This window comes from Labrus bergylta, chromosome 6 (genome assembly GCF_963930695.1).
Source record: "Labrus bergylta chromosome 6, fLabBer1.1, whole genome shotgun sequence".
In the NCBI taxonomy this organism is placed as follows: domain Eukaryota; kingdom Metazoa; phylum Chordata; class Actinopteri; order Labriformes; family Labridae; genus Labrus; species Labrus bergylta.
In genome coordinates, this window is record NC_089200.1 from 2,972,938 (window position 1) to 3,045,026 (window position 72,089).

The 72,089-nt window shown below is 42.5% G+C and overlaps 5 protein-coding genes across 5 annotated transcripts; all 5 read right to left on the reverse strand.

Annotated features, from left to right (window-relative positions):
- Positions 1-7,864: 7,864 nt before the first annotated feature.
- LOC110004196 (interferon-induced protein with tetratricopeptide repeats 1-like) lies at positions 7,865-15,684 on the reverse strand. Its single transcript, XM_065956278.1, has 2 exons — positions 15,680-15,684; positions 7,865-9,164 (listed from the first exon to the last, which is right to left on the reverse strand). The coding sequence occupies exons 1-2, from the start codon at positions 15,682-15,684 to the stop codon at positions 7,865-7,867; spliced, it is 1,305 nt and encodes a 434-aa protein (XP_065812350.1).
- A 1,964-nt stretch (positions 15,685-17,648) lies between these two features.
- Positions 17,649-19,366, reverse strand: LOC136179452 (interferon-induced protein with tetratricopeptide repeats 1B-like). The gene is made up of 2 exons (XM_065956279.1): positions 19,361-19,366; positions 17,649-18,911 (listed from the first exon to the last, which is right to left on the reverse strand). The coding sequence occupies exons 1-2, from the start codon at positions 19,364-19,366 to the stop codon at positions 17,649-17,651; spliced, it is 1,269 nt and encodes a 422-aa protein (XP_065812351.1).
- Positions 19,367-26,589: 7,223 nt separating this feature from the next.
- On the reverse strand, positions 26,590-32,721 carry LOC136179377 (interferon-induced protein with tetratricopeptide repeats 1-like). The gene is made up of 2 exons (XM_065955565.1): positions 31,083-32,721; positions 26,590-29,381 (listed from the first exon to the last, which is right to left on the reverse strand). Exons 1-2 carry the CDS (start codon positions 31,085-31,087, stop codon positions 28,307-28,309), a joined length of 1,080 nt encoding a protein of 359 aa, XP_065811637.1. The 5' UTR covers positions 31,088-32,721; the 3' UTR covers positions 26,590-28,306.
- Positions 32,722-59,592: 26,871 nt separating this feature from the next.
- Positions 59,593-64,845, reverse strand: LOC136179378 (interferon-induced protein with tetratricopeptide repeats 1-like). Its single transcript, XM_065955566.1, has 2 exons — positions 64,330-64,845; positions 59,593-62,628 (listed from the first exon to the last, which is right to left on the reverse strand). The coding sequence occupies exons 1-2, from the start codon at positions 64,332-64,334 to the stop codon at positions 61,323-61,325; spliced, it is 1,311 nt and encodes a 436-aa protein (XP_065811638.1). The 5' UTR covers positions 64,335-64,845; the 3' UTR covers positions 59,593-61,322.
- A 58-nt stretch (positions 64,846-64,903) lies between these two features.
- On the reverse strand, positions 64,904-67,933 carry LOC136179453 (interferon-induced protein with tetratricopeptide repeats 1-like). Its single transcript, XM_065956280.1, has 2 exons — positions 67,929-67,933; positions 64,904-66,188 (listed from the first exon to the last, which is right to left on the reverse strand). The coding sequence occupies exons 1-2, from the start codon at positions 67,931-67,933 to the stop codon at positions 64,904-64,906; spliced, it is 1,290 nt and encodes a 429-aa protein (XP_065812352.1).
- Between the last annotated feature and the right edge of the window lie 4,156 nt (positions 67,934-72,089).

Here is a 72,089-nt window from a genome sequence, read left to right on the forward strand (position 1 = left end):
CTCTTTCCCGCAGGCCCGTTTCCCCTGGCTCTGTTGGGGCGACAACAGACCACGTTGTGGGCTCAGTGGACTGCTCTCCGGTCTCACCAGGAACATGATCTGACCTACAGACTGCTTATTCTCTCTGCTGCACTAACTCCGAACTGCAGGTTCATGTCAAGACATCCCATGGGGGGATCTCTGGTTGACCGCCCTCTGCAACGGGTGGCAGCAGATATTCTGGAACTGCCTGTGACATCTCGGGGGAATAGGTACGTGCTGGTTGTGGAGGATTATTTTACTAAGTTTGTTAATGTGTACGCCCTTCCAAACCAGACTGCTCACACGGTTGCTCACTGTCTTTTTGAGGATTATGTTTTGCTGCATGGAGTCCCTGAGGTCCTGCACACCAACCAAGGCCGCCAGTTTGAGGCGGACGTGATTCAGGGTCTCTGTCAGATGTTGGGGATCAAGAAAACATGCACCATGGCATACAATCCGAAGTCGGACGGAATGGTGGAACGCCATAATCGTACTCTGATTGACCAGCTTGATAAGATGTTGCTCTCTCGTGGGGGCAAATGGGACAGTTATGTAAAACAGGTCGCTTTTGCATACGTGGTATGCATGGTTGGGACCTGCGACCTCCTGATCTAGGACTAAAAAACAGGTGTCAGAATAGCTGCTGAAATTAGCAAGAATTCAACTGGCTGTCTAGTTCACACACTCTGGTCAAACTGTTAGCTAATATTACTGATTACCAGCTGACTGGACACAATATTCCCCAACATACAGAAATCAAATGATGAGATGACTTACTGTATTAATACCATATGGTCCTCTTCTCCATAGACTGTAAATATAACGGTCCTCTCCCACGTCGATCAGTCTGTACTTCAGCGAGCGTCTGAATCAAAGTGCGAGCGTCTTCTTTGTAACCAGAATTTAGCGTTGTTGTAGCGGGAATATCTAAATCTTACCCGGATACAGCAATGCTATTTATTGATTGGTTGTTGGGGTAGCTATATATATATATATTTTTTTATTAACTGGTGCGTGGCAAGCTCCTTCTGATCTCTATGGGAAACCCACTTGATTCATATCTGTTTCACTGTTAAAAAAATAGCGGCGCAACTTGGTGGGCGTTATCCTGGTAATTTATGCGTGAGAAATACAAGGTGTGGCGTGTGAGCGTGTGAACAGGTTGAAATGTGTGTCTCTCACTCCCAATGCGTGAGATTTAGAGCATTGAATGTTGTCAGTTTTGATGCGCTTTGGCGCCATCAGGAGGTCTCTGAGTGCAACTGCAGTGTCATAAAAACGGTCACGCCTCCCCCTCTGACACCACGTGCATTTGTTGACAAACAAAGGGTGAGGAAGCCGGCAGAGACGCTGTGAGAAGATGAGGAACCGCGCAGACTCAAAAGGTACAGTAATATTACCAGATTTTGATGGAGCCTGAGTGTCTGCAGCCCGTTGTCTAGTTTGTTTATTCAACTGTTACCATGACAACTATAGGTCGTGGATAAATGGCTACATAGATCGGTTTGTAAAGTTACAAACAATTTGGAGACAAAAGTGAAGCTTCTAAACGTGAGACAATGATGACGTCACCGGTAATGATGCAGCTCGGAGTGACTATGGGCTTTCCTATTGCGCGAGACGCTAGCTTAACATTCAGTACATTAGCCGTTAACATTCACGACTAATGAATAACTTTATGAATATTATTCAAAACTCCGCAGAACTGATACGGGATGAATCGAATATGATCAGTAACTGAAAACCACAGTTTGATTACATCTAAACAACTAAATCCAATATCGACGGAGTGTGAATCATCATTAACTTACCTCCGACCAATCTGTCAACGGCTCTGACCACATTCCTGACGTCATCACTCACACTGTGGTAATTCTAGAGTCTCTTGGGGATTATTCCTCTTCATTTTACTTTGTTGACTTTCAGAAACAAATTTTGGTTTTCAAAGCAATAGTGGATGTGACACTTAGCAGGGCAACAACAGTGAGTGCTGTCAGATGGGGCCCCCTTAGGGAGGTTTCCTACTGTCATTTTGGGGCACTGCTTTGGTTTACATTTGTGAGCCCTGAGGGGCCCCTACTGGTCTTGGGGCACACACACACAGACTCCAAAATAAACAGGCAGGAGAATAATGTATAACTCAAAAGAAGATATACAATGAAAAACAAGTGTTTTGGGGAAAGTTATGCTGTCAATATCAACCTGTTACACTGACAGAGTATGAGGTTTTTGTTTTTCAACATCGGTTTTCCTTTTATTCCAGGATTCAGCCCAAAACTTCAATTCACCATCAATGATGAGCCGGAGCCCGGAGTGGGATGGAGTCAGTACAGGAATGCAGCATATAGACAATGTGTGTTATGGAAAATCAACAGGAGAGATACAACAAATCACAATATACATGGGTAACACTTTACAATAAGGTACACACATTTTGCATACTTACTGGGAGACGAATGGGAAACTAACCACTAGATATAATCCAGAGTGTATATGTGAAAAGGGCTCTAGGTAACCATTAGTTAACAGGTAGATCTGTGTGGTTTATCCAGCTTTCATTATCCGTTAAATAATAATTCACTACTCTACAACATGTGATGAAGAAGTACTCAATATCTACCCAGTACTGAGTGGTTTTCTAATGGTTACTTGAAACTTTAATCACTTTATTTTTGCATTTCAGCATGAGCATACAAAATAAAAGTTTGGGTTTGGTGCTACATTACACAAATTTCCTACCAACATAACTTGAACTGCTCTTCTGCTGTTGCTCGTTTGGAGCGACAAGTGGTTCATCCATGCCATGATTGATGGTTAGTCTTTCACTGTGCCAAGACACACATGATCAGAACATGTGCTGCTGTGAAATGTTCTTATTCTTCCTGACACAATAAGTGTATAAAAGGCTCAGACAGTAGGTGGCCTTCCTGTTAATTGCTCACGCTCCTCCTGCGTGTTGATGACGTAAGCATCTCTAGCTTTTTGCTTCTGCCTTTTCCTTTTCAGTCGCTACATAACACATGACTGTTGACTCTGTTTGAACTGTCTGTATTGTTTAAAAATGATTGTATGTGTATAATGGCTGAATAAAATACTCATACATACATGATCAGTTTGCCAGCATGCGTGTGTTCGGAGAGGAGAGCGGCAGATTATAAATTCACCGTACTCTGCAACATGATGATGAATCAGTTTATGGACGCCATCTTGTAATACTCTTAGTTTACCCGCAGATGGCGCCTGTGCTACTTGTAAAGCCAGGCAGTAAAGTGTATGTGAAGTTGTTAATCTGTCTAAAGAGCTAATTTCTTCCAGTTATGTTTGTTGAACTCAAATATTTCTGCCAAATTATTTACTCTAATAATTAAAAGGAATATATTATATTATGTTGCACTGACCCCTATCGTCATGAAGTGCTTTGAAAGGTTAGTCATGGCCAGTTTGCATACCAAGGTAACAGATCCACCGAGGATGCCATCTGTTCTGCTCTTCACCCAGCCCTCACCCACCTGGACACCAAAAACTTATACGTCAGAATGCTGTTCATAGACTTCAGTTCAGCATTCAACACCATCATCCCTCAGCAGCTGATCAGCAAACTGGACCAGCTGGGGCTCAGCACTTCCCTGTGCGACTGGCTGCTGGACTTCCTCAGCGAGAGGCCTCAGACAGTGCGGGTCGGCGGCAACACATCAAAAACCACCGTGATGAGCACTGGGGCCCCCCAGGGTTGTGTGCTCAGCCCCGTGCTCTTCACACTGCTGACCCACGACTGCGCTCCATCCTTCAGCAGAAACCACATTGTGAAGTTCGCCGTTGACACAACAGTGGTTGGTCTCATCTCCAACAACAATGAGACACACTACTGGATGGAGGTCAGCCAACTGGCCACGTAGTGCAGAGTCAACAACCTCTTCCTGAACGTCGACAAGACCAAGGAGGTTGTTGTCGACTTCCGGAGAGTCCCCACTCCTAAACCCCCACTGACCATCGACGGTGCTGCTGTGGAGAGAGTGAGCAGCACCAAGTTCCTGGGGGTTCACGTCAGTGAGGATCTCTCCTGGACAACCAACACCACATCACTGGCCAAGAAGTCCCAGCAGCGCCTCTACTTCCTCCGCAAGCTGAAGAGAGCACGAGCCCCCCCATCCATCATGTGCTCCTTCTACAGAGGCACCATCGAGAGCATCCTGACCAGCTGCATCACTGTGTGGCTTGGGAGCTGCACTGCTGCCAACCGCAAGACCCTGCAGCGCACAGTGAAGGCTGCTGAACGGATTATCGGTGTCCCACTCCCCTCTCTTCTGGACCTCTACGGTACCCGCCTCACCCACAAAGCAACCAGCATTGTGCGTGACCCCACCCACCCCTCACACAGCCTCTTCAGCCTCCTGCCATCGGGGAGACGGTACCGCAGCCTGCGGGCCGGCTCCACCAGACTGAGAAACAGCTTCTTCCACCAAGCTGTCAGGAAGCTTAACTCTCTCCCTTCTCTTCCTTCTCTCCCCTCTGTCCCCACGAACACTGGACGTTGAAACCCCCTCCCGTTTGCCACCAAGAACTCTGGACTAATAACTCTGAAGCTAACTATTCAAAAGTACACTCAGTTTACTGCACATTGCACATATTGCACAAGTTTACTTTTTCTTTCAATTTTATTTTATTTTATTTACCATTTTGTACCTTTTGCACAATTTAGAATTTATTACTGTAAATATTATTTATCTTAAGATTACCTCATTTTATTTGATCTATTTTACCTTATTTTGGTTGTATTGCACCGCGGGACGGAGACAAACGAAGTTTCGATTCCACTGTATGTCTGGCATATTTTGAAATTGACAATAAAGTTGACTTTGACTTTGAATTTGATGTTAGAAATTAGTGTTTGTTTTCTATGTAATCTTTGTGCTGGATGTGAACATTGTTATTCATGTCATGTTTGTGATCCTGTATAAAAAAGCTCTCTCAGAATGCTCCGTTTTGGTGTGTGTGTCTCTTTAAATGTAATGATAAAATCGTTTAGTGTGATAGGCTTTAGCAGAATTAGGATGCTTATGATCTGACGAGGCTTACATTTCTAGCTCCGTCCTCCCGATAGTTTAGAACTGAAGAAGGTGAAACCACTGAAACAAACAACTTCAAGACGATTTCTTGGTGTGCACACTGTTCATTTATTGGTATAAAGCTGAAACACAGCTTGAGCAAACAGGAGCATCTTAATATATAATTTTCAGGTCACACAGCAAATACATTTTCATATGAACAATGAGGACTTTAAATATCCAAAGCGAAGCACATTCTTATAAAATCCATTAATTCTAAAAACTGAAAATACAGCATTGAAAAAACACAACAGAAGCAAAATACATGATAATCACAATTCACACATTTCTTCATTAAGTATTCACCATGACAACTGTGTATTTACAAAGGACGTCACACCTACCAGGAGCTAGGGTGTAAGAATTAAAGGTCACATATCCTCCTCCTCTTCAACCAGTTTAAATAAGTCTCAGAGCTCCTCAAAACATGTGTGAAGTTTCTTGTTCTAAATCCACTCTGATCCTGTATTTGATCATGCCTATAAACCCCTCTATTTCAGCCCTGCTCAGAACAGGCTGTTTCTGTGTCTGTACCTTTAAATATGTAAATGAGCTGTGTCTGACCACGCCCCCTCTCTGGAAGGGCTTGGGTGTACTCCTAGAATAAAGATTATAGGCTCTTTATTGTTTGACTCTTTGGGGAAGCGGTCTTTCTCGCTCCATGTCCTATTGTTTACAGTGAGAAGGCAGACTCAGAGGGCAGAACAAACACCTAGCTGTGGGAGTGTCACCCACCTGGGGGAGGAGTTACTGCCCTTTGTGATGTCATGAAGGGAACTCCGTCCTGAATTAGCAGTGTTTACCCTACCATTATATTACGGCCCCTCCCGCCCCCCCTGAAGGTCAAGTAAAAAAAAATATATATATATATATATATATATATATTTTTTTTTTTAAGATTTATTTTTGGGCTTTTTGGGCCTTTATTGTAGGCATAGGATAGTGGATAGAGTTGGAAATCAGGGAAAGAAGTCATTTAAGGATACCTTTCCGACAGAAAAGGACAGCTGTCATTAAAAGTAACACATGAACACCAAGATTCCTTCAAGTGTTTGTGTCGTTGTGTCGCCGTGTCGGCATTTCTGCTTGTCCTCACCCCCCCAACGCTGTAAACCTAGGGGAAACACTGATTAGTAAGTCGTTCCCAATTCTCTCTCTTTCTATCCCCTGTTTCTAACTCTATCCACTGTCCTATCTCTAAATAAATGCATAAAAGCCCCAAAATACTAATAATTAAGAAAATGATTGTAACTGGTGGCACCTGAGACGCTGCTATTCTCCATGAGGGTATAAAGGGGGGGTAGGAACAGAGAGGCGGTGTTTTTGTTCCCACCCGGAAGGAGAGGGACGGTGTACACCCTCATCCATGCCGGCTGTTTTGTTTGTTTGCGTCTGGGAAAACTGGTAAGGAAACATGCTTTGTTTTGTTTTGTGTTTCAAGTTTTATAAAGAGAAGGTATTAATACCAGAACTATAATGTTTCCAGTTGTCATTTGGTCAGAACGTTCGGACACATCAGGTGTGACTTCAGGGGCTGATCGCCAAGTGAGTGTCTCTGGTGTGTAGCGGAGCTGGCGATCGGTGAGACAAGTTTTGAATGTGGTTTTAATTTAGTTTTACTTAAATGGTTATAAAGTCGTGTACTTATGCCCTGTCCTCCATTTTTAGCAAAGTCGCCGGGCGTTGTACTTGGCAGGGGGTTGCTGGGAAGGTTTGGGCCCAGCACACCAGGTACGCACAGCGATATGTATTATTTTGTCTAATAAAGCTATGGCCACTGTGTAATTGATGTTGAGGATATGTTTTTGTATTATGTTTATTTTGGGATTAGGGAAATGTATTAATGTGACCAACTAATGCTTCTATTTTCTTTGTTTTAGGGAGCCTGGCAGATTTCCTCTGCTGCTCTTACTGTGTGGGTTTTGTTTGTTTTCTTCGGTGTTGATTTTTGTTTCGGTATTTTGTTTCTAGTCCGCCTGGCATTATGAGCCAGTATTTGAGGCAACAGATCTATGGGGTTGCCTCAGTAGGCTGACTAGTTTATTTTTTGTTTTTCGTCTTGTTTGTTTTAATTATCACCATTTCCCCAGCACAGCGTCAGGGCGGACCATCAGGGAGGGTCAAGGTAATTTTGGTTGCGAGGGCAGTTGCAGTGATATTGCATGCTTATACATAATGTGATTATAGTTGAAGTTGCAGTGATATTGCATGCTCATACATAGTGTGATTAAGTTGCAGTGATATTGTGTGACAAGGAGTCTTTTTACTCCCTTGCTGTAGAAGTGTGACACTGAATTCCTCCTCAGTAAAGCATCAAAATACTCAAAGCCATACTTCCGCCTGTAAGACATTGAAATATGCGCCAATTATCTTATGGTGACTCATGAATTTTATGTTAGTTAATTTAATAAACCTTGGCACCTTTTCTCTTTAAATGTGTTTCTGTGTTTCATTTTTAACTGGTCATTTATTTGACCCCTGTGAGGGGACCTTCCAAAGTCTGAGTACCCCCGCAGGTCGGCTGTTACAATAATAAAAATAAACCTTCCTTTAATTTATTTCAAATAGTTTTGAATGACAAGAAATTAGTTTTTAGTTAGTTTTAATCCTTATTTTTTGGACGCCCTGGCAGAATTGGCCCCCTCCTGTTTTTCATTCTTCTCCAGGATTCTTTTAAATTAGTTGTTGTTTTCTTTTGCTTGGACAAAATTGTTCCCCCTAAATTTGCCTCCCTATCTTTACTGCCTTGGCTCTTGCAGGTTTCCGAAAAACTCCTCAATTTCTCTGCACATTATGCCTCTGTCTTTATCCCTCTCCAGGATTCTGATGCTGTTCTCACGGAAGGAAGATTTTTCTGGTATTGCTTCTGCCTTCATGAGATACTGTATCGACCTGTGGGAGTCATTTTGATGAAAGAATAAATGATGTGCATATCTGTTGTAAAGCATCTGTTTGTCTTCAGGTTCTGCAGGTTCATTTTCGAGCAGTTTCTGAAATATCTGCTCAGCTTTGGCCTTGCTGTGACGTGACATTGCATAGATAATTGCGAGGTCAATTTCCTTTTTGAGTGGAGTGTGAGGGTAAAGAGAGAGCAGCTCCTCGTGGAGAGCGATTGCTCTGTCCATCATGCTTTGTTCTGGATCAGGGTAATCTCTCCTTTTATAAACGATCCTCCATCTGTAGCAGAACGCAACACATCTCTTCAGATAACGCACATCTGGATGTTCTTTCAGAACTTCCTCTGCCAAATCAACGGCCTCATCAGCAGATATGTATTTTATGTAAAGGTTTAGTAAGGCCCACATGCCACTGTCACTGCAGCACAGAGTGCTCACATTTCCAGCCAACTCACGGACTTCATCTTGAATGTTTTCTCCTTCATCAGCACGTTGTTCAAGGTAGAGCACAGCAAGGTACAAGTTCTCTGGATCCCGTTCCTTGGCTTTTCTCATTTTCTCCAAGAGGTCAGGGTCCAGCATTGGGTCACTGAAGTTTTGGGCGTTCTTTAACCATATGACATAGCTGGTGTTCCAATCCACCATGTCCGGCTGCATCCTGGCAGCTTTCTCAAAGTAATCAACAACCAGCTTCTTATCCTCTCCAAAGAACATCAGGGTCCAGGCCTTTTCAGCGTAGATCTCTGGATGGAGGTCGTCCTGGGTTGGAAATGGGTATTTTTCCATCAGGGCATCAACCTTTGACAGGTAAGCCTGACTCTCCTCTAGATCTCCCAGGTGGTGGTGCAGCCAGGCCAGGTTCCTGTAGTTCACCACTAACCAAGGACCCTCATCTGCATCTCTCAGCTTGTTGAGGGTCTCTGCAGCCTTCTGGAACAAGCTCCTCGCCTCTTCATTTAACCCCAGCTTATACTGAATGAACCCCCACAGGTTGTAACTGTGGCCCAGCCATCTATTTCCCTTCTCTGTGCTGAAGTCCTCCATTTTGTCTTTCAGAAGTAAAAGTTTCGGCCTGCTGCGGTCCAGGTCCCAGGTGAAGTGGCACTGCAGGGACTCCAGTGTGGTTTGACTCTGAGCAGCACTGATGGAGAATACAAAAACAAACATTTAAACACATCAGCAGCTAGTTTTGACTCTTGTGTTCTTATTTGTTATGTCTCGTCTCGCAGTGTCTCCTCTACTCTTCTAAACTGTCAATCGCTTTTATTACCCTATTATATAGTCAGACAATCAAGTAAACTTCTCAGATAAATAAAAAACAGACTAAATTATTTGGTGGACATCACTGCATGGGCTCAGGAACACTTCCAGGAGACATAGTCTGTGAACACAGCTCATCTCTGGATTCACAACGTTAGCTGAAACTCTACCATACAGAGAGCAAGCTGTATATAAACCAGATCCAGAAACATTGCTGGCTTTCCTTGGGCCTGAGGTCGTTTAAAATGGACTAAGTCGAAGTGGAACACTGTCCTGAGGTCTGACAATTCACAATTTGAAATCTTTTTAGAAAAAATGGACGCTGCATCCTCCGGGGCTAAAGAGGAGAGGGACCATCTGGCTTGTTATCAGCGCTCAGATAAAAAAAACAGCACCTGTGATGGTATGGGGGTGCATGGGTAAACTGCACATCTGTCAAGGCTCCATGAATGCTGAACCATACATAAAGGTTTTGGAGCAACATATGCTGCCAAATAGAAAACCTCTTTTCTGGGAAGGCCTTGTTTATTGCAGCAGCATAATGTCAAACCACATCCTGACACTGACAACAGAATGGCTCACAAGTCAAAAGCCTCATTTCCACCTAGCGGTCCGGTCAGTGGTCTGCACCTCCAAGGTCGCCCATGGGGGCCAAAAATCCAAAACAGCATTGAAATTACTCTCGAAATCTACGGGATATTTAAACATGGCACGTTTTCTGTTTGTCCTTTATTACTGCTGTCAGACGGAAAGTGGCGGTTCTTTTAACCAATCAACGGACTGCGATTTGTCTCGCTCCAACCTTTAGGGTTGGATTGGTACACTTGGCTCCTAATGTGGATCTAATGTGTTTGGATTAAATCTTTTATTGGATTTAAACCGTTGGGACTCAGTTTGATGAATTATTATGATCAGGAGAGTTCAGTAAACCTTTAAACGGTTAAAAGACGTTGTTTGTTTGTCGGTGGTCTGACAGGTGGGTAGATTGTGACTGCTGTGGTGGTCTGACCTGCACACACTGGGCCGTCTGAGTAACAGGGTCAAATATGCTGGTGGATGACCGTTTATGTTTTTATAATTACTCAAAAATAACTGGCAATTGTCTGTTTTGTCTTATTTTTTAGTCTGCAGCCCCTTCTTCCTGTGTTTTCTTCTTCTTTGGTTAGTATTATGTATCCGTTTTTCCGCCTCCCCTCTGCCCCTTTGTACGATTCCCTGTGGGAGAGGTGGGTGTCCATTGTTTTGCCTAAGTTAGAGAAACAATTAGATAAATCATCATAGAATAAATTGTTATTCCAACGATCAGAGGGAATTAGAAAAATCTATAGCTAACCTTGATGTTTTACTGTCGACTTCCCAAACACCTGACTTGTACAAAGAAAGGCTAGGACTCCATACAGAGCTTGACCTTCTTCTCTCCTCCGCTCTCGTGGGTCTATGTACGAACATGCTGACAAGGCGGGTCGCCTTCTGGCCCACCAACTAAAGGCCAGATTGGCTTCCAACCAGATCACCCAGACACGAGACGAGTCAGGCTGTCTAACCTCTGACCCAGATAAGATAAACGACTTATTTAGGTCATTTTATTCTAAACTGTATACCTCCAAGTCCCCTAACGATGAAAGTCTATTATGTAATTTCTTTGATAAATTAATGTTACCGAAAGTTTTCCCTAATGACAGTCAGACACACTTCCTGAAATCAAAGAGGCCATTTGCTCAATGCGCATTGGCAATTCAACGGGCCCAGACGGGTATCCTGTAGAGTTTTTCAAACGGTTTTCTGACCTGCTTGCTCCACTCCTACTTGAAATGTTTAACCAATCATGCCACCTTGCCACCCACACTCATGCAAGCTTCTATATCTCTCATTCACAAGAAAGACAAGGACACAGCAAGCTGTGCATCCTATCGCCCAATTTCACTCCTTTCTGTTGACGTTAAAATTCTAGCTAAGGTCCTAGCCCGTCGCCTGGAGTCTATTATGCCCACAGTAATCTCAGAAGATCAGACAGGATTCATAAAGGGGAGGCACTCTTTTTCTAATGTCAGAAGGCTTCTCGGTATCATTCACACCCCGTCCTCTTCTACGGAACCTGAAGCTGTAATATCTCTCGAAGCAGAGAAGGCCTTTAACAGGGTGGAGTGGGCTTATCTCTTTTTCACTTTGCAACAGTTCGGTTTTAGTGCCAGCTTCATCTCCTGGATTAAGCTACTCTGCTCCTCCCCCTATGCATCTGTGTGTACAAACACACAGCGTTCAGAACCATTTCCTCTTTTTCGCAGCACTAGGCAAGGCTGTCCGCTCTCCTCACTGTTGTTCGCATTGAGCCGTTATCAGTTGCTTTAAAGTTGGTCTGAGGGTTCAAAGGGATCAAAAGGGGGGGGGGGGGGATATAATTATAAGGAATATATCCTTTATTAAATCTATAAACAACATTATTTCTTCTTTTATTTGCGAGAACAGGTAAAACTTTACTCCAGAGGAGCAGGTCAGTGGGAGGGCTTGGGCTACCCAATTTTATCAGCTACTATTTGGCAGCCAATGTTCACAAAATTATACTTTGGTTTATCTCACCCCAGTGCAGCTGGTGCTGATTAGAGGCTGACTCCTGCTCTCCTTCCCTCCCTAAAGCAACGCCCATCTGTAATAATCATCTTTTTATACCAGCTAGGATTGGAATGGCCTGCGCTGTCTGGGTGACTTATACGTTAATGATGTTTTTGCCAGTTTCGAACAATTTGCATTCAATTTAAATAGCTCCGACCTTTTTCGGTATTTTCAGCTCCGTAATTTTGCTAGGACCCACTCACCGGCATTCCCTCAAGTCCCAAACCCCAGTGGCATTGATCTGGCACTCAAGGCAAGAGTCTTGCCCAAAAGTCAGGTTTCCTACCTTTATGACCTCCTGTTCACAACTAACGAGTCCGCGGTAAATAAGATCAAGGCTGATTGGGAAAACGAACTACAAATCAACCTTTCTAAGGATTTCTGGAAAAAGGCTCTTAATGTTAATTCATCTTCTAGCTGCGCTAGGCTGTCTCTCATCCAGTTTAAAGTGCTCCACAGACTTCATTACAGCAAATATAAACTCTCCAGAATATTTCCAGATACAATCGATGAAACTTGTGGTAGATGCTCCCAGGCTCCTTGCAACCTGACTCACATGTTTTGGTCCTGTTCTAAATTAGTTAATTATTGGCAATCCTTCCTTAAACCCATCTCCGACATTTTAGGTCTAAACATCAATCCATCCCTGCATATAGCTATTTTCGGGAGGTCTCCTGACGACCTTGTCACCTCGACCACTCAGGACAATGTTATTGCTTTTGCCTCTTTGATTGCCCGCAGGAAGATCCTTCTCTCATGGAAATCTTCACAATCCCCCTCCTTCAAAGCATGGCTGCAGGTTTACGCAGAGGCCTCAGAGGGTAAACAGGATATGGGCATGGTGCAATCTGAGCAGCGATATTTCAGCAACTGTCACAGTTTTATTTTAACACATCAGCAAAATCCATTTTCCATTACACAATCCACCTCTTCACTGCAGCCCCTGACACCATCAGCCACAGTATTCTACAATTCTAAAATTCTACAATTCACTTAACAGACGCTTTTATCCAAAGCGACGTACATCAGAGAGTAAGTACAACATAAGCAAGGATCTAGAAAAAAGGGAACAATGTCAGTAAGAGCAAACGATCAGCTTTGAGTCTGATTGGACACACAGGTGCTGACAGGAAGTGACCAGAGGCAAAGCACAACATTGACGGCAGTTCTTGGGAGCTCTAATCAGTATAGAAACCATCTTATAAGTCATCGTTATCAAACAAAAACAATCGTCACAACCGTCATCATCAATGATATCGAAACCATCATCATTAAGTTAGTAGGTATTCATGAAAGAGCTGGGTCTTTAGCTTTTTCTTAAAGGTGCAGAGGGACTCTGCAGATCAAATGGAGTTTGGAAGTTTATTCCACCACCGGGGGGCGACAGAGGAGAAGAGTCTAGTCAGAGACTTAGGACCCTGTTGTGAAGGTTGGATCAGACGCCTTTTATTGGCAGAGTGTAGTGGGGGGGAGGGAGTGTAGACCTGGATGAGAGAGTTAAAGTAAGGAGGAGCCGTTTTTGTCACTGTTTTGTAAGCGAGCAGCAGAGTTTTAAATTTGATGCGAGCAGTAACTGGGAGCCAGTGTAAGGAGATGAACAGCGGAGTGACATGTGCTCTTTTGGGAAGGTTGAAGACCAGTCGTGCTGCTGCATTTTGTATCATTTGCAGAGGTTTGATAGTGCATGTAGGAAGACCTGCCAGTAGAGAGTTGCAATAATCGATGCGTGATATCACAAGAACCTGTACCAGGAGCTGTGTAGCGTGTTCTGACAGGTAAGGTCTGATCTTCCTGATGTTGTACAGGGCAAATCGACATGACCGGGCAATCGAAGCTACATGAACCTTAAAAGTTAGCTGGTCATCGATCATGAAACCCAGGTTCCGGGCAGACTTTGTTGGCATGAGTTTGGTTGTTCCAAGCTGGATATTGATCTGTGGTTGCATAGAGGGACTGGCTGGGATGATAAGGAGCTCAGTCTCTGAAAGATTGAGTTGAAGGTGCTGTTCATTCATCCATTTAGAGATATCAGCAAGGCATGATGAGATTCTTGCAGAGACTGTAACATCGTCTGGTGGGAATGACAGGAAGAGCTGGGTATCGTCAGCATAGCAGTGGTATGAGAAGCCATGAGAGCGGATTATTGAACCAATTGAGCTTGTGTATATGGAGAAGAGAAGGGGACCAAGCACTGACCCTTGAGGTACCCCTGTGGATAAGCTGTGCGCTTTGGACACTTCTCCCTTCCACGACACTCTATAGCAGGGGTGTCCAAAGTGCGGCCCGAGGGCCATTCGACCCGTGACTTCAAATGAAGAATCAGAAGATTTTATTGATTAAGATTGGCACGTTATCTTATTTTTCATGTTAACAAGCGCTGAACAATATTCCTAAAACAGAAAATGTTCAGTAACATGTATGTTGTTGTTTTAAATCTACAGATTTGACTATTTTCCACATTTTTTTGTAAACTATGAAAAAAAAACATATGCAAAGTTTTTGCAAACAAGCGGACTGTTGTTTAACCATTTAATGACCTGAGCTAAATGAACCATGTTACAGGCTCTGAGAAAAAAATAAATAAAGTAGGAATCAAATATTTGATTCCCTTTTATGAAAGGGTTTCTTTTGATTCTGATCTACAAAGCCTTACTATTTTTTCAACTATATTTAAAAAAATAAACCTGTGGCCCGTGAGCGTTTCTAACACGACAATTTTGGCCTGCAAGAAAAAAAGTTTGGACACCCCTGCTCTATAGGATCGCCCAGAGAGGTAGGACACGAACCAGCAGAGGGCAGATCCTGAGATGCCAAGTTCAGAGAGCGTGGATAGGAGGATTTGATGGTTGACTGTGTCAAAGGCAGCAGACAGGTCTAGCAGTAATAGAACTGAGGACTGACGATTCTGTTACTGACAGTAGTGCAGTTTCAGTAGAGTGGCCCCGCTTAAAGCGTGACTGATTTGGGTCAAAAAGATCGTTTCTGGACAGGAACTCAGAGACTTGCTTAAAGACTGTGCGCTCAAGTATTTTTGACAGAAAGGGCAGAAGAGAAACCGGTCTGTAGTTTTCAACCTGGGCTGGGTTTAGTGTGGGTTTTTGAGCAGAGGGGTGAACTGAGCTTGCTTGAATGTGATGCTTCTATCCAGCATAGAACACTCACTCAACTTCACTGGCACTGCTCTTTCCTGTTTAAAATCCTACCTCACCGACAGACAACAGTTTATCAAAATCCATCTTTAACTTGTTTTTATTAATATTAGCTTAATGTGATACACTTGATACCCTTCTGTTTCTAAAAATGATCATCCAAAGTCCTTAATAAACTCCAATACATCCAGAACTGTGCTGCACCCCGTCTCACCCACACCCGATCCAGTGAACCCCTCACCCCTGTCAAATCACTAATCAAAACTCACCTCTCCAAATAAGCTTTTAATCTATGATTGTGATGTGTGATCTGTTAATCTGTCGCTGCACCTTCATGTTGTTTTATTTATGATTTGTGTGTAATGTTGCAGTGTCTGTTAGTCTGTCCTTACTGTTCTGATCCTTCTGTCTTTTTAACAAATGTACAGTGTCTTGAAATTGAAACTTATAAATAAAATGTATTATTATTATTTTACCCCAGACAAACAAAAAGTCACAAAAGCAACAAAGTGAGAAAAGTAAATTTATGAAACACTAAAATAATGAAGCTAAAGGGGAAGAAAAAGACTAAAAGGAAAGGGTTTGGAATTAATAAATTAAAAACATGTAAACATTCGTATGCAAGTCAGATACTCACCTCATCTTTCTACTGTTTCTTCCTCTGAGTCGTTTTCTGAAGATGACTTAGTCGAGCAGATGTTTCCTCTTGATGGTGCTCTCTGGTTACAGTCGCTCCAGGTTCAGCTCTCTAGTCTGGATGACGTGACGATGCAGTAGCAGCAGCTTTAAATGTCCGTGATAGAGGCGTGGCACTTTCCTTATCAGCAGGATGTTATGTGACTTTCCTTTCCTTTCTTAAAAATTAAAACTCAAAGCCTCAATATGTTGTCAGTTTTGGTGCGCTTTGGCGCCATCAGGAGGTCACTGAGTGCAACTGCAGTGTCATAAAAACGGTCACGCCTCCCCCTCTGACACCATGTGCATTTGTTGACAAACAAAGGGTGAGGAAGCCGGCAGAGACACTGTGAGAAGATGAGGAACCACGCAGACTCAAAAGGTACAGTAATATTACCAGATTTTGATGGAGCCTGAGTGTCTGCAGCCCGTTGTCTAGTTTGTTTATTCAACTGTTACCATGACAACTATAGGTCGTGGATAAATGGCTACATAGATCGGTTTGTAAGGTTACAAACTTTTTGGAGACAAAAGTAAAGCTGCTAAACGTGAGACAATGATGACATCACTGGAAATGACACAGCTCAATCTGTAATAAATGATGTCTGCAGGGATGTTCATTCTGCCGTATTACAGACTTGTTAGACAGTAGTATAACCAGTTTGCAACCCTATGTAGAAAGTTACGTTATATAACGGTCTGTTTGTGCATTGCTGATGTAACCCCGTGTGTTCTGGGTTGTGGAAAGGACTCAGGAGACAGCTAGTGTGTTCTGGCTCTGTATTTACAGACAAATTAACAGAAACCGATGAATTGTGTTGAGATCAAACATCTCCCCTGATAAATAAAAAAAACGTGTTATTTAGGAGAGCCAGAGTCAGAACATTAGCCGTTAACTTTCATGACTAATGAATAACTTTATGAATATTATTCAAAACTCCTCAGAACTGATACGGGATGAATCGAATATGATCAGTAAATGAAAACCACAGTTTGATTTCATCTAAACAACTAAAAAAATACTTTAAAATGTGTTTATCGACGGAGCATGAATCATCATTAACCTACCTCCGACCAAGCTGTCAACAGCTCTGACCACATTCCTGACGTCATCACACACAGTGGTAATTCTAGAGTCTGTTGACTCTGTTTGAACTGTCTGTATTGTTTAAAAATGATTGTAGATGTATAATGGCTGAATAAAATACTCATACATACATGATCAGTTTGCCAGCGTGCGTGTGTTCGGAGAGGAGAGCGGCAGATTATAAATTCATCGTACTCTGCAACATGATGAATCAGTTTATGGACGCCATCTTGTAATACTCTTAGTTCACCAGCAGATGGCGCATGTGCTAGTTGTAAACCCAGACAGTAAAGCGTATGTGAAGTTGTTAATCTGTCTAAAGAGCTCATTTCTTCCATTTATGTTCGTTGAACTCGAATATTTCTGCCAAATTACTTACTCTAATAATTAAAAGGAATATATTATGTTAGAAATGAGTGTTTGTTTTCTATTTAATCTTTGTGCTGGATGTGAACATTGTTATTCATGTCATGTTTGTGACCCTGTATGAACCAGCTCTCTCAGAACACTCCGTTTTAGTGTGTGTTTCTCTTTAAATGTAATGATGAAGTCGTTTAGTGTGATAGCACTAAACGATAGCAGCTTTAGCAGAATTAGGACGCTTATGATCCGACGAGGCTTAAATTTCTAGCGCCATCCTTCTTCAGTTTAGAACTGAAGTTAGTTAGTTTTTATCCTTATTTTTTGGACGCCCTGGCAGAATTGGCCACCTCCTGTTTTTCATTCTTCTCCAGGATTCTGTTGCTCTTTATTACCACGTGTGAAAGCAAAACGCCTTTGTAGAATTTTTTTTTTTTTTTTTTGCTTGGACAAAATTATACCCCCCAAATTTGCCTCCCTATCTTTACTGCCTTGGCTCCTCTATTTCTCTGCACATTATGCTTCGGTATTTATTCTCCTCTAGGATTCTGATGCTGTTCTCACGGTTGAAGGATTTTTCTGGTATTGCTGCTGCCTTCATGTGATACTGTATCGACCTGTGGGAGTCATTTAGATTAAAGTATAAATGATTTGCATATTTGTTGTAAAGCATCTGTTTGTCTGAAGGTTCTGCAGGTTCATTTTTGAGCAGTTTCTGAAATATCTGCTCAGCTTTGGCCTTGCTGTGATGTGACTTTGCATAGATAGTTGCAAGGTCTGTTTCCTTTTTGAGTGAAGAGTGAGGGTAAAGAGAGAGCAGCTCCTCGTGGAGAGCGATTGCTCTGTCCACCATGCTTTGTTCTGGGGAACTACAGCTTTTATAAACGATCCTCCATCTGTAGCAGAACGCAACTAATTTCTTCAGATAACGCACATCTGGATGTTCTTTCAGAACTTTCTCTGCCAAATCAACGGCCTCATCAACTGATATGTATTTTATGTAAAGGTTTAGTAAGGCCCACATGCCACTGCCACTGCAGCACAGAGTGCTCACATTTCCAGCCAACTCACGGACTTCATCTTGAATGTTTTCTCCTTCATCAGCACGTTGGTCAAGGTAGAGCGCAGCGAGGTACAAGTTCTCTGGATCCCGTTCCTTGGCTTGTCTCATTTTCTCCAAGAGGTCAGGGTCCAGCATTGGGTCACTGAAGTTTTGGGCGTTCTTTAACCATATGACATAGCTGGTGTTCCAGTCCACCATGTCCGGCTGCATCCTGGCAGCTTTCTCGTAGTAATCAACAACCAGCTTCTTATCCTCTCCGAAGAACATCAGGGTCCAGGCCTTTTCAGCGCAGATCTCTGGATGGAGGTCGTCCTGGGATGGAGATGGGTATTTTTCCATCAGGGCATCAACCTTTGACAGGTAAGCCTGACTCTCTGCTTGATCTCCCAGGTGGTGGTGCAGCCAGGCCAGGTTCCCGTAGTTCACCACTAACCAAGCACCCTCATTTGCCTTTCTCAGCTTGTTGAGTGCCTCCGTAGCCTTCTGAAACAAACTGTTAGCCTCTTCATTTAACCCCAGTTTATACTGAATGAACCCCCACAGGTTGTAATTGTGGCCCAGCTTTCTATTTCCCTTCTCTTCGCTGAAGCCCTCCATCTTGTGCGTGAGGCGTAACAGTTTCGGCCTGCTGTGGACCAGGTCCCAGGTGAAGTGGCACTGCAGGGACTCCAGTGTGGTTTGACTCTGAGCAGCACTGATGGAGAATAAAAAAACAAACATTTAAACACATCAGCAGCTAGTTTTTTTTGCAGTGTGCTATGTTTGGATGTTTACTGTTCATCTCCCATGAAGAAAATAAGATGTTTTAAAGAAGCAATATGTAACTCAGACACCTAGTGTTTAAAATGAGTACTGCAGTTAAAATTCTAAACATTGTATGGTCACAAATTAGACGACACTTTGGGTGGCTTTCCCTCCCTAAAGCAACGCCCATACGTAATAATCACCTTTTTATACCAGCTAGGATTGACCCACGATTTACATCTTTGGAGAGGAATGGCCTGCGCTGTCTGGGTGACTTATACATTAATGATGTTTTGCCAGTTTCGAACAATTACGTTCTGCATTCAATTTAAATAGCTCCGACCTTTTTCGATACTTTCAGCTTCGTGATTTTGCTAGGACCCACTCACCGGCATTCCCTCAAGTTCCAAACCCTAGTGGCATTGATCTGGCACTCAAGGCAAGAGTCTTGCCCAAAGGTCAGGTTTCCAACCTTATGACCTCCTGTTCACAACTAACGAGTCTGCGGTAAATAAGATCAAGGCTGATTGGGAAATCGAATTACAAACCAACCTTTCTGAGGATTTCTGGAAAAAGGCTCTTGGGGCTGTTAATTCATCTAACACTAACACCTCCAGTCTGGTTAAGAAGGCTCATCAATGCCTCTTTTTCCTGAGGACACTGAAGAGACACCACCTGTCTTCAGCTGTGCTGGTGAACTTCTACCGCTGTGTGATCGAGAGCATCCTGACCAGCAGTGTCTCAGTCTGGTACGGAAACTGCTCTGTCACAGACCGTAAGGCGCCACAGCGGGTGGTAAAAACCGCCCAGCGTATCACAAGGTGTCCACTTCCTGCCATTGAGGACATCCAAAGAAAACGCTGTCTGCGGCGAGCTCACAGCATCCTTAAAGACTCCTCCCACCCTGCCCACAGACTGTTTACCCTCCTGCCCTCCGGTAGGCGCTTCAAAAGCCTCCGGACCAGAACCAGCAGACTGATCATTTAGTCTATGGCGAGTTGCGACTAGCAGTAGTGGTCTGTCTTTATTCGTCTGTTTTCTAATGTCGTCAGTGTATAATCGACCAGAAACAACCTGATTTATAGCTCACTGCTCTTCGGCTCAGTGTTTGTTTGATCCCTGCCACTCGCATACGGGCCGGATTCAGTATTCTCGGGGATTTTTACTGGATCTAAAGTATCGACAGCAGCCACTGTTGCACCTAATTACCGAAGACTGTTTAACAGTGGATATCTCCGGTCATCGTGATGATTTTAACAAAAAGAACAACAAAGGGAAAGTACGGAAACGAGGGAGATGGGGTGGTGTCCGAGAGAGGCTCAAGCGTCTGAATCTCCACCGTATACCCCTCTCCTCGATGCTGCTCTGTAATGCCCAATCCATCAGAAACAAGATCGACGAGATCCAGGCCAACGTCATTCATCTGGAGAAATTCAGAGACTCGTGCATCATGGCTTTCACCGAGACCTGGCTTACTTCTTCGGACTTGGACACGGATCTAACGCTCTGCGGTTTTGGGACATCGGTGAGGCTTGACAGAAACGTTAACGTCACAGGTTATTTCAATCACTGTAACTTGAAATCATTGAGCAACTTTCACCAGTATATTTCTTGCCCCACTAGACTGAACAAAACTATTGACCTGTGTTATGGTTTAGTCAAAGGTGCATATAAGTCGGTTTCCCTGCCCTCTCTTGGCTCTTCTGATCACAACACCATCCTTCTTACCCCCATCTACAAACCTCTCCTTAAAAGAGTAAAGTAGTCACAAGGACAGTGGAGCTGTGGACTGAAAGTGCTATTCATCATTAAAACGTAGATAAAAATCATTCAGTGCATATGCAAGCTCTGTCTGTGATTTAAAACCGTCCATGTTAATCCACCCATTTTTCTTGTTGTCCTGGCCAGTCATGGTTTTCATGCCATCCCACACTGCCTTTAGGTCATTACTATAAAATCTATCCTCCACCCTATTCTTATATTGGAGCTTAGCCCTCTTGATTTCATGTCTGGCCTCTTTCTTCGCTTCTGCTATCTCAACAACCCCACCATGCAGAAACGTGTCATGTTTCCTGTGCAGTGCATCCTTCACTGCCCCTTCTAACGCTAGTATAAGTGTTCATTCTGTCAGATCCATGTTTAAAAAATGTAACATTAGGAAAAGCCCTGCAATCTGCAAAAAGGGCCTCCAGAGACTCTACTTTCTGCGCAGAATGAACACTTTTAATGTGGACAAGACACTGATGCTTTTATTCTACCGATCTTTTATAGAGTCAATTTTAACCTTTTGTTTTATCTCATGGTATGGTAACCTTTCTGTTCAGAACAAAAATCGTCTTTCCAGTATTGTCAATACAGCCAGTAAAATAATCGGCGCTCAGCAGCTTTCATTGTCAGAAATCTGGAATAGACAAGTTGTTAGAAAAGCAAAGTCTAAACATTCGTATGCAAGTCAGATACTCACCTCATCTTTCTGCTGTTTCTTCCTCTCAGTCGTTTTCTGAAGATGACTTAGTCGAGCAGATGTCTTGATGTTGCTCTGTGGTTACAGTCGCTCCAGCTTCAGCTCTCTAGTGTGGATGGCGTGATGATGTGCAGCAGCAGCTTTAAATGTCTGTGATAGAGGCGTGGCACTTTCCTTACCAGCATGATGTTATGTGAGTTTAATTTCTTAAGAATTGAAACTGAAAGCCTCAAGTTGCAGGGCTCTCAAGTGTGTGTGTGTGTGTGTGTGTGTGTGTGTGTGTGTGTGTGTGTGTGTGGTGTGGGCATGAGTTTAGACATTATGTGGGACTGTCTGCCTTTACAATTGTGACTGATCATCGCCCATTGCTGGGGCTCAGGCACATGGCCATTGATAATAACCCCACAGGACGGAGGGGTCGCTGGGTGCTGGAGTTGGACCCTTTCAACTGGACCATTATGCACAAGGACGGCCCTAGCCATAAAAATGCGGACGCTCTTTCCCGCAGGCCCGTTTCCCCTGGCTCTGTTGGGGCGACAACAGACCACGTTGTGGGCTCAGTGGACTGCTCTCCGGTCTCACCAGGAACATGATCTGACCTACAGACTGCTTATTCTCTCTGCTGCACTAACTCCGAACTGCAGGTTCATGTCAAGACATCCCATGGGGGGGATCTCTGGTTGGCCGCCCTCTGCAACGGGTGGCAGCAGATATTCTGGAACTGTCTGTGACATCTCGGGGGAATAGGTACGTGCTGGTTGTGGAGGATTATTTTACTAAGTTTGTTAATGTGTACGCCCTTCCAAACCAGACTGCTCACACGGTTGCTCACTGTCTTTTTGAGGATTATGTTTTGGTGCATGGAGTCCCTGAGGTCCTGCACACCAACCACGGCCGCCAGTTTGAGGCGGACGTGATTCAGGGTCTCTGTCAGATGTTGGGGATCAAGAAAACATGCACCATGGCATACAATCCGAAGTCGGACGGAATGGTGGAACGCCATAATCGTACTCTGATTGACCAGCTTGCTAAGATGTTGCTCTCTCGTGGGGGCAAATGGGACAGTTATGTAAAACAGGTCGCTTTTGCATACGTGGTATGCATGGTTGGGAGGCGCGTGTCCCTGCTGATGTGCCTGTGCCTGGTGTTGTTTCAGACTCTCGGGGGGGTGGATCTCTGCCATGGTATGTGTCATCCATGGTGGATGGACTGAAGGCTGCTTTCTCAGTCGCCAGGCTCAATGCTGCAGAGGCTCATGAGAGAAAAAAACTGTATTATGACGCTGATGTTTGCCACCGTGCCTATGAGGCGGGAGAGATGGTGTGGTTGAATAATCCCACTGAGAGCTTCACGAAGCTGGCACCACATTGGAAGGGCCCATACCGGGTCATGGAGGCGTTGATGTCTGGAGGTGAGGCTGCACTGACTTACCGCATCAGCAACCCTCTGGACTCTCTGGAGAGGACTCAGGTGGTTCACCATGACAGGCTGAAACGTTATACTTTACCAGTGCCTACAGGGACTGTTCCCCTTCTACCCTTAAAGTATCTCCTCTTTTGGGGGTTTCGCCACTCCCGTTGTCGCCACAAATGGTTGAGCAACAATTGGCTGGGGGTGTGGACATCAGTCTGTATGGGGAGTTTTCAGGGCCTGAACGCAGGGGGCGTGTCCTGCGACCACCTTCACGTCTTCAGGATTTTGTGAGGTTCCGAGTTTGATGCTTGGTGTTTGTTTCCCTCTTTCTGGGATCTTTTTTTTTTTTTATGTATTTTTGCTGTTCAAGTTCATTTGGGTGACAACTGTGATACAGAGGTTTTTTTTTCATGCTCAGGTTAAATTCTGCTAGGGGACTATTTTGAGAGGTTTCCTGTTGTCTCATGGGTGCCTGTGCCAATGTTTTATGTGAAACGGGGACATTTCAAGTTTAGGGGGGGACGTATGTCACAGATTGTGACAGATTGTTATGTTTGTTATATGTACTGTATATGAGGTGAGGTGTCCCGAGAGAGTTACCGTAGCTGCCATAAAGCAGTTGTTATTGTTGTTATCCTGTTACACTGGTACACAGGTGTGTGTGTGTAATAAAGTGGAAGCCGTGGATAAAGAAGCTCCCCGCCTATGTGCCGTTTATTGTTTTCTTATTAAGTGTATCCGGTCCAACGAACCCAGAAAGCTCGGTTACAGAGGTAAGAGAAAAGCTTTGTGAATACGGGTCCTGATCTAGGACTAAAAAACAGGTGTCAGAATAGCTGCTGAAATTAGCAAGAATTCAACTGGCTGTCTAGTTCACACACTCTGGTCAAACTGTTAGCTAATATTACTGATTACCAGCTGACTGGACACAATATTCCCCAACATACAGAAATCAAATGATGAGATGACTTACTGTATTAATACCATATGGTCCTCTTCTCCATAGACTGTAAATATAACGGTCCTCTCCCACGTCGATCAGTCTGTACTTCAGCGAGCGTCTGAATCAAAGTGCGAGCGTCTTCTTTGTAACCAGAATGTAGCGTTGTTGTAGCGGGAATATCTAAATCTTACCCGGATACAGCAATGCTATTTATTGATTGGTTGTTGGGGTAGCTATATATATATTCTTTTTTTTATTAACTGGTGCGTGGCAAGCTCCTTCTGATCTCTATGGGAAACCCACTTGATTCATATCTGTTCCACTATTAAAAAAAATGGGTTAGGGTTAGGCGTTAAGGCGTATCCTGGTAGTTTATGCGTGAGAAATACAAGGTGTGGCGTGTGAGCGTGTGAACAGGTTGAAATGTGTGTCTCTCACTCCCAATGCGTGAGATTCAGAGCATTGAAGGTTGTCAGTTTTGATGCGCTTTGGCGCCATCAGGAGGTCTCTGAGTGCAACTGCAGTGTCATAAAAACGGTCACGCCTCCCCCTCTGACACCACGTGCATTTGTTGAAAAACAAAGGGTGAGGAAGCCGGCAGAGACGCTGTGAGAAAATGAGGAACCGCGCAGACTCAAAAGGTACAGTAATATTACCAGATTTTGATGGAGCCTGAGTGTCTGCAGCCCGTTGTCTAGTTTGTTTATTCAACTGTTACCATGACAACTATAGGTCGTGGATAAATGGCTACATATATCGGTTTGTAAGGTTACAAACAATTTGGAGACAAAAGTAAAGCTGCTAAACGTGAGACAATGATGACGTCACTGGTAATGATGCAGCTCGGAGTGACTATGGGGTTTCCTATTGCGCGAGACGCTAGCTTAACATTCAGTACATTAGCCGTTAACATTCACGACTAATGAATGACTTTATGAATATTATTCAAAACTCCACAGAACTGATACGGGATGAATCGAATATGATCAGTAACTGAAAACCACAGTTTGATTACATCTAAACAACTAAAAAAATACTTTAAAATGTGTTTATCGACGGAGTGTGAATCATCATTAACCTTCCTCCGACCAAGCTGTCAACGGCTCTGACCACATTCCTGACGTCATCACTCACACTGTGGTAATTCTAGAGTCTCTTGGGGATTATTCCTCTTCATTTTACTTTGTTGACTTTCAGAAACAAATTTTGGTTTTCAAAGCAATAATGTATGTGACACTTAGCAGGGCAACAACAGTGAGTGCTGTCAGATGGGGGCCCCTTAGGGAGGTTTCCTACTGTCATTTTGGGGCACTGCTTTGGTTTACATTTGTGAGCCCTGAGGGGCCCCTACTGGTCTGGGGCCCCAAGCAGTTGGGGCACACACACACAGACTCCAAAATAAACAGGCAGGAGAATAATGTAAAACTCAAAAGAAGATATAAAATTAAAAAAAAAGTGTTTTGGGGAAAGTCTTATGCTGTCAATATCAACCTGTTGCACTGACAGAGTATGAGGTTTTTGTTTTTCAACATCGGTTTTCCTTTTATTCCAGGATTCAGCCCAAAACTTCAATTCACCATCAATGATGAGCCGGAGCCCGGAGTGGGATGGAGTCAGTACAGGAATGCAGCATATAGACAATGTGTGTTATGGAAAATCAACAGGAGAGATACAACAAGTCACAATATACATGGGTAACACTTTACAATAAGGTACACACATTTTGCATACTTACTGGGAGACGAATGGGAAACTAACCACTAGATATAATCCAGAGTGCATATGTGAAAAGGGCTCTAGGTAACCATTAGTTAACAGGTAGATTTGTGTGGTTTATCCAGCTTTCATTATCCGTTAAATAATAATTCACTACTCTACAACATGTGATGAAGAAGTACTCAATATCTACCCAGTACTGAGTGGTTTTCTAATGGTTACTTGAAACTTTAATCACGTTATTTTTGCATTCCAGCATGAGCATACAAAAAAAAGTTTGGGTTTGGTGCTACATTACACAAATTTTCTACCAACATAACTTGAACTGCTCTTCTGCTGTTGCTCGTTTAGAGCGACAAGTGGTTCATCCATGCCATGATTGATGGTTAGTCTTTCACTGTGCCAAGACACACATGATCAGAACATGTGCTGCTGTGAAATGTTCTTATTCTTCCTGACACAATAAGTGTATAAAAGGCTCAGACAGTAGGTGGCCTTCCTGTTAATTGCTCACGCTCCTCCTGCGTGTTGATGACGTAAGCATCTCAAGCTTTTTGCTTCTGCCTTTTCCTTTTCAGTCGCTACATAACACATGACTGTTGACTCTGTTTGAACTGTCTGTATTGTTTCAAAATGATTGTATGTGTATAATGGCTGAATAAAATACTCATACATACATGATCAGTTTGCCAGCGTGCGTGTTTTCAGAGAGGAGAGCGGCAGATTATAAATTCACCGTACTCTGCAACATGATGATGAATCAGTTTATGGACGCCATCTTGTAATACTCTTAGTTCACCAGCAGATGCCGCCTGTGCTAGTTGTAAACCCAGGCAGTAAAGTGTATGTGAAGTTGTTAATCTGTCTAAAGAGCTAATTTCTTTCATTTATGTTCATTGAACTCGAATATTTCTGCCAAATAACTTACTCTAATAATTGTCAGACGCTTATGATCTGACGAGGCTTAAATTTCTAGCTCCGTCCTCCCGATAGTTTAGAACTGAAGAAGGTGAAACCACTGAAACAAAAAACTTCAAGACGATTTCTTGGTGTGCACACTGTTCATTTATTGGTATAAAGCTTAAACACAGCTTGAGCAAACAGGAGCATCTTAATATATAATTTCCAGGTAACAGAAAATACATTTTCACATGAACAATGAGGACTTTAAATTTCTGAAGCGAAGCACATTCTTATAAAATCCATTAATTCTAAAATCTGAAAATACAGCATTGAAAAAACACAACAGAAGCAAAATACATGATAATCACAATTCACACATTTCTTCATTAAGTATTCACCATGACGACCGTGTTTTACAGAGGACGTCCCACCTACCAGGAGCTAGGGTGTAAGATTTAAAGGTCACATATCCTCTTCAACCAGTTAAAAAAATTCTCAGAACTTCCAAAAACATGTGTGAAGTTTCTTGTTCTAAATCCACTCTGATCCTGTATTTGATCATGCCTATAAACCCCTCTATTTCAGCCCTGCTCAGAACAGACTGTTTCTGTGTCTGTACCTTTAAATATGTAAATGAGCTGTGTCTGACCACGCCCTGTCTCTGGAAGGGCTTGGGTGTACTTGGTCTTTCTCGCTCCATGTCCTATTGTTTACGGTGAGAAGGCAGACTCAGAGGGCAGAACAAACACCTAGCTGTGGGAGTGTCACCCACCTGGGGGAGGGGCTACTGCCCTTTGTGATGTCATGAAGGGAACGCCATCCTGAATTAGTAAGACATTCCCAACTCTCTCGCTTTCTCTCTCTCCCCTGTTTCTAACTCTATTTACTGTCCTATCTCTAAATAAACGCATAAAAGCCCAAAAATAAAAATAATTAAGAAAATATATATATATATTTTTTTTAACCAGGAAAAAGTCTCATTGAGATTAAAAATCTCTTTTACAAGAGCATCCTGGCCAAGACAGGCAGCAGCACAATTACAGGGTTTCAGACATAAAACACTTAACAACAATGGACATAAATACAGGAATCACAAAAAGAACCAGTTCACCAGAGTCTGTCATAAGTCATGAGCAACAAAGCGATCAAAAAGGACAATACGAGTTAGCTAAAAAATCTACAGTCAGATATTTCTGCCTCCAGATCATTAAGACCACCTTTAAAAACATTCAAGGAAACCAGCTCCCGAAGACTTAGAGTATCTTGCAACCGATTCCAAGAAGAGGGAGCAGCATGGTCAGTGCCCCATGGTAGACAGTATCCAACGCATTTAGGCTTTGCCAGGATGCGTGCATGTAAAGAGCATCGCCATAGTCTAGCACTGACATAAAAGTGGCAGCAACAAGTGTTTTTTTGGCCTTAAATGAAAAGCAAGACTTAATTCTAAAATAAAATCCTAATTTTAACTTGAGTTTTTTTTAACCTGTTGTTGAATGTGAGGCTTAAAAGAGAAAATAATAAAAGTAAACCTTCCTTTAATTTATTTCAAATAGTTTTGTATGGCAAGAAATTCGTTTTTAGTTAGTTTTTATCCTTATTTTTTGGACGCCCTGGCAGAATTGGCCCCCTCCTGTTTTTCATTCTTCTTCAGGATTCTGTTGCTCTTTATTACCACGTGTGAAAGCAAAACGCCTTTGTAGAAATGTTTATTTATTTTTTTTGCTTGGAAAAAATTGTCCCCCCTAAATTTGCCTCCCTATCTGTACTGCCTTGGCTCTTGCAGATTTCTGAGAAACTCCTCTATTTCTCTGCACATTATGCCTCTGTCTTTAGTCTTCTCCAGGATTCTGATGCTGTTGTCACGGTTGAAGGATATTTCTGGTATTGCTGCTGCCTTCATGTGATACTGTGTCGACCTGTGGGAGTCATATAGATTAAAGTATAAATGATTTGCATATTTGTTGTAAAGCATCTGTTTGTCTGAAGGTTCTGCAGGTTCATTTTTGAGCAGTTTCTGAAATATCTGCTCAGCTTTGGCCTTGCGATTGCTCTGTCCACCATGCTTTGTTCTGGATCAGGGTAATCTCTCATTTTATAAACGATCCTCCATCTGTAGCAGAACGCAACACATCTCTTCAGATAACACACATCTGGATGTTCTTTCAGAACTTCCTCTGCCAAATCAACGGCCTCATCAACTGATATGTATTTTATGTAAAGGTTTAGTAAGGCCCACATGCCACTGCTACTGCAGCACAGAGTGCTCACATTTCCAGCCAACTCACGGACTTCATCTTGAATGTTTTCTCCTTCATCAGCACGTTGTTCAAGGTAGAGTGCAGCGAGGTACAAGTTCTCTGGATCCCGTTCCTTGGCTTGTCTCATTTTCTCCAAGAGGTCAGGGTCCAGCCTTGTGTCACTGAAGTTTTGGGCCTTCTTTAACCATATGACATAGCTGGTGTTCCAATCCACCATGTCCGGCTGCATCCTGGCAGCTTTCTCGTAGTAATCAACAACCAGCTTCTTATCCTCTCTCAAAAACATCAGGGTCCAGGCCTTTTCAGCGTAGATCTCTGGATGGAGGTCGTCCTGGGTTGGAGATGGGTCTTTTTCCATCAGGGCATCAACCTTTGACAGGTAAGCCTGACTCTCTGCTTGATCTCCCAGGTGGTGGTGCAGCCAGGCCAGGTTCCCGTAGTTCACCACTAACCAAGGACCCTCATCTGCATCTCTCAGCTTGTTGAGGGTCTCTGCAGCCTTCTGGAACAAACTGTTAGCCTCTTCATTTAACCCCAGCTTATACTGAATGAACCCCCACAGGTTGTAATTGTGGCCCAGTTTTCTATTTCCCTTCTCTGTGCTGAAGTCCTCCATCTTGTGCGTGAGGCGTAACAGTTTTTGCTTGCTGTGGTCCAGGTTCCAGGTGAAGTGGCACTGCAGGGACTCCAGTGTGGTTTGACTCTGAGCAGCACTGATGGAGAATAAAAAAACAAACATTTTAACACATCAGCAGCTAATTTGGATATGCTTTGAAGTGGGCTATGTAAGCAGGTCTATATCTTACAACTTATCAATAATGACACACACCATCCCAGCCACTGCCTGTTCATCCTGCTGACATCTAGCAGCACACATGTATGTTCTGCTACTTTATGACTGTATTTATGTTTGTAGTTTCTCCTCTACTCTTCAAATCCGATGTACACAGCAACGGAGGAGCCTCGTTTGTCAACCTGAGCTGTCAATCATGCCTTTATTCCCCTTTTTGTATCGTCAGCTAACTAAGTAAACTTCTCAGATTAATGAAAAACACACTAAATTATTTGACATCACTGCATGGGCTCAGGAACAGTTTCCAGGAGACATCACATCTCTGGATTCACAAAAGTTAGATTAAACTTTTGTTTTTGTCTTTTATTACCGCTGTCGCACGGGAAGTGATGGTTCTTTTAACCAATCAGTGGACGGCGGTGTGTCTAGATCCTACCTTATCGGTACGTATGGTACCCCAACAGAAGGGTACCAAAAAAGTAGGATGTTACAGATCTGTTATTTGGTACCGTTCCCAACTTCTGACAGTGGAAAAGACAACAAATGATGATGGTGGAAATAGAGCAATAAACTGCCCTACCTGTAATCGTGACTCGTCACCTTGCAGTGAAAATATTTGGAGCGTAAAATAAGACCAAGGAGAGCCTGGCTAAATCCTTTGGGGGGACAGGCCTACTGCAGAGTGGTATTAATGACCCTGTCCCAACTTTTTTTTATGTGTTACTAGCATAAAATATTAAATGGTCATAGTTTTCCAAAAAACATTAAATGTCTCAGCTTTAACAGTTGGCATGTTGTCTTTGTGCTATTTTTAATTAATTAGTCTTTATCTTTACATTTTACACAACGTCCCAACTTCTATTGAACGTGTGGGGTTCTTTGTTGTTAACATGTACTTCTTCTTAAAATGTATTCTTCCTTTATAAAGTAATTTACGTATATATACTTGATGTTTTTATTGCCTGAAGGACCAGCAATTGATAAGTTAATGTGCAACCTGATTGTGTGCAATTAAATTTATGAACCTTGAACCTTCCTACTGCTGCAGCTGATACCTTACTTCCTTGTACCTTTAGTATGTTTTTATTAAACAGCAGAGTATTTAATTTCCATGGTAATCCTTATTTTACTGAAGGTAAATATATAATTATAATTCCACCTCTTAAAAAATAAACAAAAAAACAATTAGTCATAATATTGATTCCTTAAAAGGAAACACAAATTAAAATCAAATTTTTTTTTTTAAGTTTATTTTTGGGCTTTTTGTGCCTTTAATGGAGAGATAGGACAGTGGATAGAATTAGAAATCAGAGATAAAGAGAGTGGGGAACGACATGCGAGAAAGGGTCCACAATGCGGGATTGAACCTGGGCCGCCCGCTTGGAGGACTATAGCCTCCATACATGGGGGGCGCGCACTAACCACTGCGCCACCAGCGCCCCTAAAATCTAAATTTTGACCCCAGACAAACAAAATGTCACAAAAGCCTCAAAGTGAGAAAAGTAAACATATGAAACACTAAAATAATGAAGCTAAAGGGGAAGAAAAAGACTAATAGGAAAGGGTTTGGAATTAATAAATTAGAAACATGTAAACATTTGTATGCAAGTCAGATACTCACCTCATCTTTCTGCTGTTTCTTCCTCTCAGTCGTTTTCTGAAGATGACTTAGTCGAGCAGATGTTTCCTCTTGATGTTGCTCCAGCTTCAGCTCTCTAGTGTGGATGACGTGATGTGCAGTAGCAGCTTTAAATGTCCATGATAGAGGCGTGACACTTTGGAAGTCATAAATCCACCTTTCTTTATCAGCAGGATGTTATCTGACTGTCCTTTCTTGAGAATAGAAACTTAAGTCCTCAGTTTCCCTGCAATTTATTCAAGGAGGAAAAAGTTCCTCCTCAAAGAATTGATGTATTGCTGTAATCACTTTTTTGCTAGATTCCCTAGTAGTGCTGTAGTCAAGACCACACAAACCGAGACCAGAGTGCTCCAAGTTCAAGACAAGACTAAGACATTTAGGGGTCTAGACCAATGAAGACCAAGACCAAGGCAGGGCGAGACTGAGCCAAGACCAAGACCAAGGTGGGGCTAGACCGAGACAAGACCAAGACCATAAACATCACTACGAAATCATCATCTTATGTTGAGGGGGCGTGTGACTCACTTAGACCGTAACACCGGGAAAGTTGTGGACGTAACCGAGGGATAAAAATCAACCTTCAAATGAATTGAAGTTATTTAATCTTTTAGAAAGAGGCACTTTCCTTCTAATCACAGTAATGATGTGGAAAAACTCAGTGGTAGTCTTGACAGGTCTTGATTGAAAATCTGGAGTCCACCCAGTGTCATGATTTGGTCTTGTTTGGTTTTGTGTTTTGGCGTTTGGGTTTCCATGTTTTGATTTCTCCTGTTCTTCCCTAGTGTTGCTGGTTTTTCCCCTTGTGTGTTTCCTAGTTTGGTCTTCAGTGTTTCCTGTGTTATTTTGTCATTTCAAATCCTTGTGTCCCTCTCTGTTCTGGTGTGTCTTGATGTTTAACAGTGTCTTCAGTGTTTCATGTATTTGTCATAGTTGTCCTCAGTGTTTCTTGTCCTGCCTCTGTGTGTTTCCCTCCAGTGTTGATTGCCCTCATTGTCTTTTCCTGTGTCGTTAGTCTCACCTTTGTCTGATTACCCTTTGTCTATTTAGTCTCTGTGTTTCTTGCCCTCTGTGTCAGGTTGTTGTTGTATGTCGTTTGTCAGTGGTGTTTGTAGTTATGTCAGATGTTACTTTTCCTTGTGCTCCCAGTGATTCCTCGTGGCTACCTTTATTACGTTTCGACTTTTCAAGAAAGTAAGTTTTTGTTTAAATAAATATTTTTCATTTTTCATTCTCCACTTGGGTCCAGTTCCTGATTTTCCACACCCGTTCATGACACCCAGTCTGATACCTGAGACAAGACCAAGTAGAAATGCTTTAAATACTCTTAGTTTACCAGCAGATAGCGCCTGTGCTGCTTGTAAACCCAGGCAGTAAAGTGTATGTGAAGTTGTTAATCTGTCTAAAGAGCTAATTTCTTCCAGTTATGTTTGTTGAACTCGAACATTTCTGCCAAATTACTTGCTCTAATTAAAAGGAATACATTATGTTAGAAAAGAGTGTTAGTTTTCTATGTAATCTTTGTGCTGGATGTGAACATTGTTATTCATGTCATGTTTGTGACCCTGTACAAGCCAGCTCTCTCAGAACGCTCCGTTTTGGTGTGTGTGTCTCTTTAAATGCAATAACCCCCCCCCCCCATTGGCTCTTTAATAATATGTTCCCTTCACAATTTTAAAAATCGTTTTGTGTGATAGGCTTTAGCAGAATTAGGACACTTATGATCTGACAAGGCTTACATTTCTAGCTCCGTCCTCCCGATAGTTTAGAACTGAAGAAGGTGAAACCACTGAAACAAACAACTTCAAGACGATTTCTTGGTGTGCACATTGTTCATTTAGTGGTATAAAGCTTAAACACAGCTTGAGCAAACAGGAGCATCTTAATATATAATTTTCAGGTCACACAGCAAATACATTTTCACATGAACAATGAGGACTTTAAATATCCAAAGTGAAGCACATTCATATAAAATCCATTAATTCTAAAAACTGAAAATACAGCATTGAAAAAACACAACAGAAGCAAAATACATAATAATCAAAATTCACACATTTCTTCATTAAGTATTCACCATGACAACTTTGTATTTACAAAGGACGTCACACCTAACAGGAGCTATGGTGTAAGGTCACTTATCCTCCTCTTCTTCAACCAGTTTAAATAAGTCTCAGAGCGCCTCAAAACATGTGTGAAGTTTCTTGTTCTAAATCCACTCTGATCCTGTATTTGATCATGCCTATAAACCCCTCTATTTCAGCCCTGCTTAGAACAGGCTGTTTCTGTGTCTGTAGCTTTAAATATGTAAATGAGCTGTGTCTGACCACGCCCCCTCTCTGGAAGGGCTTGGGTGTACTCCAGTCTTTCTCGCTCCATGTCCTATTGTTTACGGTGAGAAGGCAGACTGAGAGGGCAGAACAAACACCCAGCTGTGGGAGTGTCACCCACCTGGGGGAGGGGCTACTGCCCTTTGTGATGTCATGAAGGGACCTCCGTCCTGAATTAGTAAGTCGTTCCCAACTCTCTCTCTGTCTTTCTCTCTCCTCTGTTTCTAACTCTATCCACTGTCCTATCTCTAAATAAATGAATAAAAGCCCAAAAATAAAAATAACTAATAAAATAATAAAATTAAACCGTCCTTTATTTCATTTTAAGTAGTTTTGAATGGCAAGAAATTAGTTTTTAGTTAGTTTTTATCCTTATATTTTGGACGCCCTGGCAGAATTGGCCCCCTCCTGTTTTTCATTCTTCTTCAGGATTCTGTTGCTCTTTATTACCACATGAAAGCAATACGCCTTCATAGAAATTAGATGTTTTCTTTTGCTTGGACTAAATTGTTCCCCCTAAATTTGCCTCCCTATCTTTACTGCCTCAGCTCTTGCAGGTTTCTGAGAAACTCCTCAATTTCTCTGTCTTAAATAAAATGTATTATTATTATTTTACCCCAGACAAACAAAAAGTCACAAAAGCCTCAAAGTGAGAAAAGTAAACTTATGAAACAGTAAAATAATGAAGCTAAAGGGGAAGAAAAAGACGAATAGGAAAGTGTTTGGAATTAATAAATTAGAAACATGTAAACATTCGTATGCAAGTCAGATACTCACCTCATCTTTCTACTGTTTCTTCCTTTCAGTCGTTTTCTGAAGATGACTTAGTCGAGCAGATGTTTCCTCTTGATGTTGCTCTCTGGTTACAGTCGCTCCAGCTTCAGCTCTCTAGTGTGGATGACGTGATGATGCAGTAGCAGCAGCTTTAAATGTCCGAGATAGAGGCGTGACACTTTCCTTATCAGCAGGATGTTATGTGACTTTCCTTTCCTGAATTAGTAAGTCGTTCCCAACTCTCTCCCTCTCTTTAACTCTAGCCACTGTCCTATCTCTAAATAAATGAATGAAAGCCCAAAAATAAAAATAGCTAATAAAATAATAAAAGTAAACCTTCCTTTAACTTTTTTCAAATAGTTTTGAATGGCAAGAAATTAGTTTTTAGTTAGTTTTTATCCTTATTTTTTGGACGCCCTGGCAAAATTGCCCCCCTCCTGTTTTTCATTCTTCTCCAGGATTCTGTTGCTCTTTATTACCACGTGAAAGCAAAACACCTTCGTAGAAATTAGGTGTTGTTTTTTTTGCTTGGACTAAATTGTTCCCCCTAAATTTGCCTCCCTATCTTTACTGCCTCGGCTCTTGCAGGTTTCTGAGAAACTCCTCAATTTCTCTGTCTTTATTCTTCTCCAGGGTTCTGATGCTTTTCTTACGGAAGGAAGATTTTTCTGGTATTGCTGCTGCCTTCATGTGATACTGTATCGACCTGTGGTAGGCTTTTCGATCACAGGCTAAGTAATTTGCATATATGTTGTAAAGCATCTGTTTGTCTTCAGGTTCTGCAGGTTCATTTTTGAGCAGTTTCTGAAATATCTGCTCAGCTTTGGCCTTGCTGTGATGTGACTTTGCATAGATAGTTGCGAGGTCTATTTCCCTTTTGAGTGAAGAGCGAGGGTAAAGAGAGAGCAGCTCCTCGTGGAGAGCGATTGCTGTGTCCACCATGCTTTGTTCTGGATCAGGGTAATCTCTCCTTTTATAAACGATCCTCCATCTGTAGCAGAGTGCAACAAATTTCTTCAGATAACGCACATCTGGATGTTCTTTCAGAACTTTCTCTGCCAAATCAACGGCCTCATCAACAGATATGTGTTCTATGTGAAGGTTGCACATGCCACTGTTACTGCAACACAGAGTGCTCACATTTCCAGCCAACTCACGGACTTCATCTCGAATGTTTTCTCCTTCATCAGCACGTTGTTCAAGGTAGAGCGCAGCGAGGCACAAGTTCTCTGGATCCCGTTCCTTGGCTTGTCTCATTTTCTCCAAGAGGTCAGGGTCCAGCCTTGTGTCACTGAAGTTTTGGGCGTTCTTTAACCATATGACATAGCTGGTGTTCCAATCCACCATGTCCGGCTGCATCCTGGCAGCTTTCTCATAGTAATCAACAACCAGCTTCTTATCCTCTCCGAAGAACATCAGGGTCCAGGCCTTTTCAGCGTAGATCTCTGGATGGAGGTCGTCCTGGGATGGAGATGGGTACTTTTCCATCAGGGCATCAACCTTTGACAGGTAAGCCTGACTCTCCTCTAGATCTCCCAGGTGGTGGTGCAGCCAGGCCAGGTTCCCGTAGTTCACCACTAACCAAGCACCCTCATCTGCATCTCTCAGCTTGTTGAGGGTCTCTGCAGCCTTCTGAAACAAGTTCCTCGCCTCTTCATTTAACCCCAGTTTATACTGAATGAACCCCCACAGGTTGTAAATGTGGCCCAGCCATCTATTTCCCTCCTCTGTGCTGAAGTCCTCCATCTTGTGCGTGAGACGTAAAAGTTTCGGCCTGCTGCGGTCCAGGTCCCAGGTGAAGTGGCACTGCAGGGACTCCAGTGTGGTTTGACTCTGAGCAGCACTGATGGAGAATACAAAAACAAACATTTAAACACATCAGCAGCTAGTTTTGACTCTTGTGTTCTTATTTGTTATGTCTCGTCTCGCAGTGTCTCCTCTACTCTTCTAAACTGTCAATCACTTTTATTACTCTATTATATAGTCAGACAATCAAGTAAACTTCTCAGATAAATAAAAAACAGACTAAATTATTTGGTGGACATCACTGCATGGGCTCAGGAACACTTCCAGGAGACATAGTCTGTGAACACGTTAGCTGAAACTCTACCATGTGTAGGGTTGCCACCTTCCAAGCAGAAAAACAAGGGACACCCCGCAGCGGGGTGCAACTCAGTAGGGGCCTCACTGGCCCAACGGTGGGGTGGGGCACCAGTTGTGGTGAATCATGATTTAAAACGTGGTTTTAATGAAGTAATAAGAGTCATACTTAAAGTTTTAAGTGCTTTATGAACACATTTTTTTCTGAAATAATTTACAAAAACGCAAAACTTCAGTGTAAAGGCAGATACAGTAATGTATGCACAATGAAATGCACCTAACACGACTTCAGCAGATGATTACTATTAGCTATCTAATTTACAACTTAACTTAAACTTCAAATAAAGTTATTAACTTAACATTAATTCATTAACAGAGTATTATTGAAGTGCTTTTGACACTGCTGTAACATAGAGGGGAGCAGTAAGATAACAGATTTTGAATTAAATAAACAGTACGAATTTAATAGTATTTTCATTCATTTATTCTGTCCTCCTGTCTTTCGTTTTTGTTGTTTTCTTATGAAATCATGAATGATACTATTAATATGGTTTTGAACTATTTTCTTATTGTATTAATTAAGTGTCTACCGTCGATATATCGATGTTGTATTGATGATATCTCGCCCAGGACAAACTGTGAATACAGATTTGGCTAAAATAAATGTCATCTTTTTGTTTTACGTACCGAAAAATATTCACACTATCCAAACTATACTGGAATAACCTATTTATAAACATGGGAGAAAATATATTAAGTAGGCCTACAATAGTTTCCTTTACATTATATTCATTTTCACTGACACTGTCAAGCCAGGCATTACTTTCTACTCACGTCTGTATTTCTGCATCCGTTTACGTTTCAATGGTGCACGGTGCGGGAATCAGAGACACCTGCAGACATGTTTCCTTCTGACTCCTATGACTTTCTCTCACCCAATCACTGACAAGCTCTCATTGCTCATGCCAAAAAAGAACCAAACAAACCAACGGACACTCCGAGGAGGCGGGAACTAGCCGGCTGAATGATGCTGAGTTCAAAGCATCTTGGAAATACGGGACAAACCGCGTCCCGTATTGATTCAAAACGGGACGCAATATCAAAGTGTAAAATACGGGACGATTCCGTATTTTACGGGACGGGTGGCAAACCTAACCATGTGTCATGATTTGGTTTTGTATTTGAGTTTCCCTGTTTTATCCCAGTGTTGCTTGTTTCCCTTGTGTGTTAATGTTCCCTAGTGTTGCTGGTTTTTCCCTTGTGTGTTTCCTAGTTTTGTCTTCAGTGTTTTCTGTTTTATTTTGTCATTTATTATCCTTGTGTATCTCTGTGTTCTAGTGTGTTTTGTTAGATTCTTGAGTTCTGTGTGTCTTTAGTGTTTCATGATTTAGTTTGTAGTTGTCCTCAGTGTTTCTTGTATTCCTGCCTCTGTGTGTTTCCCAGTGTGTTTGCCCTGATTGTCTTCACCTGTGTCGTTAGTCTCACCTGTGTCTGATTACCCCATGTCTATTTAGTCTCTGTGTTTCTTCCCTTCTGTGGCAGTTCATTGTATGTGTTTGTTGGTGCGTATGTTATGTCAGTGTCCCGGTGGCTCCCTGTATTTGAGCCATGTGTTTTTGTTGAACTTGTTGAAGTAAGTTTTTGTTTGGCTTTTTGTTAAAATAAATAGTTTAGTAAATTCTGCACTTGGGTCCACACCTCCTTGTTTTTCAATTGTGACACCATGCAAAGAGCAAGCTGTATATAAACCAGATCCAGAAACATTGCTGGCTTTCCTTGGGCCTGAGGTTGTTTAAAATGGACTAAGTCAAAGTGGAACACTGTCCTGAGGTCTGACAATTCACAACTTGAAATCTTTTTAGAAAGAATGGACGCTGCATCCTCCGGAGCTAAATAGGAGAGGGACCATCTGGCTTGTTATCAGCGCTCAGATAAAAAAACAGCACCTGTGATGGTATGGGGGTGCATGGGTAAACTGCACGTCTGTCAAGGCTCCATTAATGCTGAACCATACATAAAGGTCTTGGAGCAACATATGCTGCCAAATAGAAAGCCTCTTTTCTGGGAAGGCCTTGTTTATTGCAGCAGCATAATGTCAAACCACATCCTGACACTGACAACAGAATGGCTCACAAGTCAAAAGCCTCATTTCCACCTAGCGGTCTGGTCAGTGGTCTGCACCTCCAAGGTCGCCCATGGGGGCCAAAAATCCAAAACAGCATTGAAATAACTCTCGAAATCTACGGGATATTTAAACTTGGCGTGTTTTCTGTTTGTCCTTTATTACTGCTGTCAGACGGAAAGTGGCGGTTCTTTTAACCAGTCAATGGACTGCGGTTTGTCTCGCTCCAACCTTTAGGGTCTTATTGGTACACTTGGCACCTAATGTGGATCTAATGTGTTTGGATTAAATCTTTTATTGGATTTAAACCGTTGGGACTCAGTTTGATGAATTATTATGATCAGGAGAGTTCAGTAAACCTTTAAACGGTTAAAAGACGTTGTTTGTTTGTCGGTGGTCTGACAGGTGGGTAGATTGTGACTGCTGTGGTGGTCTGACCTGCACACACTGGGCCGTCTGAGTAACAGGGTCAAATATGCTGGTGCACCGTTTATGTTTTCATAATTATATCAGATCAGCATATTGATTTACTTTGTTTGACTGAAACCTGGCTGTGTTGAGATGAATATGTTAGTTTAAATGAATCCACTCCTCCCAGTCATTTTAATACTCATATACCTCGAGACACCGGACGAGGTGGTGGAGGAGCAGCTATTTTTAATTCTAGTCTTCTAGTTAACCCTCAACCAAAGCTGAATTTTTCTTCTTTTGAAAGCCTTGTTCTTAGTCTTTCACATCCAGTCTCAAGAACCTTTCAGCCAGTTCTAGTTGTTGTAGTTTACCGCCCTCCTGGCCCATATTCTGAGTTTCTATCTGAATTTGCAGAATTTTTATCAAATTTACTCCTTAGCAGTGATGGAATAATTGTTGTAGGTGACTTCAATATCCATGTGGATGTTGAAAATGATAGCCTTAACACAGCTTTCATGTCATTATTAGACTCTATTGGTTTCACCCAGGGTGTAAACGAACCTACTCATCGTTTTAACCACACCCTAGATCTTGTTTGAGCTTATGGCATTGAAATCCAAAACCTTACAGTTTTCCTAGAAAATCCTCTTCTATCAGACCATTTCCTTATTACTTTCGACTTTGTCCTACCAGAATTAGCTCTGTTTAATAAAAATGTGCTCTCTAGAAGTTTATCTGATAGAGCTGTAGCTAGATTTAAGGAAGCTATTTCAGCTGCTTTTGATTCAGTACCGTGTTTCAACCCAGTTGGAAACTCTTATGATAGCTTTAGTCCCTCTCAGCTAGATCAGTTTGTTGATAGTGCAGTGGATTCGCTGAGAGTTACTCTTGATTCGATTGCTCCCCTAAAACAGAAGGTTATCAAACGGCAGAGACTAGCTCCATGGTTCAACTCAGAAACCCGTACTCTAAAACAATCGTCGCAAAATTTTGAAAGAATATAGCGCTCGACCAAAACGGTAGAATCTCGTTTATTCTGGCAGGATAGTCATAGAAAATATATGAAGGCTCTATGTCATGCTCGAGCTGCCTACTACTCCTCTCTAATCGAGGAAAACAAAAGCAATCCTAGATACCTTTTCAGCACTGTAGCCAGGCTGACAGAGAGTCATAGCTCCATTGAGCCTTTAGCCTTTAGCCCTCAGCAGTAATGATTTCATGAGCTTTTTTAACAACAAAATTCGAGACATCAGAGACAAATTGTTAACCTCCTGCCCTTACCTGGTGCAGATACGTCTGATACGGCAGAGACAGTTCCAGGACCAGATATTAGTTTAGACTGTTTTTTTCCAATCGACCTTTCAGAGCTAAATTCAATTATTTCTGCGTCGAAACCATCAACCTGTCTTTTAGACCCAATCCCAACCAAGCTGTTTAAGGAAGTCTTTCCCTTCGTTAGCAACTCTATATTAGATATGATCAATATGTCTTTACTGGCAGGCTATGTACCACAGTCATTTAAAGTAGCGGTAATCAAACCTCTACTCAAAAAACCTGCTCTAGGTTCAGGAACTCAAGCTAACTATAGGCCTATATCCAATCTTCCTTTTATCTCAAAGATCCTGGAGAAAGTGGTAGCTAATCAGCTGTGTGACTTTCTCCATGACAACAGTTTATTTGAGGAGTTTCGGTCAGGATTTAGAGTCCACCATAGCACTGAGACTGCACTAGTTGGAGTTATAAACGATCTACTTCTAGCTTCAGACAGGGGACTTCTCTATGTGCTCGTCTTGTTAGATCTTAGTGCTGCTCTTTACGCTATTGACTATCAGATCCTATTATACAGACTAGAACATTTACTTGGAATTACAGGGACTGCTTTAAGTTGGTTTGAATTCTACTTATCAGACCGATCTCAGTTTGTACATGTTAATGATGAGTCTTCTATGCACACCAAAGTTAGCCATGGAGTGCCACAAGGTTCAGTGCTTGGACCAATTCTCTTTACATTATATATGCTTCCTCTGGGAAATATTATGAGGAAACACTCCATACAGTTTCATTGTTATGCAGATGATACTCAGCTTTATGTATCAATGAAGCCCGGTGGCACCAGTCAGTTATGTAAGCTAGAAACGTGCCTTAAGGACGTTAGGACCTGGATGACCAGAAATGTTTTGCTACTTAACTCAGACAAGACTGAAGTTATTGTGCTAGGCCCTAAAAACCTCAGAGAGACTTTTTCTAGTGATGTGACTGTCCTTAATGACATCAGCCTGGCATCTAGCACCACTGTTAGGAATCTAGGAGTTCTATTTGATCAAGATATGTCCTTTAGCTCTCACATCAGGCAAATTTCAAGAACAGCCTATTTTCACCTTCGTAATATATCCAAGATCAGGAATATCCTGTCGCAAAATGATGCAGAAAAACTAGTTCATGCATTTGTTACCTCCAGATTGGATTATTATAATTCTCTTTTGTCAGGGTGCTATGGTGGATTTCTAAAGACTCTTCAACTAGTCCAGAACGCTGCAGCTCGTGTACTGACTAGAACTAGGAAAAGGGACCACATTACTCCTGTGTTGACTTCTCTGCACTGGCTCCCTATACAGTCTAGAATAGAATTCAAGATCCTTCTTCTCACTTACAAAGCTCTAAATGGCCAGGCACCATCTTATCTTAAGGAGCTACTAGTGCCGTACTGCCCCTCAAGAACATTACGGTCCCAGAATGCAGGCCTGCTAAGAGTTGTATAGGTTTTGTTTGTTTGGAAAAAGCAACAGTTCAAAGATTTTTGGGTTTGACAAAAAGTCTCTAAGTGTACTATAGGAGGTAAAGCCTTCAGTTATCAGGCTCCTCTCCTCTGGAATCGTCTTCCAGCCGGGGTCCGGGTGGCAGACACAGTCTGTATTTTTAAGAATAGACTTAAAAGTTTCCTTTTTGATAAATGTTATAGTTAGGGCTGGTGTAGACCAGCTCCTAGTTATGCTGCTATAGGCTTAGACTACCGGGGGAACTGACACCTTGAGCTCTCATCTCTCTCTCTCTCTCTCTCTCTCTCTCTTTCTCTCTCTGTCTGTGCATATACAGTACATCATATGTATGCATGTATCTATCTGTAAATCTCAGTCACTAACCACCTACTTTCCTGGGAGCTCTTGATCTCTCTTAGGCTCCTCGAGATCGTTAGTTGACGGCCTGCCAGAACAACCCCCCCCCCCCCCCCCCCCCCCCTCACCGGATTGTTGATGGACCCGCTTGCTCCCTATCCCTCTTCCTGCATTTTATCCCATCTCTCCTCCTATCCCCTTCCAAGCCCAGCGCAGTCTAGGCCTGTGAAGGCTGTTTCGTCATGAGCCGGGGATCCGGCCGAAGATTTCTGCCTTTTAATAAGGCAGCTTTTTCTTACCACTGTAACTTTTGCTGCTTTGCTAAAGTGCTCATGATGGATTGGCCGGGTCTTTGTAATGTAGCAATAAGTAAGGTCTTTTTACCTGCTGTTTGTAACATAACAATGAGTAAGGTCTTTTTACCTGCTTTTTTGTAATGTTAAAAGACAAAGAGTAAGGTATTTTACCTGCTTTTTGTAAAGTGTCTCGAGATAACACTTGTTATGAGTTGACACTATACAAATAGAAACTGATTAATTGATGGGTTGATTGATTCTTTGGTTAGTATTATGTATCCGTTTTGCCCCCTCCCCTCTGCCCTTTTGTACAATTCCCAGTGGGAGAAGTGGGTGTCCATTGTTTTGCTTAAGTGAGAGAAACAATTAAATAAGTCATCACAGAATAAATTGTTTTTCCAAGTCTAGAAGACAAACAGTTTAATGACGTGGTTAATCTCTTATGTTGCAAAAACAACTACAAAACATTTGATGATCAGTCGACAATGTAAATCCGTTGGGGGAACAGGCCTACTGCAGAGTGGTAAACATGACCCTGTCACAACTTTTTTAAAATGTGTTACTGGCATTAAATATAAAATGGGCACATCATACTTTTCCAAAAAACATTGAAATGTCTCAGTTTCAACAGTTGTCTATGTGTTATTTTCAATTAATCCATTTTTATCTTATCATTTTACACAGTGTCCGACTTCTATTGAACCAGTGGGGTTGTTTGTTTTTAACATGTACTTCCTGTGCAGAGATTTACGCAGAGGCCTCTGGTAAACAGGATATGGGCTTGGTGCGATCTGAACAGCGATATTTCAGCAACTTTCGCAGTTTTATTTTAACACATAAGCACAATCCATTTTCCATTACACATTCCACCTCTTCAATAAAAACCCCCAGAAAAATCAGTCGTAATGATGATTACTTAAAAGGAAACACAAATTAAAATCATCCCTCACCCTGCACACTCAAAAAGACCACAGCATAACCTCAATCTGGCCTTTGAATACTCGCTCAACAATAAAAGCCTCATTCTCCATGACTTCATAACCGACACCAATAATGGACACCCTTTTTCTCACCGAAACCTGGCATAAAGCCATAGACCGTCACCACCATCCTCAAGAAACCTGGACTCAAAACCGACTGTGTTCTGTTTATCTGTCGCTGCACCTTCATGTTGTTTTATTTATGATTTGTGTGTAATGTTGTAATGTCTGTTAGTCTGTCCTTACTGTTCTGATCCTTCTGTCTTTTTAACAAATGTACAGTGTCTTGAAATTGAAACTTATAAATAAAATGTATTATTATTTTACCCCAGACAAACAAAAAGTCACAAAAGCCTCAAAGTGAGAAAAGTAAACTTATGAAACACTAAAATAATGAAGCTAAAGGGGAAGAAAAAGACGAATAGGAAAGGGTTTGGAATTAATAAATTAAAAACATGTAAACATTCGTATGCAAGTCAGATACTCACCTCATCTTTCTACTGTTTCTTCCTCTCAGTCGTTTTCTGAAGATGACTTAGTCGAGCAGATGTTTCCTCTCGATGTTGCTCTCTGGATACAGTTGCTCCAGGTTCAGCTCTCTAGTCTGGATGATGTGATGATGCAGTAGCAGCAGCTTTAAATGTCCGAGATAGAGGCGTGACACTTTCCTTATCAGCAGGATGTTATGTGACTTTTCTTTCCTGAATTAGTAAGTCGTTCCCAACTCTCTCCCTCTCTCTCCCGTTTCTAACTCTATCCACTGTCCTATCTCTAAATAAATGAATGAAAGCCCCAAAATAAAAATAACTAATAAAATAATAAAAATAAACCTTCCTTTAATTTTTTTCAAATAGTTTTGAATGACAAGAAATTAGTTTTTAGTTAGTTTTTATCCTTATTTTTTGGACGCCCTGGCAGAATTGCCCCCCCTCCTGTTTTTCATTCTTCTTCAGGATTCTGTTGCTCTTTATTACCACGTGTGAAAGCAAAACGCCTTCGTAGAAATTAGTTGTTGTTTTTTTTGCTTGGACTAAATTGTTCCCCCTAAATTTGCCTCCCTATCTTTATTGCCTCAGCTCTTGCAGGTTTCTGAGAAACTCCTCAATTTCTCTGTCTTTATTCTTCTCCAGGGTTCCGATGCTTTTCTTACGAAGGAAGATTTTTCAGGTATTGCTGCTGCCTTCATGTGATGCTGTGTCGACCTGTGGTAGGCTTTTTTCGATCACAGAATAAGTAATTTGCATATATGTTGTAAAGCATCTGTTTGTCTTCAGGTTCTGCAGGTTCATTTTTGAGCAGTTTCTGAAATATCTGCTCAGCTTTGGCCTTGCTGTGATGTGACTTTGCATAGATAGTTGCGAGGTCTATTTCCCTTTTGAGTGAAGAGTGAGGGTAAAGAGAGAGCAGCTCCTCGTGGAGAGCGATTGCTCTGTCCACCATGCTTTGTTCTGGGGAACTACTGCTTTTATAAATGATCCTCCATCTGTAGCAGAGTGCAACAAATTTCTTCAGATAACGCACATCTGGATGTTCTTTCAGAACTTTCTCTGCCAAATCAACGGCCTCATCAACGGCCTCATCAACGGCCTCATCAACTGATATGTATTTTATGTAAAGGTTTAGTAAGGCCCACATGCCACTGCCACTGCAGCACAGAGTGCTCACATTTCCAGCCAACTCACGGACTTCATCTCAAATGTTTTCTCCTTCATCAGCACGTTGTTCAAGGTAGAGCGCAGCGAGGTAGAAGTTCTCTGGATCCCGTTCCTTGGCTTGTCTCATTTTCTCCAAGAGGTCAGGGTCCAGCCTTGTGTCACTGAAGTTTTGGACCTTCTTTAACCATATAACATAGCTGGTGTTCCAATCCACCATGTCCGGCTGCATCCTGGCAGCTTTCTCGTAGTAATCAACAACCAGCTTCTTATCCTCTCCGAAGAACATCAGGGTCCAGGCCTTTTCAGCGCAGATCTCTGGATGGAGGTCGTCCTGGGATGGAGATGGGTATTTTTCCATCAGGGCATCAACCTTTGACAGGTAAGCCTGACTCTCCTCTAGATCTTCCAGGTGGTGGTGCAGCCAGGCTAGGTTCCCGTAGTTCACCACTAACCAAGCACCCTCATCTGGTTGACCGTTAGAAAACGGTGTGCGTACACTCACGTCACGTCCGGTTGAGTGTACGCTGGCGCGTTTAGCTGCTGCTGCTCTCCGGTTCCTCTGACTTGCTGATCTATAGACCTTTTTGCATTTGTTGTATTCTTCCCTGGACATACTTCCAAATGATCAGATTACCCGGTGAGTTAATTTGGATTGGTAGCCTATTAGCTTACCTGTTGCGTGCAGGGCTCCCACTCCTCACCTGGGCTGCTTCTGCTGCCGGAGCCCTTATCCAGTCCATTATCGGCAACAACAATGTGGATTAATAAAATGTTTGTATGGTCCGTGCTCGTCTGGACTGCCCTGTCGTTGGTCCTCAACCCAACGGCAGCGGTACTCCATTACACAGCCGCTGAGCTCCTGCAACTACGCTTCCACCTGTCCGATCCTCCACCGGCTTTGCATCTCTACCTGGACATCGCTCGTCATGCCCGTCGGAAATATATCCACCGTGGTTCCCGACGGGGCTTTCAAATTGACGACTCCACACCAATACAATCCATCTGGTCCTCATCTCGCCAACCCCGAAGAAACTCCAGCCGGAAAGTTGACCACACTGTCCTAGCCAGCCTAGCCAGGTCGGCTAACGTCAGGGTCAAACACGACCACAACGATGTCAACTTCGGATTATTTAACACCCGCTCTCTTACCAGCAAAGGTCCTCTCCTCCAGGAGCTCCTGGTTGACTGTAAGTTTGATTTTTTGTGTTTAACCGAAACATGGCAACAACCTAATGACTTTTCACAGCTGAATGAAAGTACCCCTCCAGGGTTTGTTTACATCTGTCAACCCCGTGCCTCTGGCAGAGGGGGAGGTCTCGCGATAGTTTACCGCGAGAATTGGAAAGTGTCGCCTGTTTCTGTCCCTGTTCAGTTGTCTTTTGAATCTATTGCCTTACAACTGAATGGGCCTACACCTACCATAGTGGCCACTGTCTATCGTCCACCAAAGTCCAATACTGATTTCTTGAATGAATTTGCTTCATTTTTAACTCATCTGTGCTCACTCTCCCCTAACATAATATTGCTGTGAGATTTTAATATACATATGGATAAAACTAACAATGCCTTGACGAAGGACTTTACATCCTGCCTTGACAGCTTTGGATTGCAGCAACATATTGATTTTCCTACACACTCCAAAGGACATATCTTGGACTTAATCTGCTGCTCTGGTGTCACTCCTCTTGACTGCGCTGCAGATGTCCTTCCCATTTCTGATCACATGTTAATATCTTTCAATGTCAAACTTACACTATCCAAAAAATATCTGCCACGGGTCATTTCATATCGCAACATCAAGGACATTAACTTAACTGCTCTCTCCAGTGGCATTGACAACCTCCCCAGCATAAACTGTTTATCCACCCCCGATGAACTGGTTTCTCATTACAATGATGGTCTTCATAGCCTCTTAAATACCCTGGCTCCTTTAAAAACCCGGACTGTTTCATTCACCCACTCTGCTCCATGGTTTACACCTGAACTTCGCCTACTTAAAACAAAAGGTCGTCGCCTGGAACGTCTCTACAAGAAAACTGGACTTCTTATTCACAGAGAAATGTACAGTAACCACATTCTCCACTACAAGGACAGTCTCTCTACAGCTAAATCAACTCACTACGCAGGTATCATTAGCTCAGGTGAAGGGAATACAAGGGACACTATTCTCCATCGTCAACAACATTCTACGACCACCGGACTCTCTCGCCCTCTCATCTGTTTTCCACCGCCTATTGTAACTCTTTAATGTCATTTTTCACTGCTAAAGTAGACAAGATTCACCAGCAACTGACTCCTAACATCTCATCTCTCCCAGTCTTCTTACCTCCTCTCTCTCACTCACTTTCAAGTTTCAAACTTCCTTCTGTTGCTGAAATATCTGACCTCATTCAGAAATCAAAACCATCTACCTGTCCATTAGACCTCTCCCTACTGTCCTAGTAAAAGCCTGCCTACCCCCTCTGTCTTCCCTAATAATGGTCATCATACATTCCTCCCTCACCTCTGGTCTTGTTCCCATTTCTTTCAAGTCAGCTTCAATAACCCCCTATACTTAAGAAACCTGCTGCAGACCCAAATGACTTCAACAACTTCCGTCCTATCTCTAATCTACCCCTTCCCTATCCAAAATTCTTGAAAAAACAGTTGCATCTCAGGTTCACACTCATTTGTCTGACAATAACCTCTATGAACAGTTCCAGTCTGGTTTCCGCCCCCTCCATAGCACAGAGACAGCATTGGTAAAAATCACCAACGACCTCCTCATGGCAGCTGATTCCGGACTTCTAACCATCCTCATCCTCCTTGATCTAAGTGCAGCCTTCGACACCATCTCCCATCACACACTCCTTGACAGACTTGCCTCCATCGGAATCACTGACACACCCTTGCACTGGTTTTCATCCTATCTCTCTGGTCGTACTCAGTTCACTCAACTCGGAACCTTCAAATCCCAACCATTTCCAGTCACCACCGGTGTTCCTCAGGGTTCTGCCCTGGGCCCCCTTCTGTTCATCATCTATCTCCTTCCTCTTGGCCATATCTTCCGTAAGTATAACATCCAGTTCCATTGCTATGCGGATGACACCCAGCTCTATCTGTCCACCAAACCCACTTCCTCCCATCCCGCCCACTTCCCTGACGGATTGCCTGCAAGAAATCAAATCCTGGTTCACCTGCAACTTCCTCAAATTAAACAGTGACAAAACCGAGCTTCTCCTCATCGGCACCAAATCAACAATCTCCAAACTTGATAGTTTTTCACTGGCTATTGACCACTCCTCAGTTCCCCCTTCCCCTCAGGTTAAGAGTCTGGGTGTCATCCTTGACAGCACACTATCATTCCAAGCTCACATCAATAACGTCACCCGGTCTGCTTATTTCCATCTACGTAACATTAATCGCCTCCGCCCATCCCTCACTCCCAGCAGTACTGCCATCCTCGTCAACACCCTGGTTACATCCCGCATTGACTACTGCAACTCCCTTCTCTTTGGTCTCCCTCTCAAGTCCATCCACAAACTTCAACTGGTCCAGAATTCTGCCGCTCGCATCATCACCAGAACGCCCTCTGTAATCACATCACCCCTGTCCTACAGCAGCTTCATTGGCTCCCGGTTAAACATCGCATCACCTTCAAAATTCTGCTCCTCACCTTCAAGGCCATCCACAACCTTGCTCCGCTTTACATCTCTGAACTCCTGCACATCAACATACCTACCCGCACTCTCAGGTCTTCTTCTTCCATTCAACTCACTGCACCACCCGCCCGCCTGTCCACCATGGGGTCCCAGGGCCTTCAGCCGCTCTGCCCCCCCACCTCTGGAACTCCCACCCACCACAAATCCGTAATATCGACACTCTCTCCATTTTCAAATCTCATCTCAAAACACATCTTTTTAAACTGGCATATTCAGTCTGATCATTCTCCACCCGTTCTCATAACTCCTTTACATCCTGTACATTTGTGTTTTTAATGTTAATTCTATCGTTGTGTTGTTACTTTGTTGTTTTTTTATCTCTGCTCTGTAAGGTGACCTTGAGAGCTTTGAAAGGCGCCTTTAAATAAAATGTATTATTATTATTATTATTATCTGCATCTCTCAGCTTGTTGAGGGTCTCTGCAGCCTTCTGAAACAAACTGTTAGCCTCTTCATTTAACCCCAGTTTATACTGAATGAACCCCCACAGGTTGTAAATGTGGCCCAGCCATCTATTTCCCTCCTCTGTGCTGAAGTCCTCCATCTTGTGCGTGAGACGTAAAAGTTTCGGCCTGCTGCGGTCCAGGTCCCAGGTGAAGTGGCACTGCAGGGACTCCAGTGTGGTTTGACTCTGAGCAGCACTGATGGAGAATACAAAAACAAACATTTAAACACATCAGCAGCTAGTTTTGACTCTTGTGTTCTTATTTGTTATGTCTCGTCTCGCAGTGTCTCCTCTACTCTTCTAAACTGTCAATCACTTTTATTACCCTATTATATAGTCAGACAATCAAGTAAACTTCTCAGATAAATAAAAAACAGACTAAATTATTTGGTGGACATCACTGCATGGGCTCAGGAACACCTCCAGGAGACATAGTCTGTGAACACAGCTCATCTCTGGATTCACAACGTTAGCTGAAACTCTACCATACAGAGAGCAAGCTGTATATAAACCAGATCCAGAAACATTGCTGGATTTCCTTGGGCCTGAGGTCGTTTAAAATGGACTAAGTCGAAGTGGAACACTGTCCTGAGGTCTGACAATTCACAATTTGAAATCTTTTTAGAAAAAATGGACGCTGCATCCTCCGGGGCTAAAGAGGAAAGGGACCATCTGGCTTGTTATCAGCGCTCCGATAAAAAAACAGCACCTGTGATGGTATAGGGGTGCATGGGTAAACTGCACATCTGTCAAGGCTCCATTAATGCTGAACCATACATAAAGGTTTTGGAGCAACATATGCTGCCAAATAGAAAACCTCTTTTCTGGGAAGGCCTTGTTTATTGCAGCAGCATAATGTCAAACCACATTCTGCACACTGACAACAGAATGGCTCACAAGTCAAAAACCTCATTTCCACCTAGCGGTCCGGTCAGTGGTCTGCACCGCCAAGGTCGCCCATGGGGGCCAAAAATCCAAAACAGCATTGAAATTACTCTCGAAATCTACGGGATATTTAAACATGGCACGTTTTCTGTTTGTCCTTTATTACTGCTGTCAGACGGAAAGTGGCGGTTCTTTTAACCAATCAACGGACTGCGATTTGTCTCGCTCCAACCTTTAGGGTTGGATTGGTACACTTGGCTCCTAATGTGGATCTAATGTGTTTGGATTAAATCTTTTATTGGATTTAAACCGTTGGGACTCAGTTTGATGAATTATTATGATCAGGAGAGTTCAGTAAACCTTTAAACGGTTAAAAGACGTTGTTTGTTTGTCGGTGGTCTGACAGGTGGGTAGATTGTGACTGCTGTGGTGGTCTGACCTGCACACACTGGGCCGTCTGAGTAACAGGGTCAAATATGCTGGTGGATGACCGTTTATGTTTTTATAATTACCCAAAAGTAACTGGCAATTGTCTGTTTTGTCTTATTTTGTAGTCTGCAGCCCCTTCTTCCTGTGTTTTCTTCTTCTTTGGTTAGTATTATGTATCCGTTTTTCCGCCTCCCCTCTGCCCCTTTGTACGATTCCCTGTGGGAGAGTTGGGTGTCCATTGTTTTGCCTAAGTTAGAGAAACAATTAGATAAATCATCATAGAATAAATTGTTATTCCAATGATCAGAGGGAATTAGAAAAATCTATAGCTAACCTTGATGTTTTACTGTCGACTTCCCAAACACCTGACTTGTACAAAGAAAGGCTAGGACTCCATACAGAGCTTGACCTTCTTCTCACTACAGAAGCTGAATGTCTCCTCCTCCGCTCTCGTGGGTCTATGTACGAACATGCTGACAAGGCGGGTCGCCTTCTGGCCCACCAACTAAAGGCCAGATTGGCTTCCAACCAGATCACCCAGACACGAGACGAGTCAGGCTGTCTAACCTCTGACCCAGATAAGATAAACGACTTATTTAGGTCATTTTATTCTAAACTGTATACCTCCAAGTCCCCTAACGATGAAAGTCTATTATGTAATTTCTTTGATAAATTAATGTTACCGAAAGTTTTGCCTAATGACAGTCAGACACACTTCCTGAAATCAAAGAGGCCATTTGCTCAATGCGCATTGGCAATTCAACGGGCCCAGACGGGTATCCTGTAGAGTTTTTCAAACGGTTTTCTGACCTGCTTGCTCCACTCCTACTTGAAATGTTTAACCAATCATGCCACCTTGCCACCCACACTCATGCAAGCTTCTATATCTCTCATTCACAAGAAAGACAAGGACACAGCAAGCTGTGCATCCTATCGCCCAATTTCACTCCTTTCTGTTGACGTTAAAATTCTAGCTAAGGTCCTAGCCCGTCGCCTGGAGTCTATTATGCCCACAGTAATCTCAGAAGATCAGATAGGATTCATAAAGGGGAGGCACTCTTTTTCTAATGTCAGAAGGCTTCTCGGTATCATTCACACCCCGTCCTCTTCTACGGAACCTGAAGCTGTAATATCTCTCGAAGCAGAGAAGGCCTTTAACAGGGTGGAGTGGGCTTATCTCTTTTTCACTTTGCAACAGTTCGGTTTTAGTGCCAGCTTTATCTCCTGGATTAAGCTACTCTGCTCCTCCCCCTACGCATCTGTGTGTACAAACACACAGTGTTCAGAACCATTTCCTCTTTTTCGCAGCACTAGGCAAGGCTGTCCGCTCTCCTCACTGTTGTTCGCATTGAGCCGTTATCAGTTGCTTTAAAGTTGGTCTGAGGGTTCAAAGGGATCAAAAGGGGGGGGGGGGGGGGAGATATAATTATAAGGAATATATCCTTTATTAAATCTATAAACAACATTATTTCTTCTTTTATTTGCGAGAACAGGTAAAACTTTACTCCAGAGGAGCAGGTCAGTGGGAGGGCTTGGGCTACCCAATTTTATCAGCTACTATTTGGCAGCCAATGTTCACAAAATTATACTTTGGTTTATCTCACCCCAGTGCAGCTGGTGCTGATTAGAGGCTGACTCCTGCTCTCCTTCCCTCCCTAAAGCAACGCCCATACGTAATAATCACCTTTTTATACCAGCTAGGATTGACCCACGATTTACATCTTTGGAGAGGAATGGCCTGCGCTGTCTGGGTGACTTATACATTAATGATGTTTTTGCCAGTTTCGAACAATTACGTTCTGCATTCAATTTAAATAGCTCCGACCTTTTTCGATACTTTCAGCTTCGTGATTTTGCTAGGACCCACTCACCGGCATTCCCTCAAGTTCCAAACCCTAGTGGCATTGATCTGGCACTCAAGGCAAGAGTCTTGCCCAAAGGTCAGGTTTCCTACCTTATGACCTCCTGTTCACAACTAACGAGTCTGCGGTAAATAAGATCAAGGCTGATTGGGAAATCGAATTACAAACCAACCTTTCTGAGGATTTCTGGAAAAAGGCTCTTGGGGCTGTTAATTCATCTAACACTAACACCTCCAGTCTGGTTAAGAAGGCTCATCAATGCCTCTTTTTCCTGAGGACACTGAAGAGACACCACCTGTCTTCAGCTGTGCTGGTGAACTTCTACCGCTGTGTGATCGAGAGCATCCTGACCAGCAGTGTCTCAGTCTGGTACGGAAACTGCTCTGTCACAGACCGTAAGGCACCATAGCGGGTGGTAAAAACCGCCCAGCGTATCACAAGGTGTCCACTTCCTGCCATTGAGGACGTCCAAAGAAAACGCTGTCTGCGGCGAGCTCACTGCATCGTTAAAGACTCTTCTCACCCTGCCCACAAACTGTTTACCCTCCTGCCCTCCGGTAGGCGCTTCAAAAGCCTCCGGACCAGAACCAGCAGACTGATCATTTAGTCTATGGCGAGTTGCGACTAGCAGTAGTGGTCTGTCTTTATTTGTCTGTTTTCTAATGTCGTCAGTGTATAATCGACCAGAAACAACCTGATTCATAGCTCACTGCTCGTCGCACACTTCTGGGTATGGAGTTTTTATTCTTAATCATCACGTGGACTTTGTTGACTGTGGCTCAGTGTTTGTTTGATCCCTGCCACTCGCATACGGGCCGGATTCAGTATTCTCGGGATTTTTACTGTTTCTAAAGTATCGACAGCAGCCACTGTTGCACCTAATTACCGAAGACTGTTTAACAGTGGATATCTCCGGTCATCGTGATGATTTTAACAAAAAGAACAACAAAGGGAAAGTACGGAAACGAGGGAGACGGAGTGGTGTCCGAGAGAGGCTCAAGCGTCTGAATCTCCACCGTATACCCCTCTCCTCGATGCTGCTCTGTAATGCCCAATCCATCAGAAACAAGATCGACGAGATCCAGGCCAACGTCATTCATCTGGAGAAATTCAGAGACTCGTGCATCATGGCTTTCACCGAGACCTGGCTTACTTCTTCGGACTTGGACACGGATCTAACGCTCTGCGGTTTTGGGACATCGGTGAGGCTTGACAGAAACGTTAACGTCACAGGTTATTTCAATCACTGTAACTTGAAATCATTGAGCAACTTTCACCAGTATATTTCTTGCCCCACCAGACTGAACAAAACTATTGACCTGTGTTATGGTTTAGTCAAAGGTGCATATAAGTCGGTTTCCCTGCCCTCTCTTGGCTCTTCTGATCACAACACCATCCTTCTTACCCCCATCTACAAACCTCTCCTTAAAAGAGTAAAGTAGTCACAAGGACAGTGGAGCTGTGGACTGAAAGTGCTATTCATCATTAAAACGTAGATAAAAATCATTCAGTGCATATGCAAGCTCTGTCTGTGATTTAAAACCGTCCATGTTAATCCACCCATTTTTCTTGTTGTCCTGGCCAGTCATGGTTTTCATGCCATCCCACACTGCCTTTAGGTCATTACTATAAAATCTATCCTCCACCCTATTCTTATATTGGAGCTTAGCCCTCTTGATTTCATGTCTGGCCTCTTTCTTCGCTTCTGCTATCTCAACAACCCCACCATGCAGAAACGTGTCATGTTTCCTGTGCAGTGCATCCTTCACTGCCCCTTCTAACGCTAGTATAAGTGTTCATTCTGTCAGATCCATGTTTAAAAAATGTAACATTAGGAAAAGCCCTGCAATCTGCAAAAAGGGCCTCCAGAGACTCTACTTTCTGCGCAGAATGAACACTTTTAATGTGGACAAGACACTGATGGTTTTATTCTACCGATCTTTTATAGAGTCAATTTTAACCTTTTGTTTTATCTCATGGTATGGTAACCTTTCTGTTCAGAACAAAAATCGTCTTTCCAGTATTGTCAATACAGCCAGTAAAATAATCGGCGCTCAGCAGCTTTCATTGTCAGAAATCTGGAATAGACAAGTTGTTAGAAAAGCAAAGTCTAAACATTCGTATGCAAGTCAGATACTCACCTCATCTTTCTGCTGTTTCTTCCTCTCAGTCGTTTTCTGAAGATGACTTAGTCGAGCAGATGTCTTGATGTTGCTCTGTGGTTACAGTCGCTCCAGCTTCAGCTCTCTAGTGTGGATGGCGTGATGATGTGCAGCAGCAGCTTTAAATGTCTGTGATAGAGGCGTGGCACTTTCCTTACCAGCAGGATGTTATGTGAGTTTAATTTCTTAAGAATTGAAACTGAAAGCCTCAAGTTGCAGGGCTCTCAAGTGTGTGTGTGTGTGTGTGTGTGTGTGTGTGTGTGTGTGTGTGTGTGTGTGTGTGTGTGTGGTGTGGGCATGAGTTTAGACATTATGTGGGACTGTCTGCCTTTACAATTGTGACTGATCATCGCCCATTGCTGGGGCTCAGGCACATGGCCATTGATAATAACCCCACAGGACGGAGGGATCGCTGGGTGCTGGAGTTGGACCCTTTCAACTGGACCATTATGCACAAGAACGGCCCTAGCCATAAAAATGCGGACGCTCTTTCCCGCAGGCCCGTTTCCCCTGGCTCTGTTGGGGCGACAACAGACCACGTTGTGGGCTCAGTGGACTGCTCTCCGGTCTCACCAGGAACATGATCTGACCTACAGACTGCTTATTCTCTCTGCTGCACTAACTCCGAACTGCAGGTTCATGTCAAGACATCCCATGGGGGGGATCTCTGGTTGACCGCCCTCTGCAACGGGTGGCAGCAGATATTCTGGAACTGTCTGTGACATCTCGGGGGAATAGGTACGTGCTGGTTGTGGAGGATTATTTTACTAAATTTGTTAATGTGTACGCCCTTCCAAACCAGACTGCTCATACGGTTGCTCACTGTCTTTTTGAGGATTATGTTTTGGTGCATGGAGTCCCTGAGGTCCTGCACACCAACCACGGCCGCCAGTTTGAGGCGGACGTGATTCAGGGTCTCTGTCAGATGTTGGGGATCAAGAAAACATGCACCATGGCATACAATCCGAAGTCGGACGGAATGGTGGAACGCCATAATCGTACTCTGATTGACCAGCTTGCTAAGATGTTGCTCTCTTGTGGGGGCAAATGGGACAGTTATGTAAAACAGGTCGCTTTTGCATACGTGGTATGCATGGTTGGGAGGCGCGTGTCCCTGCTGATGTGCTTGTGCCTGGTGTTGTTTCAGACTCTCGGGGGGCTGGATCTCTGCCATGGTATGTGTCATCCATGGTGGATGGACTGAAGGCTGCTTTCTCAGTCGCCAGGCTCAATGCTGCAGAGGCTCATGAGAGAAAAAAACTGTATTATGACGCTGATGTTTGCCACCGTGCCAATGAGGCGGGAGAGATGGTGTGGTTGAATAATCCCACTGAGAGCTTCACGAAGCTGGCACCACATTGGAAGGGCCCATACCGGGTAATGGAGGCGTTGATGTCTGGAGGTGAGGCTGCACTGACTTACCGCATCAGCAACCCTCTGGACTCTCTGGAGAGGACTCAGGTGGTTCACCATGACAGGCTGAAACGTTATACTTTACCAGTGCCTACAGGGACTGTTCCCCTCCTACCCTTAAAGTATCTCCTCTTTTGGGGGTTTCGCCACTCCCGTTGTCGCCACAAATGGTTGAGCAACAATTGGCTGGGGGTGTGGACATCAGTCTGTATGGGGAGTTTTCAGGGCCTGAACGCAGGGGGCGTGTCCTGCGACCACCTTCACGTCTTCAGGATTTTGTGAGGTTCCGAGTTTGATGCTTGGTGTTTGTTTCCCTCTTTCTGGGATCTTTTTTTTTTAATGTATTTTTGCTGTTCAAGTACATTTGGGTGACAACTGTGATACAGAGGTTTTTTTTTCATGCTCAGGTTAAATTCTGCTAGGGGACTATTTTGAGAGGTTTCCTGTTGTCTCATGGGTGCCTGTGCCAATGTTTTATGTGAAACGGGGACATTTCAAGTTTAGGGGGGGACGTATGTCACAGATTGTGACAGATTGTTATGTTTTTTATATGTACTGTATATGAGGTGAGGTGTCCTGAGAGAGTTACCGTAGCTGCCATAAAGCAGTTGTTATTGTTGTTATCCTGTTACACTGGTACACAGGTGTGTGTGTAATAAAGTGGAAGCCGTGGATAAAGAAGCTCCCCGCCTATGTGCCGTTTATTGTTTTCTTATTAAGTGTATCCGGTCCAACGAACCCAGAAAGCTCGGTTACAGAGGTAAGAGAAAAGCTTTGTGAATACGGCTCCTGATCTAGGACTAAAAAACAGGTGTCAGAATAGCTGCTGAAATTAGCAAGAATTCAACTGGCTGTCTAGTTCACACACTCTGGTCAAACTGTTAACTAATATTACTGATTACCAGCTGACTGGACACAATATTCCCCAACATACAGAAATCAAATGATGAGATGACTTACTGTATTAATACCATATGGTCCTCTTCTCCATAGACTGTAAATATAACGGTCCTCTCCCACGTCGATCAGTCTGTACTTCAGCGAGCGTCTGAATCAAAGTGCGAGCGTCTTCTTTGTAACCAGAATGTAGCGTTGTTGTAGCGGGAATATCTAAATCTTACCCGGATACAGCAATGCTATTTATTGATTGGTTGTTGGGGTAGCTATATATATATATATATATTCTTTTTTTGATTAACTGGTGCGTGGCAAGCTCCTTCTGATCTCTATGGGAAACCCACTTGATTCATATCTGTTCCACTATTTAAAAAAATGGGTTAGGGTTAGGCGTTAAGGCGTATCCTGGTAATTTATGCGTGAGAAACACAAGGTATGGCGTGTGAGCGTGTGAACAGGTTGAAATGTGTGTCTCTCACTCCCAATGCGTGAGATTCAGAGCATTGAAGGTTGTCAGTTTTGATGCGCTTTGGCGCCATCAGGAGGTCTCTGAGTGCAACTGCAGTGTCATAAAAACGGTCACGCCTCCCCCTCTGACACCACGTGCATTTGTTGACAAACAAAGGGTGAGGAAGCCGGCAGAGACGCTGTGAGAAGATGAGGAACCGCGCAGACTCAAAAGGTACAGTAATATTACCAGATTTTGATGGAGCCTGAGTGTCTGCAGCCCGTTGTCTAGTTTGTTTATTCAACTGTTACCATGACAACTATAGGTCGTGGATAAATGGCTACATAGATCGGTTTGTAAGGTTACAAACAATTTGGAGACAAAAGTAAAGCTGCTAAACGTGAGACAATGATGACGTCACTGGTAAAGACGCAGCTCGGAGTGACTATGGGGTTTCCTATTGCGCGAGACGCTAGCTTAACATTCAGTACATTAGCCGTTAACATTCACGACTAATGAATAACTTTATGAATATTATTCAAAACTCCGCAGAACTGATACGGGATGAATCGAATATGATCAGTAACTGAAAACCACAGTTTGATTTCATCTAAACAACTAAAAAAATACTTTAAAATGTGTTTATCGACGGAGTGTGAATCATCATTAACTTACCTCCGACCAAGCTGTCAACGGCTCTGACCACATTCCTGACGTCATCACTCACACTGTGGTAATTCTAGAGTCTCTTGGGGATTATTCCTCTTCATTTTACTTTGTTGACTTTCAGAAACAAATTTTGGTTTTCAAAGCAATAATGTATGTGACACTTAGCAGGGCAACAACAGTGAGTGCTGTCAGATGGGGCCCCCTTAGGGAGGTTTCCTACTGTCATTTTGGGGCACTGCTTTGGTTTACATTTGTGAGCCCTGAGGGGCCCCTACTGGTCTGGGGCCCCAAGCAGTTGGGGCACACACACACAGACTCCAAAATAAACAGGCAGGAGAATAATGTATAACTCAAAAGAAGATATAAAATTAAAAACAAGTGTTTTGGGGAAAGTCTTATGCTGTCAATATCAACCTGTTGCACTGACAGAGTATGAGGTTTTTGTTTTTCAACATCGGTTTTCCTTTTATTCTAAGATTCAGCCCAAAACTTCAATTCACCATCAATGATGAGCCGGAGCCCGGAGTGGGGCTGAGTCAGTACAGGAATGCAGCATATAGACAATGTGTGTTATGGAAAATCAACAGGAGAGATACAACAAGTCACAATATACATGGGTAACACTTTACAATAAGGTACACACATTTTGCATACTTACTGGGAGACGAATGGGAAACTAACCACTAGATATAATCCAGAGTGCATATGTGAAAAGGGCTCTAGGTAACCATTAGTTAACAGGTAGATTTGTGTGGTTTATCCAGCTTTCATTATCCGTTAAATAATAATTCACTACTCTACAACATGTGATGAAGAAGTACTCAATATCTACCCAGTACTGAGTGGTTTTCTAATGGTTACTTGAAACTTTAATCACGTTATTTTTGCATTCCAGCATGAGCATACAAAAAAAAGTTTGGGTTTGGTGCTACATTACACAAATTTTCTACCAACATAACTTGAACTGCTCTTCTGCTGTTGCTCGTTTGGAGCGACAAGTGGTTCATCCATGCCATGATTGATGGTTAGTCTTTCACTGTGCCAAGACACACATGATCAGAACATGTGCTGCTGTGAAATGTTCTTATTCTTCCTGACACAATAAGTGTATAAAAGGCTCAGACAGTAGGTGGCCTTCCTGTTAATTGCTCACGCTCCTCCTGCGTGTTGATGACGTAAGCATCTCAAGCTTTTTGCTTCTGCCTTTTCCTTTTCAGTCGCTACATAACACATGACTGTTGACTCTGTTTGAACTGTCTGTATTGTTTAAAAATGATTGTATATGTATAATGGCTGAATAAAATACTCATACATACAGGAACAGTTTACCAGCATGAGTGTGTTCGGAGAGGAGAGCGGCAGATTATAAATTCATCGTACTCTGCAACATGATGATGAATCAGTTTATGGACGCCATCTTGTAATACTCTTAGTTCACCAGCAGATGCTGCCTGTGCTAGTTGTAAACCCAGGCAGTAAAGTGTATGTGAAGTTGTTAATCTGTCTAAAGAGCTAATTTCTTTCATTTAAGTTCATTGAACTCGAATATTTCTGCCAAATAACTTACTCTAATAATTGTCAGACGCTTATGATCTGACGAGGCTTAAATTTCTAGCTCCGTCCTCCCGATAGTTTAGAACTGAAGAAGGTGAAACCACTGAAACAAAAAACTTCAAGACGATTTCTTGGTGTGCACACTGTTCATTTATTGGTATAAAGCTTAAACACAGCTTGAGCAAACAGGAGCATCTTAATATATAATTTTCAGGTAACAGAAACTACATTTTCACATGAACAATGAGGACATTAAATTTCTGAAGCGAAGCACATTCTTATAAAATCCATTAATTCTAAAATCTGAAAATACAGCATTGAAAAAACACAACAGAAGCAAAATACATGATAATCACAATTCACACATTTCTTCATTAAGTATTCACCATGACGACCGTGTTTTACAGAGGACGTCACACCTACCAGGAGCTAGGGTGTAAGATTTAAAGGTCACATAGTCTCCTCCTCTTCAACCAGTTAAAAAAATTCTCAGAACTTCCAAAAACATGTGTGAAGTTTCTTGTTCTAAATCCACTCTGATCCTGTATTTGATCATGTCTATAAACCCCTCTATTTCAGCCCTGCTCAGAACAGACTGTTTCTGTGTCTGTACCTTTAAATATGTAAATGAGCTGTGTCTGACCACGCCCTGTCTCTGGAAGGTCTTGGGTGTACTTGGTCTTTCTCGCTCCATGTCCTATTGTTTACGGTGAGAAGGCAGACTCAGAGGGCAGAACAAACACCTAGCTGTGGGAGTGTCACCCACCTGGGGGAGGGGCTACTGCCCTTTGTGATGTCATGAAGGGAACTCCGTCCTGAATTAGTAAGACATTCCCAACTCTCTCGCTTTCTCTCTCTCCCCTGTTTCTAACTCTATTTACTGTCCTATCTCTAAATAAACGCATAAAAGCCCAAAAATAAAAATAATTAAGAAAATATATATATATATTTTTTTTTTAACCAGGAAAAAGTCTCATTGAGATTAAAAATCTCTTTTACAAGAGCATCCTGGCCAAGACAGGCAGCAGCACAATTACAGGGTTTCAGACATAAAACACTTAACAACAATGGACATAAATACAGGAATCACAAAAAGAACCAGTTCACCAGAGTCTGTCATAAGTCATGAGCAACAAAGCGATCAAAAAGGACAATACGAGTTAGCTAAAAAATCTACAGTCAGATATTTCTGCCTCCAGATCATTAAGACCACCTTTAAAAACATTCAAGGAAACCAGCTCCCGAAGACTTAGAGTATCTTGCAACCGATTCCAAGAAGAGGGAGCAGCATACTTGAACGCCCTTTTTCCTAATTCCGTACGGGCTTTAGGGATGGTAAGAAGGTGAAGATGGTAACTTCCATTACTTTATATGTAGCTCTGTAGGTAGGATGGAAGCAGACCGAGAATACCCTTATAAATAAAAATATGCCAGTGATTTAGTCTACGTGCAGACAAGGCAATCCAACCAACCCGAGCATACAAGGAGCAGTGGTGAGTAAGGGCTTTTAGATTGGTGATAAACCTCAGTGCCCCATGGTAGACAGTATCCAACGCATTTAGGCTTTGCCAGGATGCGTGCACGTAAAGAGCATCGCCATAGTCTAGCACTGACATAAAAGTGGCAGCAACAAGTGTTTTTTTGGCCTTAAATGAAAAGCAAGACTTAATTCTAAAATAAAATCCTAATTTTAACTTGAGTTTTTTTTAACCTGTTGTTGAATGTGAGGCTTAAAAGAGAAAATAATAAAAGTAAACCTTCCTTTAATTTATTTCAAATAGTTTTGTATGGCAAGACATTTGTTTTTAGTTAGTTTTTATCCTTATTTTTTGGACGCCCTGGCAGAATTGGCCCCCTCCTGTTTTTCATTCTTCTTCAGGATTCTGTTGCTCTTTATTACCACGTGTGAAAGCAAAACGCCTTTGTAGAAATGTTTTTTTTTTTTTTGCTTGGACAAAATTGTACCCCCTAAATTTGCCTCCCTATCTGTACTGCCTTGGCTCTTGCAGATTTCTGAGAAACTCCTCTATTTCTCTGCACATTATGCCTCTGTCTTTAGTCTTCTCCAGGATTCTGATGCTGTTGTCACGGTTGAAGGATATTTCTGGTATTGCTGCTGCCTTCATGTGATACTGTATGGACCTGTGGGAGTCATATAGATTAAAGTATAAATGATTTGCATATTTGTTGTAAAGCATCTGTTTGTCTGAAGGTTCTGCAGGTTCATTTTTGAGCAGTTTCTGAAATATCTGCTCAGCTTTGGCCTTGCTGTGATGTGACTTTGCATAGATAGTTGCGAGGTCTGTTTCCTTTTTGAGTGAAGAGTGAGGGTAAAGAGAGATCAGCTCCTCGTGGAGAGCGATTGCTCTGTCCACCATGCTTTGTTCTGGATCAGGGTAATCTCTCCTTTTATAAACGATCCTCCATCTGTAGCAGAACGCAACACATCTCTTCAGATAACACACATCTGGATGTTCTTTCAGAACTTCCTCTGCCAAATCAACGGCCTCATCAACTGATATGTATTTTATGTAAAGGTTTAGTAAGGCCCACATGCCACTGCTACTGCAGCACAGAGTGCTCACATTTCCAGCCAACTCACGGACTTCATCTCGAATGTTTTCTCCTTCATCAGCACGTTGTTCAAGGTAGAGCGCAGCGAGGTACAAGTTCTCTGGATCCCGTTCCTTGGCTTGTCTCATTTTCTCCAAGAGGTCAGGGTCCAGCCTTGTGTCACTGAAGTTTTGGGCCTTCTTTAACCATATGACATAGCTGGTGTTCCAATCCACCATGTCCGGCTGCATCCTGGCAGCTTTCTCGTAGTAATCAACAACCAGCTTCTTATCCTCTCTCAAAAACATCAGGGTCCAGGCCTTTTCAGCGTAGATCTCTGGATGGAGGTCGTCCTGGGTTGGAGATGGGTATTTTTCCATCAGGGCATCAACCTTTGACAGGTAAGCCTGACTCTCTGCTTGATCTCCCAGGTGGTGGTGCAGCCAGGCCAGGTTCCCATAGTTCACCACTAACCAAGCACCCTCATCTGCATCTCTCAGCTTGTTGAGGGTCTCTGCAGCCTTCTGGAACAAACTTTTAGCCTCTTCATTTAACCCCAGCTTATACTGAATGAACCCCCACAGGTTGTAATTGTGGCCCAGTTTTCTATTTCCCTTCTCTGTGCTGAAGTCCTCCATCTTGTGCGTGAGGCGTAACAGTTTTGGCTTGCTGTGGTCCAGGTTCCAGGTGAAGTGGCACTGCAGGGACTCCAGTGTGGTTTGACTCTGAGCAGCACTGATGGAGAATAAAAAAACAAACATTTTAACACATCAGCAGCTAGTTTGGATATGCTTTGAAGTGGGCTATGTAAGCAGGTCTATATCTTACAACTTATCAATAATGACACACACCATCCCAGCCACTGCCTGTTCATCCTGCTGACATCTAGCAGCACACATGTATGTTCTGCTACTTTATGACTGTATTTATGTTTGTAGTTTCTCCTCTACTCTTCAAATCCGATGTACACAGCAACGGAGGAGCCTCGTTTGTCAACCTGAGCTGTCAATCATGCCTTTATTCCCCTTTTTGTATCGTCAGCTAACTAAGTAAACTTCTCAGATAAATGAAAAACACAATAAATTATTTGACATCACTGCATGGGCTCAGGAACAGTTTCCAGGAGACATCACATCTCTGGATTCACAAAAGTTAGATTAAACTTTTGTTTTTGTCTTTTATTACCGCTGTCGCACGGGAAGTGATGGTTCTTTTAACCAATCAGTGGACGGCGGTGTGTCTAGATCCTACCTAATCGGTACGTATGGTACCCCAACAGAAGGGTACCAAAAAAGTAGGATGTTACAGATCTGTCATTTGGTACCGTTCCCAACTTCTGACAGTGGAAAAGACAACAAATGATGATGGTGGAAATAGAGCAATAAACTGCCCTACCTGTAATCGTGACTCGTCACCTTGCAGTGAAAATATTTGGAGCGTAAAATAAGACCAAGGAGAGCCTGGCTAAATCCTTTGGGGGGACAGGCCTACTGCAGAGTGGTATTAATGACCCTGTCCCAACTTTTTTTTATGTGTTACTAGCATAAAATATTAAATGGTCATAGTTTTCCAAAAAACATTAAATGTCTCAGCTTTAACAGTTGGCATGTTGTCTTTGTGCTATTTTTAATTAATTAGTCTTTATCTTTACATTTTACACAACGTCCCAACTTCTATTGAACGTGTGGGGTTCTTTGTTGTTAACATGTACTTCTTCTTAAAATGTATTCTTCCTTTATAAAGTAATTTACGTATATATACTTGATGTTTTTATTGCCTGAAGGACCAGCAATTGATAAGTTAATGTGCAACCTGATTGTGTGCAATTAAATTTATGAACCTTGAACCTTCCTACTGCTGCAGCTGATACCTTACTTCCTTATACCTTTAGTATGTTTTTATTAAACAGCAGAGTATTTAATTTCCATGGTAATCCTTATTTTACTGAAGGTAAATATATAATTATAATTCCACCTCTTAAAAAATAAACAAAAAAACAATTAGTCATAATATTGATTCCTTAAAAGGAAACACAAATTAAAATCACATTTTTTTTTTTAAGTTTATTTTTGGGCTTTTTGTGCCTTTAATGGAGAGATAGGACAGTGGATAGAATTAGAAATCAGAGATAGAGAGAGTGGGGAACGACATGCGAGAAAGGGTCCACAGTGCGGGATCGAACCTGGGCCGCCCGCTTGGAGGACTATAGCCTCCATACATGGGGGGCGCGCACTAACCACTGCGCCACCAGCGCCCCTAAAATCTAAATTTTGACCCCAGACAAACAAAATGTCACAAAAGCCCCAAAGTGAGAAAAGTAAACATATGAAACACTAAAATAATGAAGCTAAAGGGGAAGAAAAAGACTAATAGGAAAGGGTTTGGAATTAATAAATTAGAAACATGTAAACATTTGTATGCAAGTCAGATACTCACCTCATCTTTCTGCTGTTTCTTCCTCTCAGTCGTTTTCTGAAGATGACTTAGTCGAGCAGATGTTTCCTCTTGATGTTGCTCTCTGGTTACAGTCACTCCAGGTTTAGCTCTCTAGTGTGGATGACGTGATGTGCAAAAGCAGCAGCTTTAAATGTCCGAGATAGAGGCGTGACACTTTCCTTATCAGCAGGATGTTATGTGACTTTCCTTTCCTGAATTAGTAAGTCGTTCCCAACTCTCTCCCTCTCTCTCCCCTGTTTCTAACTCTATCCACTGTCCTATCTCTAAATAAATGAATGAAAGCCCAAAAATAAAAATAGCTAATAAAATAATAAAAGTAAACCTTCCTTTGTTTTATTTCAAATAGTTTTCTATGGCAAGAAATTCATTTTTAGTTAGTTTTTATCCTTATTTTTTGGACGCCCTGGCAGAATTGCCCCCCTCCTGTTTTTCATTCTTCTTCAGGATTCTGTTGCTCTTTATTACCACGTGAAAGCAAAATGCCTTCGTAGAAATTAGTTGTTGTTTTTTTTGCTTGTACTAAATTGTTCCCCCTAAATTTGCCTCCCTATCTTTATTGCCTTGGCTCTTGCAGGTTTCTGAGAAACTCCTCAATTTCTCTGTCTTTATTCTTCTCCAGGGTTCTGATGCTTTTCTTACGGAAGGAAGATTTTTCAGGTATTGCTGCTGCCTTCATGTGATACTGTATCGACCTGTGGTAGGCTTTTCGATCACAGGCTAAGTAATTTGCATATATGTTGTAAAGCATCTGTTTGTCTGAAGGTTCTGCAGGTTCATTTTTGAGCAGTTTCTGAAATATCTGCTCAGCTTTGGCCTTGCTGTGATGTGACTTTGCATAGATAGTTGCGAGGTCTATTTCCCTTTTGAGTGAAGAGTGAGGGTAAAGAGAGAGCAGCTCCTCGTGGAGAGCGATTGCTGTGTCCACCATGCTTTGTTCTGGATCAGGGTAATCTCTCCTTTTATAAACGATCCTCCATCTGTAGCAGAGTGCAACAAATTTCTTCAGATAACGCACATCTGGATGTTCTTTCAGAACTTTCTCTGCCAAATCAACGGCCTCATCAACAGATATGTGTTCTGTGTGAAGGTTTAGTAAGGCCCACATGCCACTGCCACTGCAGCACAGAGTGCTCACATTTCCAGCCAACTCACGGACTTCATCTCGAATGTTTTCTCCTTCATCAGCACGTTGTTCAAGGTAGAGCGCAGCGAGGTACAAGTTCTCTGGATCCCGTTCTTTGGCTTGTCTCATTTTCTCCAAGAGGTCAGGGTCCAGCATTGGGTCACTGAAGGTTTGGGCGTTCTTTAACCATATGACATAGCTGGTGTTCCAATCCACCATGTCCGGCTGCATCCTGGCAGCTTTCTCGTAGTAATCAACAACCAGCTTCTTATCCTCTCCGAAGAACATCAGGGTCCAGGCCTTTTCAGCGTAGATCTCTGGATGGAGGTCATCCTGGGATGGAGATGGGTACTTTTCCATCAGGGCATCAACCTTTGACAGGTAAGCCTGACTCTCCTCTAGATCTCCCAGGTGGTGGTGCAGCCAGGCCAGGTTCCCGTAGTTCACCACTAACCAAGGACCCTCATCTGCATCTCTCAGCTTGTTGAGGGTCTCTGCAGCCTTCTGAAACAAGTTCCTCGCCTCTTCATTTAACCCCAGTTTATACTGAATGAACCCCCACAGGTTGTAAATGTGGCCCAGCCATCTATTTCCCTCCTCTGTGCTGAAGTCCTCCATCTTGTGCGTGAGACGTAAAAGTTTCGGCCTGCTGCGGTCCAGGTCCCAGGTGAAGTGACACTGCAGGGACTCCAGTGTGGTTTGACTCTGAGCAGCACTGATGGAGAATACAAAAACAAACATTTAAACACATCAGCAGCTAGTTTTGACTCTTGTGTTCTTATTTGTTATGTCTCGTCTCGCAGTGTCTCCTTTACTCTTCTAAACTGTCAATCACTTTTATTACCCTATTATATAGTCAGACAATCAAGTAAACTTCTCAGATAAATAAAAAACAGACTAAATTATTTGGTGGACATCACTGCATGGGCTCAGGAACACTTCCAGGAGACATAGTCTGTGAACACGTTAGCTGAAACTCTACCATGTGTAGGGTTGCCACCTTCCAAGCAGAAAAACAAGGGACACCCCGCAGCGGGTTGCAACTCAGTAGGGGCCTCACTGGCCCAACGGTGGGGTGGGGCACCAGTTGTGGTGAATCATGATTTAAAACGTGGTTTTAATGAAGTAATAAGAGTCATACTTAAAGTTTTAAGTGCTTTATGAACACATTTTTTTCTGAAATAATTTACAAAAATGCAAAACTTCAGTGTAAAGGCAGATACAGTAATGTATGCACAATGAAATGCACCTAACACGACTTCAGCAGATGATTACTATTAGCTATCTAATTTACAACTTAACTTAAACTTCAAATAAAGTTATTAACTTAACATTAATTCATTAACAGAGTATTATTGAAGTGCTTTTGACACTGCTGTAACATAGAGGGGAGCAGTAAGATAACAATTTTTTTATTAAATAAACAGTACGAATTTAATAGTATTTTCATTCATTTATTCTGTCCTCCTGTCTGTCGTTTTTGTTGTTTTCTTATGAAATCATGAATGATACTATTAATATGGTTTTGAACTATTTTCTTATTGTATTAATTAAGTGTCTACTGTCGATATATCGATGTTGTATTGATGATATCTCGCCCAGGACAAACTGTGAATACAGATTTGGCTAAAATAAATACGTACCGAAAAATATTCACACTATCCAAACTATACTGGAATAACCTATTTATAAACATGGGAGAAAATATATTAAGTAGGCCTACAATAGTTTCCTTTACATTATATTCATTTTCACTGACACTGTCAAGCCAGGCATTACTTTCTACTCACGTCTGTATTTCTGCATCCGTTTACGTTTCAATGGTGCACGGTGCGGGAATCAGAGACACCTGCAGACATGTTTCCTTCTGACTCCTATGACTTTCTCTCACCCAATCACTGACAAGCTCTCATTGCTCATGCCAAAAAAGAACCAAACAAACCAACGGACACTCCGAGGAGGTGGGAACTAGCCGGCTGAATGATGCTGAGTTCAAAGCATCTTGGAAATACGGGACAAACCGCGTCCCGTATTGATTCAAAACGGGACGCAATATCAAAGTGTAAAATACGGGACGATTCCGTATTTTACGGGACGGGTGGCAAACCTAACCATGTGTCATGATTTGGTTTTGTATTTGAGTTTCCCTGTTTTATCCCAGTGTTGCTTGTTTCCCTTGTGTGTTAATGTTCCCTAGTGTTGCTGGTTTTTCCCTTGTGTGTTTCCTAGTTTTGTCTTCAGTGTTTTCTGTTTTATTTTGTCATTTATTATCCTCGTGTATCTCTGTGTTCTAGTGTGTTTTGTTAGATTCTTGAGTTCTGTGTGTCTTTAGTGTTTCATGATTTAGTTTGTAGTTGTCCTCAGTGTTTCTTGTATTCCTGCCTCTGTGTGTTTCCCAGTGTGTTTGCCCTGATTGTCTTCACCTGTGTCGTTAGTCTCACCTGTGTCTGATTACCCCATGTCTATTTAGTCTCTGTGTTTCTTCCCTTCTGTGGCAGTTCATTGTATGTGTTTGTCGGTGCGTATGTTATGTCAGTGTCCCGGTGGCTCCCTGTTTTTGAGCCCTGTGTTTTTGTTGAACTTGTTGAAGTAAGTTTTTGTTTGGCTTTTTGTTAAAATAAATAGTTTAGTTAATTCTGCACTTGGGTCCACACCTCCTTGTTTTCCAATTGTGACACCACGCAAAGAGCAAGCTGTATATAAACCAGATCCAGAAACATTGCTGGCTTTCCTTGGGCCTGAGGTCAATTAAAATGGACTTAGTCAAAGTGGAACACTGTCCTGAGGTCTGACAATTCACAATTTGAAATCTTTTTAGAAAAAATGGACGCTGCATCCTCCGGAGCTAAATAGGAGAGGGACCATCTGGCTTGTTATCAGCGCTCCGATAAAAAAACAGCACCTGTGATGGTATGGGGGTGCATGGGTAAACTGCACATCTATCAAGGCTCCGTTAATGCTGAACCATACATAAAGGTTTTGGAGCAACATATGCTGCCAAATAGAAAACCTCTTTTCTGGGAAGGCCTTGTTTATTGCAGCAGCATAATGTCAAACCACATTCTGCACACTGACAACAGAATGGCTCACAAGTCAAAAGCCTCATTTCCACCTAGCGGTCCGGTCAGTGGTCTGTACCTCCAAGGTCGCCCATGGGGGCCAAAAATCCAAAACAGCATTGAAATAACTCTCGAAACCTACGGGATATTTAAACTTGGCGTGTTTTCTGTTTGTCCTTTATTACTGCTGTCAGACGGAAAGTGGCGGTTCTTTTAACCAGTCAACGGACTGCGATTTGTCTCACTCCAACCTTTAGGGTTGGATTGGTACACTTGACACATAATGTGGATCTAATGTGTTTGGATTAAATCTTTTATTGGATTTAAACCGTTGGGACTCAGTTTGATGAATTATTATGATCAGGAGAGTTCAGTAAACCTTTAAACGGTTAAAAGACGTTGTTTGTTTGTCGGTGGTCTGACAGGTGGGTAGATTGTGACTGCTGTGGTGGTCTGACCTGCACACACTGGGCCGTCTGAGTAACAGGGTCAAATATACTGGTGCACCGTTTATGTTTTCATAATTATATCAGATCAGCATATTGATTTACTTTGTTTGACTGAAACCTGGCTGTGTCGAGATGAATATGTTAGTTTAAATGAATCCACTCCTCCCAGTCATTTTAATACTCATATACCTCGAGACACCGGACGAGGTGGTGGAGGAGCAGCTATTTTTAATTCTAGTCTTCTAGTTCACCCTCAACCAAAGCTGAATTTTTCTTCTTTTGAAAACCTTGTTCTTAGTCTTTCACATCCAGTCTCAAGAACTTTTCAGCCAGTTCTAGTTGTTGTAGTTTACCGCCCTCCTGGCCCATATTCTGAGTTTCTATCTGAATTTGCAGAATTTTTATCAAATTTACTCCTTAGCAGTGATGGAATAATTGTTGTAGGTGACTTCAATATCCATGTGGATGTTGAAAATGATAGCCTTAACACAGCTTTCATGTCATTATTAGACTCTATTGGTTTCACCCAGGGTGTAAACGAACCTACTCATCGTTTTAACCACACCCTAGATCTTGTTTGAGCTTATGGCATTGAAATCCAAAACCTTACAGTTTTCCTAGAAAATCCTCTTCTATCAGACCATTTCCTTATTACTTTCGACTTTGTCCTACCAGAATTAGCTCTGCTTAATAAAAATGTGCTCTCTAGAAGTTTATCTGATAGAGCTGTAGCTAGATTTAAGGAAGCTATTTCAGCTGCTTTTGATTCAGTACCGTGTTTCAACCCAGTTGGAAACTCTTATGATAGCTTTAGTCCCTCTCAGCTAGATCAGTTTGTTGATAGTGCAGTGGATTCGCTGAGAGTTACTCTTGATTCGATTGCTCCCCTAAAACAGAAGGTTATCAAACGGCAGAGACTAGCTCCATGGTTCAACTCAGAAACCCGTACTCTAAAACAATCGTCGCGAAATTTTGAAAGAATATGGCGCTCGACCAAAACGGTAGAATCTCGTTTATTCTGGCAGGATAGTCATAGAAAATATATGAAGGCTCTACATCACGCTCGAGCTGCCTACTACTCCTCTCTAATCGAGGAAAACAAAAGCAATCCTAGATACCTTTTCAGCACTGTAGCCAGGCTGACAGAGAGTCATGGCTCCATTGAGCCTTGTATTCCTTTAGCCCTCAGCAGTAATGAGTTCCTGATCTTTTTCAACAACAAAATTCGAGACATCAGAGACAAAATTGTTAACCTCCTGCCCTTACCTGGTGCAGATACGTCTGATACGGCAGAGACAGTTCCAGGACCAGATATTAGTCTAGACTGTTTTTTTCCAATCAACCTTTCAGAGCTAAATTCAATTATTTCTGCGTCGAAACCATCAACCTGTCTTTTAGACCCAATCCCAACCAAGCTGTTTAAGGAAGTCTTTCCCTTAGTTAGCAACTCTATATTAAATATGATCAATATGTCTTTACTGGCAGGCTATGTACCACAGTCATTTAAAGTAGCGGTAATCAAACCTCTACTCAAAAAACCTACTCTATTGACTATCAGATCCTATTATACAGACTTGAACATTTACTTGGAATTACAGGGACTGCTTTAAGTTGGTTTGAATTCTACTTATCAGACCAATCTCAGTTTGTACATGTTAATGATGAGTCTTCTATGCACACCAAAGTTAGCCATGGAGTGCCACAAGGTTCAGTGCTTGGACCAATTCTCTTTACATTATATATGCTTCCTCTGGGAAATATTATGAGGAAACACTCCATACAGTTTCATTGTTATGCAGATGATACTCAGCTTTATGTATCAATGAAGCCCGATGGCACCAGTCAGTTATGTAAGCTAGAAACGTGCCTTAAGGATGTTAGGACCTGGATGAACAGAAATGTTTTGCTACTTAACTCAGACAAGACTGAAGTTATTGTGCTAGGCCCTAAAAACCTCAGAGAGACTTTTTCTAGTGATGTGACTGTCCTTAATGACATCAGCCTGGCATCTAGCACCACTGTTAGGAATCTAGGAGTTCTATTTGATCAAGATATGTCCTTTAGCTCTCACATCAGGCAAATTTCAAGAACAGCCTATTTTCACCTTCGTAATATATCCAAGATCAGGAATATCCTGTCGCAAAATGATGCAGAAAAACTAGTTCATGCATTTGTTACCTCCAGATTGGATTATTATAATTCTCTTTTGTCAGGGTGCGATGGTGGATCTCTAAAGACTCTTCAGCTAGTCCAGAACGCTGCAGCTCGTGTACTGACTAGAACTAGGAAAAGGGACCACATTACTCCTGTGTTGGCTTCTCTGCACTGGCTCCCTATACAGTCTAGAATAGAATTCAAGATCCTTCTTCTCACTTACAAAGCTCTAAATGGCCAGGCACCATCTTATCTTAAGGAGCTACTAGTGCCGTACTGCCCCTCGAGAACATTACGGTCCCAGAATGCAGGCCTGCTAGTGGTACCTACAGTCTCTAAGTGTACTATGGGAGGTAAAGCCTTCAGTTATCAGGGTCCGGGAGGCAGACACACTCTGTATTTTTAAGAATAGACTTAAAACTTTCCTTTTTGATAAATCTTATAATTAGGGCTGGTGCTGGTGTAGACCAGCTCCTAGTTATGCTGCTATAGGCTTAGACTACCGGGGGAACTGGCACCTTGAGCTCTTATCTCTTTGTCTCTCTCTCTCTCTCTCTCTCTCTCTCTCTCTCTCTCTCTCTCTCTCTCTCTCTGTCTGTGCATATACAGTACATCATATTACTGCATGTAGCTATCTGTAAAGCTCAGTCACTAACCACCTACTTTCCTGGGAGCTCTTGAGCTGTCTTAGGCTCCTCGAGATTGTTGGTTGACGGCCTGACAGAACTTATCTCGAGATAACACTTGTTATGAGTTGACGCTATACAAATAAAAACTGATTGATTGATTGATTGATTGAGTCTTTGGTTAGTATTATGTATCCGTTTTGCCCCCTCCCCTCTGCCCTTTTGTACAATTCCCAGTGGGAGAGGTGGGTGTCCATTGTTTTGCCTAAGTGAGAGAAACAATTAAATAAGTCATCATAGAATAAATTGTTATTCCAAGTCTACAAGA